The sequence below is a fragment of the Ornithodoros turicata genome, chromosome 1 (assembly GCF_037126465.1).
Source record: "Ornithodoros turicata isolate Travis chromosome 1, ASM3712646v1, whole genome shotgun sequence".
NCBI lineage: Eukaryota > Metazoa > Arthropoda > Arachnida > Ixodida > Argasidae > Ornithodoros > Ornithodoros turicata.
In genome coordinates this window covers 124461655-124533743 of record NC_088201.1, presented here as the reverse complement: position 1 = coordinate 124533743, position 72089 = coordinate 124461655, and the positions used below count along the sequence as shown (strand labels likewise).

Here is a 72089-nt window from a genome sequence, read left to right as displayed (position 1 = left end):
ATGAGACTGCAGGGACAGGAGGTGATACAGGGAGCACTGGGTCACCACGCTTACCCCTTCAGGATCATCACCATCACCCTGATAGTAGAGGTACACTGCCATGAGAAAGTGGCATAACCTGAAGTTAACAGTACACCACCTTGCATTGCACAACATGCACCTTGCAGGTTATTCAGCATCGTGATGTACGACTCCTCCCTTCAGGACCACCGCTATGCGAGCAGGGTCTGTGCACCCGCAGTTGACAATGTTCTACAAGTGTCATCAGGACCACCAAGCCAAGCTGCAGGTATGCACGCCCATTGAATAGCTTTGTGGCCACATTTACAGCAATGCGTAACCTTCGTTTTGCCATCATTCCTATAGGCAGAGTGAGCAAAGCATCCTTCAGCAGCATGTGATTCAATACGAGACAGCACTTGAAAACTCAAGGAGCAAGCTGCAGGACCTGCGGCAAAAGGTGCACAGACTACAGGCTTGCAACGAAAAACTGCACAAACGTCTACAGCGCGTCAGCAATCAAGAACAATATGTGAACTCGTGCAGAGTCTGAAAGAACACTGCTGTATTTGCTAACATCTGCGACGAAGCTTATACGCTCTAAGACATAAGCTCTCGGGAAATCTTAGATATGGTCCAACGAAACATTTTAGCTTTGTGTTCTCTGCCAGTGTATGGTGACGTATTTAGTCCTTTTCTTGGAGTGCGTTCGTTTTGATCGGTGAGGACGCAAAAATGCAGAGCTGAAGGACTGTACATTGCATCTGAGGGCAGCAGGGCAACTTGCAAGGCTGAGGCTGTAATTGTTGGACTGCTGCTTGTACATATTTGTTTAACCTCTTTCATAATTTTATTCAGTGCACATGAAGACCATGTAAATGCTTCTGGGGAGGTCAGAAACAATGTTTGTAGTATGGACTGCTTTACTGAGTAATTTAGTGAGACTTGGCGCTTATCATGCATTTTGTGCTTTGCGCTGTGTTATTTTGAATGTCTCAGGTTGACTGTGATGTGCCATGTACAAGGGGCCATGCACACTTGGTGCGTGCTTTTTGTCCTCCCTCAGTGTCTAAGAATTGCTACTTGGATTACTCAACACTTTTTTAAAAGGTGAAGCTGTCCACACAGAATTATGACAGATGTGCCAGATGAAGATGCCCTCCATGCCCTTTCAAGTGCCGCCTTGTTGTGTCCGACGTTCACTTGTAATCTGCGTGTGAAAATTACAGGTCATATACAGATTGTATATTGAGAGTCATTGCCTGTGATACTATGTCATACGAGTGGCATATATTGCATAGTGCTCTACCACAGATTGTAGACCTTGTGTTGCAGTGACGTGCCATGGTGGAGTGGACTAGCTTCTTTGAAATATTTCTTGTAATCGAAACTTAAGCAGGACCCCTATGAGATCATAAGTGCACCACACAATGTCTTGTACTGTGCATAGCCTTGTGTATGCTGATTGCGATCCTGTAAACGTCAGGCTACTATACACAAGCCTCTCAATGTTCAAACGAGTTGTCATATGTCACTATGGGTGATTTGTCATTATACTTGTTACCAGTGCACTCTTACATGATGTGTTCTCTGTCTTGTACTTCACTCCTCCCTTCAGTGGGCTACTTCCATGGCCAAACAGGCGATCCATCGACCTTCAAACAACTGTTCGATGTCGCGATGGAAGTAAAGGAAAACGAAGCGCGTGCGGGGAGTGGGGGAAAGGGAAGTCACAACTGTAGTTGTCCGCACAACAGATGGATGGCAGTGACTGTCAAAACCTCTATTCCTGCCCCACGCTACCTTTTTATATATACCTTGACCTGGATTCACATGGTGCGAGAGAATTCTCGCGCTATTTTAATGGTTGCAACTCGCCTCAAGGCAAAGCAGCTCGCCGACAGAATGGGCATCAGTGATATATTGGAGGACATCGTGGTGCTTAAGGTTTATAAAACGAAACCACATCAGCGTTCGTGCACGGCCAACAGTGGGCTAGACACTACCTCAGGACCGGGAAGAAAACGTAAGGAGCTTTCGAAAGTTCGTAGAAACCGCCAGTGTAGACGCTTCGCTTGTGGCCAACCTCGAGGAAGTGGCGCTCACCTTCGACATGTCTATGGGGCGGACTGTTGATGAAAGAGGAAAGAAGACGATTCATATTACTACAAACAATGCAGGAAAGTGCTGCACGGCGACGGGAGGCAAGGTTCCACTCATGATCATATTCAAGCACAAGACTACCCTGAAGAATTTCCTAAGGGTGTGATCGTCTGGGCCAACGAAAAAGAACGGAGGAATGAGGAGATGATTTGCACTCGACCTTCCAGTTAACAAGATCTTCAAGGCCCACATTCGGGAGGAGTGGAAACGTGGATGCAGGGTGGCCAAAGAATATTCACGGCAAGAGGTCGGAGTCGTCCTGCTACCCACCCCCAAATGACCCAGTAGGTGGACGCATCCTAGAGGGGAATCTCGGCGGAAGTTATAGACACAGCTTTCAGAAAATGTCTTAGCGAGCCGCTCTGTAACATTTCTCTCTTCTGTCGAATAAGTGATACCCGTCATGTTTTCACTGCATTAAAGTCACTATTGATTTTGTATCTGCATCACTGGTTTAGCAAACAAATCAGTCGCGTCCTATTACCCTCGACTTATCTTCCGGAACGTTTTCAAAGTGTTCCCAAAAACGAGTCCTACGGCTTATCTACAGTGCGTCTTGTGCGCGTAAAATTCCGGTAGTCGCTGACAAGTAGTACGGTTTCGCGCAGCTTTGTAACAACGCAACGAAGTAGTACGCTCTGGCGCAACTTTGGCTCAGATGCAGCAAAACCGCCCTCTACAGTTCACCACCGTTATGCTTGACGCCTCGAACGGTGCTGTTGGTGGTGTTCTGCACCATTCCAGCGACAATCAGTGGAAGCGCCTTGCCTTCTTTTCGCAGAAGGTCTCGCACACTAAGACTCGATAAGGTGTCTTCGGATGTGAGCTTGTGGAAGGTTATGTGGCGATATGCCATTTTCATTACCTTTGAGAGGACGAAGTCTTCATGCCATCACCGACCACACCCACCACAAACATTCACATTCCTGTCCAAAGCTGCTGACGGATACACTGCCAGAGAAGCCTGACAATTCGCTTTCACTGGTGAATTTAGAGTTGACACCCGCCATGTCAACGGTACGGAAAATTCGCTTACAGGATACACCTTCAAGAATGGTAATCAATACGACCTCTCTCTCTCAAATCTTAACATCGATGATGTTATTTAGATGCAGGCTTTGAAAGAAGAGCTACGTCAACTTATACGTTCTACAAACACGCTGCCTTTCGCCGACATGCCCCAGTACGGACCTCGACAGGGCGCCAAAAACCTTTCGTCCCAGCCTCATTCAGGCGGCTGGTTTTTGACATTCTCCATTGCCTTCGTGCATCGCAGAAGCTTGTCATGCCACTGTTCCTGAACGCTGTCGTGAGATCATGAACACGCAGTTGTTTCCTCTGTCAGCAGGTTGAAGTAGAACGGCATAGTAAGAAACAGTTTGCTGCATTGCGGCAGGCAGTTCGAGTCCCATTTATTTATTAATCTCCTCTAGCTGCTCGGCGTTCACCGTCTCCAAACAACAGCTAACCATCCGCAAGCTAATGGTTTAGTTGAGCGCTTCCATCGCCACATGAAGGCTGCTCTCTCGTGTGCTCACTATCGCACTTTATGGTTTGACGGGTACCGACTGTCCTCTTCAGAATTCGTACTGCATTCAAGCAAGACCTAGCTGCATCACGTGTAGAGCATGTGTACGGTTCGTCACTTCGGCTACCGTCTGAGTTCTTCTAGCCTACCGCTTCCGGCGACCTCACTGACCCTACTACCTTCCTCGCCAAACTTAGAGTGACTATGTTGCAGATCAGCTCATCACTAACTCAGCGGCATCTGTGCAGTGAGACGTTCATCTCTCCGGATCTTCAGACATCCGTACATGCGTTTATTCGTCACGATTCTGCCTGGAAGTCACTGTAGCCCTACTATGACGGCCCATACCTGGTCATGGCACGAACCCCGAAGTATTACAAAGTGTCTATCAATGGTCGTCAGGACGCCATTGCAATCGATCAACTGAGAACTGCCCGTTTGGATTCAGCGTGAGTAGTGATCCCTTATGAGTCAAAAATAACAATGATTTGGCAAGAATGAACTGCTCGTCAACTAGCCTTTGGATGTTTGGAACAGTGAACTCCATGGACGATACTGCTGGGGCGCGTTGTTGGCGTTCTCGGTTGAGCGCTGCTCGTCAGCGTTGCCAGAGCAAGGGCGCGTCTGCGTGACCCTCGTCGTCACGTGCAGCTAAAGCGGCGTTGCTGGTCACTTTCACACCGTCGCTGCGCTCCTTGGTTACCGTCATCGGTGTGAGGGTGACAGACGACGGAAACCTTAGCGTCATTCGAGACAGTAAGAGTCGTGAGAGCTCAAAGATAGCGGAGCTCTATGCATATTTCGCGGACGTGGACATCGGTGAAGATGATGTGGTTCGCGTGTTTCGTCCACATACTGACGCATTCACAGCCCTGTCAGATGATCAGTTCGTTGCACACTTCCGCCTTTCAAAAGATGCAGCTCGAGAAGTCTGCAACGCCGTTTCAGAAGACTTGAAACGACGTACGCATTACCTTTCTGTATTACGTATTACGCAGTTTCGAAGTTGTAGTCATTGTATCATTTAACCATCAGTCAATAGGTAATAGGTAATGCAGTATGACTAATGTAACGAAATGTGCTTGCATATACGCGTACAATATGCCTATGCGTTGTGCCGCGGGGTAAAGGCACGAATGATTACATCTGTAGCGAATTATATACAGGGGGTAGAAGAAGAAGAGGAGAGAAAGAGGACAGAACATCGGGGATAGGTTTCGTGGAACTTGTTGGGCTCTGAATGTTGTAAACCCGTGTTGACAGACAATGTATCCTATTTACGGCGCAGCAGTGGCGTTCCACCACGCTTTCCGTGGGACAGAGGGTTCTGATGGCACTGCGATTCTATGGAACCGGCGCCTTTCTCGACAATATCGCTCATGAGGAGTATTTCGCTACGACAATGCGACCGGTTTCAGAGGCCATTCATGCGGTCTGCATGGCCATTATAATACACCTGGCTCCCAGGTACTTGTGATTTCGTTCAACCCCTGAAGAAAAGATGGGTTTGAAGCATGGCTTCTATGATATAGAAGGCCTGCCTGGTTGTCTTGGTATGTAACATATGTGCATGAGCACCATGCAGCCACATTGTATCACTTATTCATAATGTTACCTTTCATGCAGGCGCAGCTGATGAGACGGCAGTCTCAATCATCGCACCAAGCACGGCGGATCCACGTTTTGATGGCAACTATTACTGCCATAAGGGGTATCATGCGAGAAGAGCGAACCTTTGAGCTTGTTGGTATAGCATAACGAGGCAGGGAAGCGCGGACGAGAAGACACAGGTGTGCCTTCTCGTCCGCGCTTCCCTGCCTCGGTATCATGCATTGAACGTTCTGGGGTTAGGTAAATATGAAATCAATTCCAGTGTGTACTTTCAAGAAGCGTGTTTAAAGACGTACGAGCAGTGCTACAAAGACTTCTATATATGGACAGATCTGCGATGCAAGTCGACGGATACTCCACGTTGATGCAATGTACCCAGGAAGTGGCCACGATGCTGCCATCTGGAGCTTGTGCAGGATACGCCAGAAGGCCTCAGTCCTTTTTGCAGAGGGAGAGTGGCTACTAGGTAATATCAAGCACACAATGCAAGATGATGCGCAGTAGAAGAATATACACTGTTTATTTCTCTGTGAAAGAATAACGTAATTGTGATACAAACAGTAAATGAATGTAGTGATAACTTGCTAACGTGCAACGAACACACTTGAAGATACTTTAATAACAGAATAAACACGCTTCAGCATACTTGAGCAACATAGAAGAAAGTAAGGAGACCAGTAATGCACATTGGACCGTATAGGTACAAAATCTTAAAGGGGCTGGGACACTTTCACAGATGTGGTTCATTACATAATGAATGCTTTGCACTGCACGTTAGAATACTAAGCGAAACTTTCAACTCAGGTTGACATCGGTGCAAAGAATTGTCTTTTACGATTATGTCAGATAACCTGGAATGACCTCTGTCAACCCCATTAAGAAAGAAACTTTCTTTAAAAAATACGAAACTTGTTGAAACGATCAGTACAATCAAAAGAGCTTGGTTTCAAAAACTTGGTTAAAGGATGAGTATCACAGAAGGAAGTTAACATGTCACTTTGTATACCCTGTATCTCTTTCTTTGTATATCTTTGTTTGTCTTGTAACATCATTGCTGGATGTGCCATTCTGCCCAACGTATGTCACTGGTACAATTTGCCTATGCCAACTGAGGAGCCTGACGTGATGACTGTAGAAAACGACAGTGACCATGAGGAATCCGACGAGGACGATTTTGGAGCTGCCGACAATCCCAGCAGTGACACTTCAACATCTCAGGCAATGCGCATACGCAATAGAATTGTGGACAGATACTTTTAACAACGCATACAAAACCATAAAGGGCGCCTCATCCAAACCATGTATCTGCCTTCTGACCTTCATGGCATATTTTTGGCAGGTCCCCGTTGCTTAGTTTGGTACTGTCTATATAAGAGTGAGTTTCAGGTATTAATACTAGAGACGCATAAATAGATATGTATTTGCAATACCCACTTCAAGAATTCAGTTGAAAGCGTTTTATTATGTACAGCCTCATGCTGCAAGTTTAATTGTTTTCAAGATCACTCGCAAGGTTAGTATCCACCACTGGAGCGCAGTACTTTCTAGTACACATTAAAAATGCTTATACATGCAAACTTCGGCCCGGTTTCACCAACGCGGGTTAACTTTGAACCGTGATTAAGGCTTGACAGAACTTGAAATTAGCGCTAAACTTTTTTTTTTTACAGACGTTAGTTTGTGACGTGACGAATGTTTCAGTGAGGATAACTCCCTTTAGTGAAGCTGAAATAAGTGTTAAATTGAACTTAAGTGACCGTTGATATTGGTTCAAACACTAATCGGTGTTAGTGAAACCGGACCTTAAAGTTTTTGTAGGACGTTAGTGCCTATTTAGTAAGTTGCCTGAAAGCAAAGCTATTTATCTTGCCATTGATATGTGTCCTCACAAGTATAAAGGAGTTCAAGCATGTTGTGCCGTTGGATGCTCTTTGCACGACAACAAAGCTGAACTTACATTATGCTTGCATGTCCCTGTTCCTCTCTGTGTGGAGCATCAATGTAACCAACTCGGTCATGGGGCCGATCAATGGTGCCAGGAGCTGTGCAAAACAGGCCTGCAGTTAGTACATGACAGGTATAAGGAATGTGTATCAACCCAGTTATTGGCGGAGCGAAGGAATGTTAACTTCAACATTATAGCGTTGCGGATAAAGTGTTTTAAGCTCAGTAATGCAAATAAAATATCAAGACCAGAACTGCCTATGCCAATTCATGACTACCTCACGAAGCTATGCCACCCTTCTACCAACCGCTCTTGTACTTCAAGGATACGGTTTGCCGCAGGAGGTGGTACCCGCCTGCGTCTGTGGCCGGCACACCCTCAGTCTATCTACGTCCCCCTCGTCTGTAGTTGGTACTTCAGGACACGCTTGAGTGTTCATGCATGGGATCTGGGGTGCGTCACTGGAGGTGCTAGGTTGAGGGGCCATTTCCTGTAATCATTTTATGTGAATTTCTCTCAACTGATAATATTTCACTGTGTATATACCACAGGTGCACGGTTCTCCTCTTCTGGTGCATCATCCATGTCTTCTGGTGGCTGGGGATTAGACTTAAAAACGCAATGAACGTAATGTTAAAGCACAGTGCAGATGGAGTCAGCTGATGGGTCAAACTCCTCTATTGAGTAGTGGCATGGCACGCGAAAGCACTGCAATTCCACATATCTGAAATTGGAGAGAGCTCAAAGGAGGACCGGTTGGTCATACATTAAGAAAATTAGTAAAAAAAAAACACAGATTCTGCAGTGCTGGGGGATAGCGAATTACAACACAACCCACATACAGAGCACTGAACTCGGTGAAAGATTACATTAGGGTCATTCCATGTCAAACGTCCCAGACCTTATGCTCGACCATCCCAGATTCACGCTAAAAAATTTAGCTTGTTTCTGGCAGTGTCCAAAGTGTCTAGCCAAAATATTTTATGAAAAAAAAAAGTATCCTGTCCGTGGCGGCCATTTTAAAGTCACGGGTAGACGTAGAACCTACCCTTCTTCGAAAAATTGCAAAAAATCGATTTTTTCTTTTCTACGCTTGAAACTTGTACAGTACACTCTGAAAGCAAGGCACTTTAATGTGTAATGCATTTGGTGTCCGTTATTTCGATTCTTCATGGAGAGGCAGACAGCCGAAATAAATACCAAAGGACGTGTTTTTCTAGTTCTTTTTTGAACACATAAGGCTTTAAAACGGTCAATCGGACGACGTCACCTGATAGTGCTAGGTGTGCTGAACGCGACGGTATGCGATTTAAATTAAAAACGCGAGACAAATTGTCGAAACAAATTGATGAAATTAGCGGAAATCGCTTTGTCGTGGACATTCGGTCGCGATTTGCATAGTGAGGTGGTCCTAGTAAAAACACGACAGTTATACCATTTCATAGACTGACCCAATACCAATCGAATCAGAAAGTTTAATCAAAACACTTTTTGTCTGAAGCGAGAAAAAAAATTTTGAAGTTGAGTGCCTGCGCGCCGCACTGGCAGGCCCTTATCGCAGCGCGGCACACCGTACGGACAGAGGATCGCCGTCAGCCCGGGTGGTCTAGCGCAAGTCGAAGCTACAGAAAGGTGAAGCCATCGTGCTAATGGACTTCGCCGAAAATTACAGCTTCATGGTTCAAGACGCGCCACAGTCGTACCACTGGGACAACACGCAAGCTACACTGCATCCAGTAGTGGTGTACACGTGCGAGGACGACGTCATCTCAGTGAAATCATTCGTCATTATATCGGGCTGTCTGGAACATAGTACTGCTGCTGTCTCGGCGTTCCAAGCTGAATTTCTGAAGATACTTAAAAGAGATCTCCCAGAGTTGCAGAGTTGCGACGGCGCCGCCTCACAGTATAAAAACAAAAATAACTTTCTGAATCTGTGCTACCACGAAACTGACTTTGGTATTCGTGCAGAATGGAACTTTTTTGCCACTTCTCAAGGTAAAAGCGCTTGCGACGGCGTTGGCGGAACTGTCAAACGTTTGGCCGCCAGATCAAGCCTTCAGAGGCCCTACCAAGGACAAATAACAACGCCTAGTCAGCTGTACACATGGGTCAAATCTCACATCCAAGGCATTATCGCTATCTGGATTGCGGATGCCGTCATACAAGAAAGGAAGGCTGAGCTTTCAGAAAGATTTCAGAAGGCAGTCGCTATACAAGGAACTTGAGGATACCATCACTTCAAGCCAGTGTCTCTGTCAGCTGTTCGCGCAGCACTTACATCGTACTCAGCCACAAAGGAGTTTCGCGTGTCAACTTAGCTGTGGTATCCCACGACAGCCTCCTTTCCAAACGAGGAGAAAGTATGCCTACGGCGCCCTCATCGTCCTCCGTTGCAGGGAAGGCGCCTTGCGGAATTACCGCCGGGAGATGCGCGCGTGTCTAACTTCAAATTTTTTTTTGTCGCTTCAGACAAAAAGCGTTTTGATTAAACTTTCTGATCCGATTGGTATTGGGTCATTGTATCAAATGGTATAACTATCGTGTTTTTACTAGGACCACCTCACTATGCAAATCGCGACTGAATGTCCACGACAAAGCGATTTTCGCTAATTTCATCAATTTGTTTCGACAATTGGTCTCGCGTTTTTTAACTGAAATCGCATACCGTCGCGTTCAGCACACCTAGCACTATCAGGTGACGTCGTCCGATTGACCGTATTAAAGCCTTATGTGCTCAAAAAAGAACTAGAAAAACACGTCCTTTGGTATTTATTTCGGCTGTCTGCCTCTCCATGAAGAAACGAAATAACGGTCACCAAATGCATTACACATTAAAGTGCCTTGCTTTCAGAGTGCACTGTACAAGTTTCAAGCGTAGAAAAGAAAAAAATCGATTTTTTACAATTTTTCGAAGAAGGGTAGGTTCTAAGTCTACCCGTGACTTTAAAATGGCCGCCACGGACAGGATACATTTTTATTGCATAAAATATTTTGGCTAGACACTTTGGACACCGCCAGAAACAAGCTAAATGTTTTTAGCGTGAATCTGGGATGGTCGAGCATAAGGTCTGGAACGTTTGACATGGAATGACCCATTAGTCATTCCAAAATAATTATGAACAAGTGGTGTACAACGTGCAACGTGGAAAGGAAAAGTAATGACAGACCACCAGATGTATCTATACACATGACTATGTCTATAGACACATGACAAAAAGAACAATAAGGTAGCTAAGAAAAAAAAAAGAAATTTAGTAATAATTTTTTTTTGTCGGGTCGTGAACATATTTTCAATGAAACAAGAATTCTACGTAACAGATGTAGGGGCAATGAGTCTGCCTGTCTGTCGGAACTTTGTTAGAGGAAAGGACGGTGCGCAAGTCAGAGTCTGTACGTCAGTACACGTTTATTGTAGAACGACACGAAGCTCGCAGAGTTATAGCACATCTCCCCCCTTTAATGCACTCAGCTAACAAACCTGTCCCAGCCACACGAACACACTCATTCAAATCCAACTTGAAGTCTTTTCACTGGCTTCACCACTCTGCCGCTGAGAGTGGTCATTCCTGTTAGGTTATGTGGGGGGTGCTCTCCCGGTTGGTGGCTGGAACTGTAAGACGAACGAGCTTGTGAGACTTCCCCAGACGACGACCTAGCGGAAAGAGCACGCTCAGGCCCAGGGCCTGTTCCTCCTCCGAGTTCCTGGGGACAAGAGTCGGACGTGTGAGCTGCCAACGTATCTGCAGAAGGACCTTTTTTGGGGCAATCAGAGGACGAGGACGTTACAGGTATCAAGTGATATCTGTTGCTACGGAGTACACCATAGTCCATCTAATGTTGTAGGACCGAGGCGCTGCTGCTGGTGTCTCAACCACGCTACTTGATCGGGTGTACCCTCGCGCCTTGCCCTAGGGGTGGCACGGTTCGCACTCCATGTCGCAGGTCATAGTTTCTTTTTTCTGCATTTCGATGCGACGCTCTTCCATTTGACGCAACTGATACCGGTCTGGTGTCTTTGGACTTAACAGCGACGCGGCAGCAGGAAGCGACATGCGAAGACGGCGACCCACAAGTAGCTCAGCTGGACCGGAACCACTTCCTAATGGCGTAGCGCGGTAGCTCTCAGGAGCTTTATACGCATGGTCCGACTTTATGAGACTGAGCTTGATGACACGGACAGCGGCTTCGACGAAGCCGTTGCTCTGTGGAAAACGTGGACTAGAAGCCCTGTGTTCAAATGACCACTCTTTCGCGAATGTAGCAAAGTCACTGCCCACTAGTCTCCGAAACTGTAGTCCATTGTCGCTGATGAGTACTTCTGGCGTTCCGTGCCCGGCAAATATGGATTTCAGGCGATCGATGACCGCTGAACTTGTTAAGTTGGTCAAAGGAGGCAGTTCCGCATACCTTGAATAATAATCCGTTACCAGCAGGAACCACTTGCCACTAAGGTAGAAAAGATCGACCGGTAGCTTCTGCCGTCCCTTATGAAAATTGATTTTTCCTTTCTGGAGACTTCTTGTGGACTTCTTGTTTCCTGTCTTGACAGTGTGTTGACTTTGACTTCTTGTTGATCAAGTTAACAGGAATTGCTATTGACATCATTTTGACAATCTCTTGAACTACCTTATGTGCACCTTTTGTGGACAAGGTATATGGATGTCGTTGTTGACAGTTTGTGGACTTTCTATGCGCCTATGTAGCAAGTACTTATTTCAACCGTTTTTTTTTTATATAGATGAATTCCGTATTATTAATTACTGCATTATCGGACAGTAATGTCCACAGAGGTCGACCTCAAGGGGGTACCGAGCATCCCATAGGGGGGAGGGGATATGTATATAGAGGCATACTTATGGCTCGATTCATTGGGAGGCAAGCTGTATGGGTAATATCAGCAATTTCTGGGTGTGTTGCAAAAACCGTGTGGGGTGTACACCACTCCTGGGAGGTGGAGAGGCCCGTGCTATCGGCTCTCTAAACAAAGCGGTACTTCGACCTGAACTTATAATTAAATGTAGTAGCTTGAACGCCACTTTGCCACCTTTTAGCTAAAACACTAAATACATTTTCGATGGCTTTGAGAAGACGGTTCCTCGCATTATTTATACTCCAGTCCAGCACACAATGTACTTCCAACTCATACGACCACATGAGCATCATGCGCATGCGACAGGTTTGCTGAACATTTTGATTCTGCGCCTCCGTGCCTCGCCCTCGCCTCATCACGAAGGAGTCATCGCCATTAGCATCATCGGAATGTCGTTGGAACGGTTGCAAGATGTTTCAACTGTCTCAGGCTCTCAGCGTTCGCACGTCAATTACAGAACAAAGGAGGATATGATTTTGCGTCATAAGAGGTAAGCTGTGTGATCGAAGTGTGTCATCAAGCTTCACTTATATTCATACGATGACTGTCCTGCTGTAGGTTTTTGTTGTTCGTTTCGAGCAGCGGCTGCGGTCTTGCGTCCCGTCAGGTAAATGTACAAGTATCAGTTCGTGGCCGGTGTTGGTTCGGCTAATTTCATTCTCGTTTTTCGCAGGCCATGAAAGAACAAATGAGGATATCATTTTACGTAGTATGGGGTAAGCTGTGTGATAGAAGTGTATGATCCCAGACAACCATCAACGTCCCGAGGACATCCATGTTTTGTCATAACGTCCAGATCCATGATGGATGTCCAGGTGACATTCCATGGATATCCAAAAATATCCATAAATTTCCTACATTCATCCAGGGGTGACGTGGCAAGAGGGACGTCCCCTGGATGTCCTGTAGATATATATTTTGGACGTGTCCTAAAATTGACAACGAGGCTAACAGTTTTATGTTATGTATGCTAACAGTTAACAGTGGTGCATTCTGGTCACAGCTAATATTAACTACATGCCTGAAATTACATAATGTAACATTTTGTTGCCCATATTAGCAGCTATGTTCAGTTTCGATTGGCGTCGTGCGAGAAATATTACTCCAGCTTCATTTATTCAATACCTCCATAAATGAATGTGCATACAACCGCGACAGTATCAAATCGGAATACACGCTAGGTTCGCTGGAATCAAAGAGCAAGAAATGTTGCCTGCTGTCCACTGCTGAGCGTCGTCTGCTATGCTAACTGCACCGCCGCGACCAAGCCAGAAAGCGCCATGGATATCGACAATAGCGCCGACATTCATCATCATCATCCGCTCGCCTGTGCCGGCGTGCTTTCTCCAGTAGCTCTTTCCGTTGTGCTGTTCCAAGTTTGAAGGTGGGCTTATTAAATGTGCACGAAGTTGCCGTGATGCCGAAAGTTAAGGGTAAAAGGTGTGTGTACATGAAGGCACTATACGGGCTGAAAAAAAAAGGCTTCATGCGATTTCGGCTGACGCCCTGAATACGCTACGCGAGCAACACGAGTGTCGTGCGTCTTGTTCACGGGATCAAGATCAAGACCTTTGTGTACATGGTGATTGAAAGTGATGAGAATTGTGTTCTCAGCAGTCCCTCCAGTCGCCGAGGAGATTGAGGAAACTTATTCGTCGACGTCAGAGAGTGCTGAACAACTTGATTGTGAGATGATGAATGGCGTCCGAACAGTTTGCTGTTCAACAGTTTGAAATACAAAGTACTCAATGTGATTTCCAAGGCAGAAGAGAATCGAGCGCGGCTGTACATGGTACGTTCACGCCAAATGTAAATGAAAAACCGCATATTTTGACTTCTTTGAGGAAGTGGGCCGTTGAGTGTATAGCGTACATGCTTTACATTAAGCATGTGCTATCAGTGCCATATCAACTCGAATGATATCGTTCTCGCTCGTGACTTGGTGGGAACGGGAGGCGTACGCCTTTTTTGTACCACTTATCAATTGCATAATTGATACAAAAAGGGTCACGCCTCCGGATTTCAACAAAATCAGGGGCGGGAACGCTGTCATTCGGGATTAGCAGGCTATGAGGTAAAGTTCGTTTTTAAGAGTGTGCTGGTAACAATCTTGTGTCAGATTTACTTCAGTCTCCTCAAGACAAATTATTGTTGATGTAATATTGTAATAATGTTTTGAGCCGATATTCTGTGAATAGTGGATTGAAATTTTTGACAAAATTCAGTTGGAGCCTGTCTAGGCAAGGGAGCGTGCTATCAAGCGAAGTTTGTACCGTAAAAGTTGATTTGAAAAATTCCTTTGTTACACTCTAAAGACAGAACTTCACCACATAACACGCTCTGCGCCAACCATGGCCACGAACGATAGGGCTAGCCTCTAATTCTAAAAGAGAGGAGGGCGTACGCCTTTTTGTGTCAATTATCATATATCCAAATTGACACAAAAAGGCGTACGTACCGCTCTGTCCTCGAATCAGAAGCTACAACCCTATCATTCGTAGCAATGGTTGGCGCAGAGCGTGCTACGCGGGGAAGAGATGTTTTTCGAGAGCGGAAGGGAGTATGTCTACCAAGACGTGGCAAACATAAAATGAAACTCGACAGTGTCCACCCTGTGTTCCTTTCTACTGTGCTTTTTTGTGTGAAATTTTTGATTTGGAGTATTGTTACACGTACCAATAAAAGAGAGAATGCTATCTTGGGCTGTAGAGTTTTAGAGAAGCAAATGACGTAGGGTACCGTCATGGGGTGGTGATTTTCCTACACTCTTAGAAATGAACTTCACCGCATAGCACGCTACTAGCCAACCATAATCTCGAACGATATCGTTATCTGCCCTGATTTGTTGAAAACGGGAAGCGTACGCCTTTTCTGTGACAATTATGAACATCATAAGTGTCACAAAAAAGGCGTACGCCTCCCATTTTCAACAAATCAGGGCAGATAACGATATCATGTGAGAATATGGCTGGCTAGGAGCGAGCTATGCGGGAAGATCCTTTTTAAGAGTGTATATCTGTAAATGTGTTCTTATATGCTCACATAATTTCAACTTCTTTTTTGTTTAGCGAGCTGTGATAAACAAGCTACAGTTCATTCTGCACTATGTTACAGTTACTTCATTGAAGTGTTCCTTATGATTACAATCTCTAAGAACTTTATTTATTTATTTATTTCTTCGTGTTAGCACAAGCTGTGATGTTTACTCACTTCCATGAAGTTTATAGAAGTATGTCACAAGACTATAGTGGCATTCCTAGGAATGTGATGTCATGTGTTTGCTGAATAAATTTGACTACATTCGTTAAAGACTTTTGGTGTGTCTTGTACTACCAGTTATATTGCGAAACATATATTGCAGACATTACAACATTATACACAGAAACATGATTGTCTGGGAGTATTCCGATCGGCAATTGTGCATTGTTTCAGGATAAGTGAGGTCGTGTATATAAGGAGTGTAATACTAGAGCATACTTCCTCGAATAACCTAGGTGTAGTTCAGTGGAGCCAGCATGTAATTCGGCAACATACATAGGTTGATAGTCACTGTAAATCACATTTGTGAGGGTGGGCTAGGAAGACCGTACAACATCCTTGAAGCGTCAGTAAGGACATCCACTGGACTGACCTGGGACATCTATGGATGCAACTTTGGCAGTAAATTTGACGTCCACGAGACGTCATAGGGATTTCTGTGGACATCCCTAGGATGTCCAGATGTCCCAGAACGAACGTCCACAGGATGTTCCTGGAACGTTGGTGGTTGTCTGGGATCAAGCTTCACTTATATTCCTACCACGGCTGTTGTGCTGCAGGGTTTTGTATGTTTCGAGCGGCGGCTGCAGTTTTGCGTCCCGTCAGGTAAGTGTACGAGTATCAGTTCGTAGCCGGTGTTGATTGTGAACCAAATTTGTTGTTGCTATGACCATTTTATTTGGTTTTACTCACTTGTATTTGAACATTGCTAATTTGCGATTGAACGCCTTATTCAGACACATTTCTCTCCAGCGCTTCAGAGACGTCGCTTTCGCCGAAATTCAGTGAATTTTGAATTCCACCGTTATCGTGGGTCGCCAGAAGAACTCAGACTGCAACCGGTCATTGACTGTCTATTGTGCGACGCGACACTCTGTGGGATAAAGCATGTGTACGTGTGGAATACTTCGCTACTGTGTGCGCGGGATGTTTTGTATAATTGTGTCGACACTGGATACCACTTTCAAGGTATTCATATTCGGAATAAAATAGATACATATATAGTTTTGCAGTACTTCATTTGGTGTATTTCATGCGTGTTGCGATTGAGTGAACAATACAACGAGGAAATTCAACTTCGTTTAAGTCACAGAAAGTCTACAAAAAGTATTCACATCATACGGGGATGGTGTTGTTCGGGCTTCAGTAAATCATGTATCTTCCTCGATTAAGAAGAATATACCGAGTGCCTCACGGTAACCGTCGCCGAGCCTTTTAAAAAAGGACTGAGGTAGTTTCCCCAGATGGAAATAAAAAGCCTACGGTTGTCCACAGGATATCCAAAGCCGGACATACGGATGTCCGTGGGATATCAGCTATTTTCCACCAGACGTCCTAGGGCCGTCCGAGTGGCCACCTCTGGGACATTCCGAAATACGTCCGTTCCAGGATGAGCCACGGACGTGGCTACTCAAAAGGGTTTTTATTGATTTTTGTTACTAATTATATCCTTTCGTGTAACTACGGCACGTGTTCACTATGAAACCACTTGTCACACTGGATACAAATGTAAAAATAACTAGGTTTATTCATAAAAACCTTCAGGTAGATGGAAGCAACACAACAATCACACATGAACTGCAAATGTAAGGCAAAGTAGCAAAATATTGCGAAGAACTTATATAAGATGTAAATTGGAAAACAAAACAAACTTCTATGAGCCATATCTCAAGATGGTCATACGTGCCCTTTGCGTACAGAGTGAATTTCTTATCTTTTTTCTGCTGTTCTGTGCGAGCGTTCGTCTCTTTTCGTCTTATAGCACGAGTGCGCACAGGAATACAGTAAAAGGAAAATCCAACCACCCCTTGACGGGTTCACTAGTGTTTGTTTCGTCAACCGTTAGTTGGGCGCTTCTCGGGGCAAAGCCACGGAAGCGGGGGATTGGTTAACTTTACGGATATATGTACATAAGAGCTGGGCAGTTCCACCGGCCCGAAGTATGAAATGTAGAAAGCTATGGGTAGAGAACTGTTCATCACATGGGACGCAGGCAAGACTTCATTTGCAGGGTGGTCACTGTGCCGAACCAGATCACAAGAGTGCTGCGTCAGCTTCAGCTTCATCCTTTGTAGACGAGGAGTTATGTCGTCCAAGGGTTTGTTCATGAAGATTGGAGTTAAGGGCTTGTGATCGGTCTCGATAGTGATCTAGTCCCGAAACTTATCACATGCTCATACAATGGCGAGGCCCTCCTTTTCTATTTCAGCAGACTTCTTCTCCGTGTTCGTGAGACTTCGTGAAGCATATGCGACAGGTCGATACGTCCCATCAGGTTATAACTGTCGAGGAATCGCCCCAAGTCCACATGACGAAGCATCAGCGGAAACAGCTGTCTTTTCTTTCGGATCGAAGAAAACCAGAACCGTACTTGTCGTTAGCAACGTCTTGACGGTCTTGAATGCTCGCTGTTGTGCCTCTGTTCAAACCCACTGCGAACTTAATATAGCGTTTAACGGGCTCACAACATCAGCCAGATGAGGAATAAACCTTCCGAGGTAGTTCACCATTCCAAGAATTTTTAGTTCCGTAACCCAGACAGAACACCATCTCCTGCGGACGTCCGAAATAGATCCCAATGTCCATATCCGAAAACTGACCTCCGTGGGACTCTCCTCGGATATATATGGAGGGATATCCGTAGCCGTATATCCGCAGGAGGTCCTGTTGCGGCTGTTTCACGGATTGTCCGAATGAGCTCCGTGATGGGATGCTGTACGGATCATGTATTTGAGGAGAGAGAGAAACGCGGGGTGATGTAGCACTGCAGAAATTCGAGTCTCCATGAATCAACTCCCGTTCTCAAACTACATGAGTAAGAAACAGAGACATTACCTCTACGCCGACTTAGTACGCCAAACAATTTCTCATTTCACGGTTGTTTGTGCACGCAATCGAATTAAACTTAGACAGCTCACCCTCCATTTCGACTGCCAGGCGAACAAGGCTCTCGAATGTGTAGAAGCCACCAATGTACAGTGTCTGTTCCCTGTTTGGAAGTGAATGCAATCTCATTCCCAAAGCATTTCGGCTGAGTGGCCCAATCTCTTGTTGCTGTTTCTTCTTCGTTTCTTCTTTCTTCTTTTTTTTTTTTTTGAAACGCCGCGCTGATTTTCCCTCATGGGAAGCAAAGCGAAGCAACACAAAGTGAAACGAGCGGCGACGGTGGCAGATGTTAAAAAAATGGCGGAAACACGCTTTATATTTTAACTACAAGGCGCATATACTGACTTCTGAACAATAAAAAGTAACACGTGCTCCAGATACACGCTGCATCCCAAAGAGCTCCTGTTTATGTCCGTATCTCCTGGTTATGTCCGCAAAGTGGACGTTCGTAGGAAGTTCAAAGCCCGGCCAAGTGGATCTCCGTAGTATCTCCGCTGGAGGAATTTCATTATTCTGCGGATATCCGTATCTCCGTGAAAGTATATCCGATGGACATCCGTAGGACAGAATTTTCTGAATGGGAAGACGTAGGAGGCTTCATGTCTTGAATGGCCTTCACTTTTGTGTCATCAGGATGGATTCCTTCTTGGTCGATGATATGACCCAAGAATTTTACTCGTTGAACACCGAAGACGCAGTGTGTTCGAGGTCACCCCATAGTCTTGCAATCGAGCGAGAACCTTGCGTAGTCTGTCATCGTGCTTCTCTTGTCTTCGCGTGGACAAGGATGTCATTCATATTGCAGACGACTCCATCTAAACCCGAGACGATATGAGCCATCTCCTGCGGGAAAAACTCTGGTGCTGATCACATCCCAAACGGCAACCTCGTGAACTTGAAGCGACCAATGAGAATAATGAAGGTCGTAAGTAATTGCGACTCCAGAATTCGCCAGCCAGAATTCGCTAACCAGAATTCGCATCCAACTTTGAGAAGTACTTGGAGACACCTATCTGAGCGATGACATGGCATAGGATGGAGCTCCCTTTCTACGAATTTGTTCAACGGGGTGTAGTCAACACAAATTCGGTGAGTTCCATTTGGCTTTTCACAATTACCATGCCGCAGTACCATTCCGTAGGCTCATCTACCGGTACGATGAGACCCTGTGCGACCATGTGGCCAATTTCCTTCTTCATCGTTTCCATGAGAGGAAGGGGTACTTTGCGCGGGGCTGAAAGCGCAAAGGGCACGGCGTACGGTTTAAAACGTACAAGATAGGGTATATTGACACAGCCTAATCCTTGGAACAGCTTTGGGAATTCTCTTGCAGGTTGAAGACTAGATCCCATCGCCGTAACTTCGAAGAGCCTTTTCACAAGACCAAGGGCTTCGCTAGAATATAAGGGTTCTTCTAGACCTCTAATTACAAAAACATCAGTGCACAGCTTCTTCAGTCGGTATTCGAGTTCAGCGTTTATTACGCCCAGGACTTGAAGCTTGCTCCGATTCGGTCCTTTCAGTATTCTGCTTGGATTGTTTAACGGAATCGTCAATAAATATCTATGATATGTCTCCTCAGAGGCTACAGTTACATCGGCTCCCGTGTCGACTTTAAAATCCAGCGTAGCTCCGCGAAGATTTATTGGCGCTAGCCAATGCTTGGGCCCTTCGACGTTTCTTGTGCCGAGAAACGCAGGTTCTTCTGAAGCCACCCTGACTGCTGCAGCACTTAAACATATTCGGCAGTAATGCCCCGTTTTGTTGCAGTTCTTGAATTTTCCATTTCTTGCTGGGCAACTATCTCTGCGATGTGGATAACGACCACATTTCCGACAGAAATTCCCGCTTCGCGAGTTAGAAGAATGCCCTGTCCTTCCATTGTTGGCTGCAGATTAATGTGCGTGCCCAGCAGCGTTCTTCTGCATCAATAACTTTTGACTCGTTGAACCTTGTTTTCGGGGCCTGGCTGCAACGACGCCTGTTGCTTCTTTTCCTTTCTTTCTTTTTCTTTCTTTTCCTTTATTATCAATTTAAATGCAAATACAATGCAGGGACATGCCAAAAAGCGGCAAAGTAGACGCTTGACGCTGGGCTTCTTAACCGTTTCCGTCTGTCGAGCCATAGTCGTGGCTTTCTCCAGCGTAAGGTCAGGATTCAGTTGCATCTTTTCTGAGAGAACTCTCTCTTACTCCAACAACAATTCTGTCCCGAACCAGCTCATCGCGTAGGGACCCAAACTTGCGATGTTCAGCAAGAGCATGCAGATCCGTTATGAACTCTACGACGAACTCTCCCTCTTTTTGAGAACGGGAGTACTTTGAGTGATAAGTACTTTGAGTTAATAAGTGATATTGCGCTTGACCACAAAATGCTTGTCAGAAGCGGCTACAACGGTCTCGTAGTTCGCCATGTAAGCTTCGCTTAAGGTCAAATACAACAATACATCTGTGGTGGCCCGTGGACGACGATGACAACGACGTGCCTCTGCTGGCGCGCGCCACTGCGCCTGCCAGCCAGCTCTACCGGAACCGTCCTAGCGTGAGGGCACACACATCTGCCCGGTGGAACATTCCATCACGTTCGGGCGCCGCTCAGGACTCATGTAGAGGAACACCACCTCCTCTACATTTGGTGACCCGAACAACGAACACCATGTTCGGCGTAATTCGGCCATGCAACATCCTAAATTTTTCGGCAAGCCAGCAGCGAACAACCCTCTAGCAGGCAAGGCGCACCGGGATCACTGTTCCACCGGGGACCCGCAGGGAGACCACATTAAGCTGACTTTCCGGCCTCCACCTGCTTCATGATGGACCTCCACGGCACTTCTCTGGCGGCAACCGGCATTCACGCTGTCGTACCGGTCGCGGTACTGTTGCCCACTCAGCAACGCACTCACCCAGCAACAATGAGCACTCCGCAACTCACTCACTCAGCAACAATCAACGCTCGGCAGCAAGCATTCAGCGCACTCAACAAGGGCTCAACGCACTAAGCAGACACTTAACACAATCAGCAACCACTCAAGCACCCAACCACTCAACCAATCGGCATTCACATCCCATCACTGGAACCCGCCCGGATCGCAGCGCTCTTGTTCCCGCCATCCCGCTGCTGCTGCATCAACAGCCACAAGCACAAGCCGTGTGCCCAGTCGTCCACAATCTATGAGCCGTCATCATTCTCCTCTTCATGGTATCGGCGCGAACCTCAACCGCATGCACCGCTCCGCGTCTGAGGGGGGGGGGGTGATGTGGCGGCCCGTGGACGACGATGACAACGACGTGCCTCTGCTGGCGCGCGCCACTGCGCCTGCCAGCCAGTTCTACCGGCACCGTCCTAGCGTGAGGCCACGCACATCTGCCCGCTGGGACATTCCATCATCGCCGGTCAGGACTCATGTAGGGGAACACCACCTCCTCTACACATCTTCGGCTTTATCTCCCATAACATATATGAGGGCGTTGACCTGTTCTCCGTGAGGCTTTAAATTCAGCCCGCTGACCACGCAGTATCTTTCGAAGCGTCTGATCCACTTTGGCCATTCTTCAGTGCAACTAAAATTGAATTGCTCTGGGGGCTGACAATGTGTTAGGTCCACGGCAACTCGGGGGGTTGAACTCTGCCCCAAACTGGACTCAGGAGGCAATATGGCGTTTGATCGGCAGAACGTAACTTCTACTCACGTCCTAGTCGAGGCTTTCCCTGAGTATCCCACTTCTGACAGCATGTGCGAATCGGAGCCTGTACGTCAGTACACGTTCATTGTAGAACGACACAATGGCTACCCGAACTGGGCGCGCGAGATATTACACTTGCCACGAGGCTCCCAGAGCCTCTTCGTCGTTATAGCACAGAAGGAATGATTCCTGCCACAAAAGGAGAACAAAGCAAATACCGAGTAGGAAAGCATACCCTCTCAGGAAATAAGACCTTTTGATGCGAACAGAGTGCATCACTATGTGTTTTTATTGTCCTTTCGTGCGGCCAGCATGGGGGTTACAGTAATTAATCGTATGGTGATCCGAAGCAGAATACTTTCTTCTGACGGCAGTAACACACCATCTTCAGTGAGGTTAGCGCACCGACAACGCCTCCCACTGTGTCCCAGCCAACCAGGGCCATAACACGAGAATCCAGACCCCATAAAGAATATGCAAAATCAACGACGCGCACTGTACTTTCCTCTCCGGGCTCTGTTCCCTCGTGTATGGCCATGCCGCCACCTCCACCAGTGCTCAAGATGTTAGTTAGGCTGGCCCGTGCATTCCTGCGTACGCGGTACCTCCGGTTTTTCCATAACACTTGCTACCCGGCGGCCGTCTTAACTATGCCGCCGAGGGGGTTTAGGCAGGAAGCTATGTCCTCCCATTTCTTCCTCCTGTCTTCTTTGGTCTCCCCTCGCATGAATTGCCGGTTGTTGCAAAGCTCCGGGTGCTGTTCCATGAAGGCCAGGAGCTGGACCTTCCGAGATTCATTCATTGCCATACCTGTAAACCGAAAGCAGTTTAACAACTGATTGGACGTTTGTCGTCCATGACCCCTCATGCCTTTGCCGTCCATAACAGGTGAAAAATGTTGTAGTTACATGTGGTTTATGAAGAAAAAAAAATGCATGAAACCACTTTGAACCACTTTGTACGTAAACTGTGGGAAGAAAAGTGGAAACTCTTTCATAAACCATTTCGAATTGCAGATATGTTTCGCCTGGGCCTTATAGGGACGTTAATATCTCGTCGCTAGTATCTACCTGCCTCATAAAAGTGCAAAACTTACCAGGTGTCAGTGAAAATTTCTTCTTTTGATATTTTTTTGTTGGAGCTGCAGGAGCTAGCAAGCGTCTAGTGATGTGCGTCGCAGCAGATCTAGCGGACGACACTTATGGATCTCTGATTGGGTAACATATATTTATGGGCCAGTTGTAGAACCACCTTCATGTCAGTGCATAAACGGCAACTTTATTCGAGAATAGCTTTCAATGAAAGTACCGACCTTCCTGTTATTGGAAATAATTTTTTGAAGCTCCAAAGGGCATCTGGTACGGAGAGTACCGGCACAGCAGCGTCCCGGAAATGGAGATAGAAGAGGACGCAAATGACGGTTCGTTAGAACCAAGGTTGGCTACCGGAAACCGAAACGAGAAACGGTAATTACCGAAATTTAACAGGAAACAAAAATGGAAACGGAAACAAAATTGTTTTAGTTTCCAATACCGGAAACAGAAACGGAAACGAAATTCAAAAGTGGGAACGTTAACGGAAACCAAATTCGCAGGACGTTTCCCGCAGTGTTTTCGAATTAATGTGAAAATTATATATATCCGCTGCGGGGTTTCTTTTGTGTTGAGCCCGCTGCGCAGCAAGATGGACGCGAAAGTTTTATATGACGTGTTATTTTTGCGCACGAGCGGAGATTTTTGAAACTTAAAGGAATGTATTTCCGCAACGTAGAGAGGCATCTACTTGCGGTGTATAAGATTCGTGACGAACTTTGTATTAAAGTCTTTTGTGTTTGTGTTTGGTGTGGCTGTCCTTTTGCATCCATTGTGTAACTAGAATATCTTACATGAAAAAGCCAAAATCAGACAGTACGAGTTCCAAATGAGAAACAGAAACCAGTACCGAAATTACCTCGGAAACGGAAACGAAATTCTTAAAAGGAAACGGAAACAGAAACCGCTACCGAAAATCCTCCAGAAACGGAAACGAAAAGCCGAGTTTTTCAGTTACCGGAAACGGAACCGGAATCAATAATATTTTTTGTAACCAACCCTGGTTAGAGTACGTTGCTGGCCAGTGGAAGGGTGTCGTCATCGCGCTAGCGGCGCGGTGACGGTGACGAGCTGCGATACAAAACGACGCGGTGACTGTATGGCCAACTGGCCAACAACGCGCCCCTGGTTTGCGTACTCTGCATGAAGCTGTTACTGTACGCTTAAAATACCTCAAGGGTGTGGGAGACCACAGAATCCATACTGAGTAGCTGTGGACAGGCAGTTATTAGGAAAATCCCCACGGCTCTTGGGCTTGAGTATTACCGTGGAATAGGGAAAAACTAAAGTAACACTCGGGGTGACATGGCTAACTCTACGGGCAACTCTCCGGTTGACAATTTCTCAAGCTATTTTAAGCAAGTCGACCTTGTTAGGAAGATAACAAACCACCTGAGGCTGTTGGCAAGCTTTCGAAAGGTACAACCCGTCTCCTCGAGGCTTCGTTGGGCAACATACCCAGTCAGCGCATGCTTCGAGTTATGATGGATATTCGAGTTCAAATTAGGATGACGCTGCGTAACGGGGTGAACACACCACCGCCATCTTCTGTCATGGAATTCCGTACCTGTCGCCTTGCAGATATAACCCTACGACGATGATGCCAATCATGCCGATCATGCCAGATCTGAACGACGATGCCGCACTCGCGCTACGTTTCGACGCCGACAGCAGCAGTCAGAGCCCTGTCGCACAAGCCACCTGGGGCTGTTGGCGCGCTTTCTAAAGGTACACCTCCCGTCAACCTTAAAAATAACACTGCAAAAAATATGGTCTCGTGTCCGAGCGCGATTACAACAACACTTGGGCCACGAGGAAATCTTAATTGATCAAAATTATTCTTTTACTTCAAGGGAAGGATTTTGTTCGCTTAACATTCCCCCCGTTCCCCCAGGGTGACTGTTACCGCGCTCAGAAATGAGACCTTTTTTTTTTCAGTGTTATTAATAATCTGGGGCGTAGCCTAGAGGAGAGGTAGGAGGAAGAGGTAGAAGGAGGAAGAGGTCTCTCCAGGACGATTTAGAGCTATGGAATCACTGCTGTGCGGAAGTGGATTTCGATAGTATATGCAGCTGACGTACAGTTATTAATCAACCCGTGAAGGTGTTGTTACATTTTTGGCGCAGTCGACAGGATGGTATGGGACGAGTTTTCTGCCAAGACCGTTTTGTTCTGGAAAGCTATCGAATCGACGGGGACGACCCGGCACAGCTGGATGCTTCTCCAAGTACGCCTGATGCGATACGCTTCCTTCTTGACAGGAGTAAGGTTTATGTCTCAGACGTACGAAGCCAGCAATTTGTCAATGTTAATATCAAGATGGTCGCACTCAATAATAGATTTGGTGTGGCAGGACCAGCAATGGGTTCGGTGCTGTCAAGCCACCCCACCACAGCCTCGATGCAAGACTTGCTAGCGCAGCTGGTTTCGGCACAGCGGCAGTGGGCTGAACAACATCACCAGCTGCTGCAGGCGCAGACTGGTTCGGTGGATCCCAAGCCGGGGTTCGAATTAGTCAAACCGGAAGTCTTTGATGGTATCCCTGCTAGCCCCCACGGATGGCTCATTTTTGACGAGTATGCGTGTGAAAAGAATTACTGGAGATCCAACGAGGATAAAGTTAAGAACTTAAGGCTCTCCCTCTCCAAGATGGCGACGAGCTGATATGAGCTCCGCATCTCTAGCCACGCTGAAGACGACTGGGAATGTTGGAGGCAGGGCTTCATCTCTTCATTCCAAGAGAACGCGGTAGAGCGGTGGGACAAAGCCATTTTCTTCAAGTACAGCGGCGGGAGCCCCTTAGAGTACTTTTCTGAAAAGCACAGACTTCTGCAAAGGGCAGACCCTGACCTGCCCGATATGCTGGTTGTGCCTCTGGTCGTCCACGGCCTCAGCAGAGAGCTACAGCGTTAGGTTCAAGCCAGGGCTCCTATTTCGGCCGAAGATTTCCTGCGCTGCTTCGAAGCATTGTGCGTTGCCCGAGCCCAGCCGATCACTGCTCCTCTTGCTCATTCAAGGCCCTCCCCTTCTCGCTACGGAAGCGAAAATGGAGCATGGACACCACGGAACATCGCTACTGCCTGCAAAGACAATGCGGCGTGGGCGCCTCGGAACGCTCCTCCCGTTCATGCCACTGCTCACCTGAGCCAACACTCAAGAGAACCAGACGCCGCAGGCATCGCAAAACAGCTTGGGTCCAGTCGCGTCCGAGCAACACGAAGAGTTCCCGCCATCCCCTCACAGCTCATTCGCAAAGACATTCCGTTCGAATCGTCCTATGACTGCGAACTGGCATACCGGTATCTAATTCACAAGATCTCATCTCACCCGGTCCTGACATTGCTTGATTTTACTTTGCCCTTCCACCTCAAAACGGATGCCACGCACTACGGCACTGGCGCGGTTCTCTATCAAAACCTCCCGGGCCAACCTCCCGAAAGGCCGCCAACTAGCCGTCACAGGTTACCACTCACGCACCTTTTCGGCAGCTGAGACCAACTACACCACCACCGAGAAAGAAGCCTTGGTCGTACTCCTCGCTTCAAACTATTTCAAATGTTATTTGGAGGGTCGGAAGTTTCACCTCTCCACCGAAAATGTCGTATCGGACAACGGGCCTGCCTTCCATAGAAATCATAAGGAGAGGCTAGAAGCAAAGCTGGCGCTGGCTCTGCGTCAAAACGAGGGATGCGCCATATTGTGGCGGCCAGTGTTGCCATGTGCTAGTGCTGTCTGCGCGCTGTCCTTGGCAGCTCGGTTTCAATGGTGAATATTGTTACTGCAATCAATTTACGAGGAAATAAATGTCAGTAAGCATAAAATAAACATGAAGTAAGTAATACTGCGGCCTTCCCGTGCTGTAATCACCTGTTCTAAAAAGAAAAGGCAGCCTTGAGTGCAAGGGGAAGCTAGCAGAGTTTCGGTTCCGGACTTGCCGACAGCCGGCCGCGGTTATCGGCTAAAGCTAATTACGCGGAGTGCGACTTTGACGCTCGCTGCATCACAAGAAACAATGCGGCTGAAACAAGTGACCAGACATCCTTGACTAGAACGTTAGAACGCGTGGAATTAGGGGAAACTCCGACGGAGTAATGAAACGATTGAAAGACTGGTTTGACCCTGGGGATGATAATTCTGGCGGTCCCTCCTTTGTGGGACTGCCGCCAGAGCCAAATCTCAGGTGCATTCTGTCGTCGCTAAAGACATGGGGCCCTGACACCATAGAAATCATAAGGATGATTTCTTTGCCCGTCACTCTTACGTTAAACTTTTGGGTGCGACGACTTGCTTTCTTTTCTTTTTACAGAATTAATACACATTGAAAAGACAACATATGAAAAGAGGAGTGTCACTGGAATAGCAAAGACAGCAGCAAGATTACATAATGTGAATTGGAATGATTTACGGGCTCGGCGCCCCCGGGGAAGAGGTGGTACCTCACAGCAGAAGCTCGCCGAGAATTCTCTGGGGCTCTAACTTTCTTTCTTTTTAATGTAATGGCCTGCTTCCTGGAGATGTGAATTACAGTTCTGAAGCCAGTGCAAGGAAGCTTCCCAGGCCGCAGGATCGTGGTGAATATTGTTCTTCAATGTACACCGGCAATACACACTATTCCCGCTGTTGTTGTCATGTCAGCATTTCTTCATTTGTAATAAGGTGTTTGGTGTTGGCTGGTGGACTTGCGAATCTTGCTGCACCGTATCTGGAGTTTTGCTTCCCGAATTGTGTTTGTGCTTCAGGCAGAAGTTATGCCCATGTCATGCGCGTTTCCAAGGTGTCACACAAGACATTCTGCCATATCTGGAGTATCTTTCCACAAGTGAGTGTCATTATTCACTAACATTCGCTAACACCTTTATTGGAGACATAGAAATAATCAAATCATTATTTCTATTCATAGGCGATGGGAATTGTTGAGGTGCCATAGGTCGTACTTCTGTCAATAGTATAGGTTTCCCCATCATGACCCCATACTTTTGCGACAGTGGCTTCAAAGTGTATCTGAGCAGTCTTTTCACCCTTCTCAGACTCAAAGGATATGACAAAGAAAAAATGGCTAGGAAGCAAGCGAGCTGGGAACACGAAGGGAGAGACACAACACGAAGTCTCAAACACAGAGCTGTGTTTGAGACTTCGTGTTGTGTCTGTCCCTTCGTGTTCCCTAGTCTCGGGGTTTTTACATTATGCATCAAAGGATATGTCCCAAACACTTCGAGCCCTCATGCTTTTACTTTAGCCACAAGAAGAAATGGCTGAAGCCAGGTGTTATCCCCACTATTTTCTCCTGGAAACAGGACAGCAGCACGGTAGTATATTAATTTCATTTTGTGATGCAGAGAGTTACACACTTTCGGGGTATTGGCAGCGTTTGCAACTGGTCGGGGGTCCATGATTATTCATTCTACACTTGTCCATGAAACAGGCAGGAATGACACTCGAACAAGATGTGGTACATTACAATTTATTTCATATGCAAAAAGTGGTATGGCCTTTGAATAACAGGACAGATGAAAGCAATCTTGGAGCAAGAATGAGGTCGTGTACACACACGATGCCTGTCGAGAAAATAATTACTTACATTTGTTTTCTTACTTACATAATTACATCTTGTCACCTCTGGCAGGAGTAGGTAGTAATAATCAATATTTTTATTATAGTACAAGTAAGTAACAGTTCCAGAGAAGTACTAATGTCAGAGATATGCAATAGCTATGACAGAGGTGTAACTAACGTGCAAGTTCAAAATCAATACCTCAATTTCGAGCATTATACAGTGAATGCTCTTTCAGTCAAACGTCACATTAGCTGAAACTTATGGTCAGCTCAAACACACCATGGTGCACAGGGATATTCACTCTGTTGTAGAGTGCAGTCCACTAGTCAAATTACTGCTTTGCTCAAACAAGAAGTGCTGGATACTGGCTGTTGCAGTTACTAAATGTTTATGTAGCACACAGTAAAGTGCACCTAAGAAATAGGTATTGCAATGAATGAGCAAATACTGAAAACTGTTTAGTTGTACTGTGGTACAAAGCTTTACTATTAATGCTTGGCTCCACACTCTGGCGATACCTTCTTCCGAAGGTGATGAAGCGCTTTCACCTGTTTGCGAGGCACGGTGCCACATTCATGTCATTCCAGAGCAGATGACTGCAGTGTCCACAGCCTGTGAAATTAGGATTTAAAAAATTGTGAAAATGAGAGAGCGCAAGCAACAGATTGATTTGAAAACACAGTCTCTACATGCATATACGTGCGGTGAAATTCCTTCAAGTCAAAATGAATGAGAACTCTGTTTTGGTTAATCACATTGTCATAAACAATGTAGCATAACTCTACCATAAAGTCCACTACATAGATCAAGAACATCTATTGGACCACTACAGCTCTGAGCCCGAACATATCATCTCACTGGTGAAAGTGATTGTGGTGACTGTGGAAGCTCATTCAAGCTCAAGATCATTCCTGCTGTTGAAGCTGCACGAACTGTCCCGCAAGATAACAGAGAAATCCCAGAAGGCCTACATCATGAGCAAGCTGACAAAACAAGTGCTCTTCATGAACCCGTGAGGCGGAGGTCACGGCAAGACCAATAAACGAGTTCAATCAGTCATGTTCGTTACATGTGCAAATTCTCCTTTAATATTTAGGCGCCAAGCGTCCTACGTTTACTCAAAATTTATGCTACAACTATGACAGCACCTATCACCTTTAAGGCCTCCCATTTTCCTGTGTTTGTGTGCCTGCTCAGTGAAGAACGCAGAGCTCAATGGAGGTCACATATCAACCCAGATCACCGTTCATGCATTTTTCAATATGACAGAGTAGCTTACAATACCTAAACTTCTTGCACAGACCAAGCTATATCGGTAACACGCACTGAAAATTTGAGTATTGACGTTCCATCCCCGTAAGAAATTACGCAGCGTACACGTTTACAGACATTATTTGTCATGCTAGCACAACCTGCGGTTGAAACAGGTATACGAGACCTGACATAAAAGGCTAGCATGACGTTGCAGCGTACAAGATTTGGAAAGGCACATTCTGGAGGCAGAAGAACGAATGCGTACCTGCACCAGCTGCCATTTTTGTTTTTGTTTTTTGTGGATTGGCTTCGTTATCTGGCGCTCATGCAGTTCCGGTCGGCTTCGGCTACTACAATATGGCGAAGCCCGCGCTTTGCCGTTGAGGAGGAAAGTCTCTCCGTTCAACTCCTTTGCTCTCTCCCATTTTCCTCCTCAGGCCTTTGCTTCTAGTCTCTCCTTATGATTTCTATGCTGCCTTCAGAAGCCGCCGCCTCAAGGCTTGGGCCCAGCAGCGGGGCATCGATGTCCGCCCGACCGCTCCCTACCACCCCGCGGCCAATGGTTTGGCCGAACGCGTCATCAGAGACATAAAGTACTACCTGGTAGTCTACCCAGACTACGTGGGCGAGTGGAAGTGCGTCCTGCAGGGTGCCGTTCAGCATCACAATCGGTCCCATACTTCCGCGCTTGGTTGCAGCCCCCATTTCGCTGCCTCCAGCGTCTCTCCCTTCCTCCCGGCGGATAATCTTCTAAATATCACTGACCTCCTCCAGCTCCACGAACGGGTGAAGAGTCTTGCAGAACGTGAACGGTAGCGGCTCAACATGAAACGGAACCTCGATAAACGTTTCAACTCCAACGTTCCAGACATCCAACCCGGGGACTTCGTCCTTGTGCGTAACAGCCTACCAGGCGCCCGTTCGCCCTTTTTAAGTCCTTATCCTGTCTCAAAGGCCATGCGTCAGACAGGGATATTAAAGACCGTTGCTACACCGGTCCTGATGGCGCATACAAAACAGCCTCCATTCGTAATCTTGTTTTGTACCATCCACGTAGGGATGGGTAACAAAGTGACGGACCATGTGGGGCGTAGCCTGCAGGATAGGTAGGAGGAAGAGGAAGGAGAAAGAGCTCTCTCGGGGACGATTTAGAGGTATGGAATCACTGCTGTACGGATGTGGATTTCGATAGCATATGCAGCTGACTTAGTTATTAATAAACCCGTGAAGGTGTTGTTACAAATAAGGTTAATAGGAGCTGTACAACTCGCCTCCTCGAGGTGACAGCAGCTAATTGGATTAAATGCACCTTGGGCCAAGCTGACATCGACACTACATGCTTCCAGGGTGTCGAACCGAACCTGAACCGTTATTTGTGCTGTAACCAAACCTGAACGAGAACTAAAATTTTCATGACACTGATGAAGCCGAACCGGAAAAAATCACAGCAGTAACTGGTTCGCAAGAAAACGATTCGGACATAAAAGAGTGGTCTGTTCGATTAGACCTGCACTCCCTGAACCAGTTCCGGGCGGTGCAGGGCCAGTTCTGAACTAACGCAGCACTAGGCCAGCTCCAGTTCAACGGTGCAACACTAGCGCCGCCGCGAAACGAATATCGAGGTGCAGGCCTTCTGCTCTCCGCGAGTCTTAACACCGCTACCGATTGTAAGAACGCGTGTGACATTTCAATCACATGTGCATTGCTGCTTTTTAATTTCGAACACAATCAACTGTTCAACAATTGTGCAAACAGCCATGGAACTTGTAGATTCTGACTGCGAGGACAAAGAATTCGACGACCTGGTAACTGTGATAGCGTTGAATCTTCTGCGAACTAACAGGAACTGTGTACCAATGTACACAGAAACTGTTGTGAATCGTTATTTCGACTTCGAATTCAAACGTCTCTTCCGGCTCTCTCGGGATGCTTTCGAGAATTTGGTCACCCGCTTTCGAGCGTCGTCCTACTTTCTCAACATGCCTGGCGGTCGGCCGCAAATCGATGCAGAAAAGACCTGCTTAATACTTCTCAGCTACATTGGCAGCCAAAACAGTGTGTACTTGCTCGCTGACCGCTTCGACGTGTCCGCATGGTCAGTGAACCTTTGCATCTACAGGGTCCTGAACTTCCTGAACAGCATCAGCGATGACGTGATATGCTGGCCTAATGAGCAAGAACAGGAACGCAGTAAGGCTGCATTTCTTGCGAATGGTGGCGAAAAGGGGCCACGGAACACAATATGATGTGTGGATGGTTGTCACCTTGAGATCAACAAGCCTGCAGAATTCTCACAGTCGTACTACAACCGCAAAAAGTGGCCGTCACTACTTCTACAAGGCGTGTGCAATGACCGAAATAAGTTCATCGACGTCTTCATCGAGTTTCCGGGGTCAGCACACGATGCTAGGGTTCTCCGTGAGAGCCCACTTTTCGGTGATGCCGCAGCTAAGTGTAGTCGTGGCAGATGCTTGGCGACTCTGCCTACCCCCTGCTACCGTGGCTTGTGACACCGTACCGAGACAATGCGAGCGGCTTCCCAACGTGGAAGAAAATGTTCAACAGACTCCATTCCCAAGTGGCAATAGAAAATGCGTATGGCCTCTTGAAGCAACGGTTCAGGAGGCAATACCTTGTCGACGCTGCTAGCATCAAGCAGTGCTGCTTGATCATTATGGGAGCATGTGTACTGCACAATGTAATGAGGAGCGCGACTTCATTGACGAGTTGTAAGAATGTCACCATGAAGATGTCGGAAATGACGACGAGAGCTGGGTCAGGACTGATAGTGACTCTGTGGGATGCACCGAGAGCCTATGGAAGATAATTGCACAGGAGCAATGTTGATGGCTGCTTAGAACATGTTCAGTTGTAAATGTTTGGAATGTATAGGGTCGTGTAAAATGCCTTCACTGCCAGAACACAACCATCACCAACCTGACGCAAAATAAATTGTACATAACCTGCAAGAAAGAGAGGCTCATACATTCTTGGTTGTTCACTGCTTCTATTTTTGATTGTTTTGTTCAACAGCGGTAACAAGACGCTCCAGCAGAACCATTTTTCTTTCGAATCGTTCTTGCCTGTCTCTCTGCGCCCCCTCGAACGCCTGCAAAAGGGCTTCAATAGGCGTTTTCCCCCTTCGCCGCTTCCTCATTGGGCCGCCTTCGTCACTTCCTCCTGGAGGCGTCTGGGGTGGCAGAGTGGCAGCGCTGTGTTCCGGCGGTGGAGTGTTGGACATGTCGTCCGTGTCAGTCGGGGTGCTGAAATTAGAGTATGTGCTTCGAAATGTCTGAGCACAGCATCAGCACCTCATTACCTGCTGTTTTCCCCTTCAATGACCATACCAGGTGCAAGAAGCACTGTCGGAGTTATGTGGTGCTCTCTTTCTAGCACCTCGCTGAGCTCGCTGTGGGGAACCAATTGAGTGAGCACACTGACTGCACAAGAAAGACTGCACTGCAAATAGATAGTTCTGAATACAATCTAGGTTCAAAACAATATCACATTTTATGAAGAGAGATCCAGAACAGTTTCCGGGTAGGTGCACCCCCCCCCCCATTTCCGCTATTGGCGCCGAGCAAATGTAATGTATGTTTGTCAGTTGAAATCCTTTGATAATGTAATTGTATTACACACAAGCACTATCTTGGTCGTGCTTGGCCTAGCAAATCAGGTCACCATTTTGAGCAAAGTAAGATGTAGGGTATTTAACCGGTTTAAACAGATACTGTGATTTTTACGGACGTCTGCTTGCCGAGTCCTAATAGTCACGATTTCAATGCATGTTCAGATATCCCCACGGCCTATGACTTACTCCTCATGGTCACAGGATACACGAGAATGACCTGATGAGCCATTCTTGACTTTAGCTCGCTTGTAAGCCCTCTCCAGGCTCTTGCCCTTGTTCTCAACCTGGACAGGGCTCACATCTGTTCCGAACTCTGCTCGCAGCTTTTCTCCAAGTGTCTGCCATAGCGCCCTGTTCTAGCAAGATACAGAAGATGCCACAAAATTGTTAATGTACCAATTTGTATGCTGTATTGCACTGTAGGTCCCCAACTTGTGCTACATTTTCAAATATATGAGAGACAGCACGAACCTCCCCGCTGCAGATAACTGGCACTTACCGAAAACCCCCTTTCTTTCCGACCAGCTGCTTCAGCTCTTTGTGTCTGGCTATTAAGAAGCGGGTTTTCCCAGCTGTCCACAGCTCCACTTCTGCAGCTCCGGAAGTCGGCCCCACTTCCTCACTATTCGAAGGGCTGGCTGCTGAGGAAGCAGCTGCGTCTGTGCCTGCACAGACGCCGGTACAGTGGGCACGTGTGCATCGTGGTTTGGACTGGCAAAAACTACCTCCAGCACGGTTCCATCTAGTTAGAGATATAGAAAAACGACAATGGAAACGACATCTTGCCTTCGTTCTCAGTAGCGCTACAATGCTGCGAGGCAGCTGTGTGTGGAGTGTGCACCCACACAGCACGACATGCCGAGTAAAGTACGATTAGCCACCTCCCCGAGAATAACGCAACAAAACAAAGCATCTGACCCACGTGTATTCCCCTGTCTAGCACACCCCATTATCGGCACATCGTGCTGCACTGGGACGAGTAGATTGCTGCCACATACCTGGCGTTCTGTAGGCATATTTGTCCCCGTTGCGTACTTGAACCCCGTACGTGAACCTGACAAGTGGCGTAATTGCCGTGTTAACGCCATTTACATTAGCTATTATTGCGTCGTCTGCTGCCGTTGCCGCCATTACTCTGCACTGCCGTTGAACTGACCCCTGAGGGAGTGCAGAGTTTCCTTACACTAGGGCTCCACTTGGCGTGTACTGGTTTGAAACGAACGAGACGGTGCAGGGGGCGCTCGGCTGCACTGGCGAAACGAACGGGCGAGTGCAGCACCACCGGAACTGGTTCAGGCAATGCAGGCCTAATCGAACGTACCTGAAGTCAGCATCCCAAGAAGCACACAATATTGAACCCGGTTGGCTAGTCATTGGCGATACCGGTCCAATATGGGACCCGTTTTGCCAGGAATTCCCCCATACTGGCTCAAACTCGACAATATGGGCCCCATATTGCCAAGTTTGAGCCAATATGGAGAAAATCCTGCCAACCGAATCAGCACACAATATTTGGCCCATATTGGCTGGTCATTAGCAATACGGGTCCAATTACGGGGCCCGTTTCGCCAAGATTTCCCCAATATTGCCCAGTTTTGAGCCAATATTGGGAAAATCCTGGCACTATGGACCTCATATTGACTGAAAATACAGAAAATGGTACGTACGCGTGTTGCACAAAGGCTCAAGCAGCACGGCAAATTGGCCATTGAAGCGTGTGAAATGCCCATTTCAGTACGTCGTTACATCCAACTTCTCGCACGTGATACACATTGTTCGAAACAGTCAACATACGTGGCAATCTCATTGTAGCGTTCACAAGAACTCGAAAACTGAACTTTGCACGTTCTAGAACACAGGGGTTACACAAACCCGCCATTGTTCTAACTATCCTCAAGTGGGTGCTTTTGGCAAAACTGCCATCTTGTCCTCTTCGCACGTCATAGAAAACGTAATTTGGAGGTCATGTGACCTTGTTTACATGTCGTTTTGCCGCTTACCGAGATATTTTCACCGTCATAACACCAAGAGATGCCAGCATAAACTATGCGGTGCTTCTTCCGCAATATGGTAGTTCATTTCACTTTAGTTTAAGTACATCGCATCGGCTCGGTAAGTCTTAACGCGCGGTCGTCATCACATCTTTGGAACTTGTCAACAATACGAGACTTTATGTGTAAAACTGCGCGTTCTACTGCGAGATTATTGGATAAAAATAACTACTGTGACCGAAAAACGTCCAAAACGTCGTCCAGAAACAACAACCGCATTGTTTACAAACGGTTTAGCCGCCAATCACGGGCGCCGCCATCTTTAAGGTCACGTGTGCCTTGACGTTTGCTGTGACGTGCGACCAGGACCTGTCCAGGATGCATTGCGTTCGCCCAACACGCTGTCGTCTACGGAGCAATACATTGCATGCCACCCCTGTGTACTAGAAGCAGCCGCCATATTGCTTCGCGATGTCAATGCCAATCGGTCGAGCCGACTGAGAGCGAGCGGGTCGTTTGTGCGAAATCATGCATCCTACAACTAATGCGCATGCGCGACAGTCTGATCGGACGTCTCATACGAGCTAAAATGTCTCTGGTTCCTGTAATGATAACGGAATTGCGGCATGTCAAGTAAAAAACACAATGTTTGATAGGAAGGGATGGCTCTTTAGTGAAGTTAGGTGCTTTCAGGTTGCTGCAAGCAGTGTGAGTTGCTCTGGCGTATGTCCGTCACCGTCACGAAAGTACTCTTTGAAAAGCTCCTTTGTACTTTCGGAGCGGGTTGGAACTATTTGGTTCATATAATATTGCGATCCCATTGAAGGCTTCTGAGGGATCTTTGGCTTTGGCAGTTCGTGGCACTGCTTGTGTCCTTCAGCAAGACGAGGGTAGCACCCGTTCTTTGTTTTTGGGGTGATGCAGTGTTTTCGTTTTTCGTTTTTTTTGTAATTGTATGCAACGTGGATTAATGAGATCTGCAGAAATGAAAAAGCAAAAAGGAGAGAGAAGTAATATCGGTGGTGAATATTAAACCGGGCACTGCATAATTATTACACGGACTCCCCGTTGGCGTTATCACAAAAAATATTGGCAATATTGGCGCAAAATGGGCTTGCCAATATGGGCAGCCTATATTGGTCCAATATGGAGCCTGGTTGCACTTCCCATAGTGGTCCCATATTGGCAGCCCATATGGGTCGAATATTGGACTCATATTGGCGTGCGGCTTGGGATAAGAGTTCAAGAGCCTCTCAATTCCCGAACGAGGACCAACTGGTCTCCACAGCATGCATTTCACAAATTTTCACCTAGCAGTCAAACGAGGACGTATAGTAGGTATTGTGAGACAGACCCGCGTCCATCGCCATCGTGTTCTTCTTCTTCCCACGCTCTCCCTGGGTGATGCGCCTGCTTGATTCGCTCTGTGCACAATAAACAGTTTCCTACGTAGAAGACCATACCGTTCTCTTGCTCACAGTATGTTTTCAGCGTCTTTTTAACAAATTGAAGCGCAGTTATCCTTGTGAGCGCCACGGCTAACGCCCCACGCACTCGCTACAGCGTCTGCCCTTCAGAGAGGAGGCGCCACGCGGACGAATGAAGCAGGAATGGAGCATAGGCGAGTTTTGTAGTTCTATAGGACGAATATGCGATTAAAGGAGCAATGAGATGGCACTTAACGTCGCTCGAAATCCTGCCTCATCTGTCAAGCTCACCAGGTCTCACCATGCAAAGTATTAGCTCTGCGGTGTGTTAGCTGTGCAATCGTATTTACAAAACAAACAACAGTCGGAGAAAGCCGCCGCAGACGGCCTGCACAACTCTCCCGTGACGTACTGGAGGCTCCATGCCTGGTTTCTTTGTTTTTCTTCGCAGCTCACACGACGTTTATATACGTTTGAGATGTGCCACTGTGTATCACTCGTCACGTGAGGGGAATAGCATACGTTACGACGTCCTCTCGTTCTGCGATGCGCTCTTTTCACGAGGAGAAGAATTTTTTAAAGGTGTCCGGAAGAGAGCCCTCGCGCTCGTTCTGCAGGAGCGAACAGAGCCCTCGCGCTACGCTCATCGTTGTTTCGCAGGAGCTCATTTTATTCATAATGTAAAACCCCGAGACTAGGGAACATGAAAGGACAGACACAACACGAAGTCTCAAACACAGCTGAAAATTTTACTTCCCATACAAGTATTATATACAACCAGAGGGAAGGGAACAACTAGAGAAACAACCAGTTGAGGACAAAAAGGGTCAGTTCGAGGGAACAAGAAGTCTGCTCAAGGCCGGACCGAGGATTACGGATGGGTTGCTGACACAGTTCGCACAAGAGGTTATGCATAGGGTTTCTCTCAAAAGTCTTCTGTGGGGGTCCAATTCAGAAGCCTTTACAATTGTTTCATCCCATAGAGGGAAGCAGTCTGAGCGTTCTTCCAAATACTTGGCAATTTCGGAGTTTGAGGCTTTATTTTTTACTTTTAATGAATGCTCTCTCAAACGATCATTTAAGCAACGCTTTGTCTGGCCAATATAACAGAAACCACAAGCTAGGGGGATCTGATACACAACATTTGAACAACAGGGGACGAATTTGTTCCGGTGATTCTTACAGGTAACTTCAGGTTTCGCGAAAGGCGTGAGGCGATCAAGACGGAAGTTGTTCTTGAAAACAAGGCTGACTTCAAATTTCTTCGCGACGGCCAACAAGTTGTGAGACACTTTGTGGAAGTAAGGTAATACAACACGTTTGGAAACAGAAGGCTTAGTTTCAGGCGAACGAGGAAGCAAGGTGTTTAACAAAATATTTAAAGAACCAAGTAACATGTGTTGGGGGTAACCAGCATCATTCAAACGGAGAAGCTGACTCTCCGCAGAGAGAAGAATCTGATGACAACGGTAAAAAAATGCGGTAAAAAAGTCTTGTTGTCATCAGATTCTTCTCCCTGCGGAGAGTTAGCTTCTCCGTTTGCCAGACATTTGCAGATTAAAGCAGTTTTATTGAAGGTATAAAATGGAAGCGTTGAACCGGTTCGCGAACCGGTTCGCAGCTCCGAACCGGTTCGAGTTTTCGCATGGCCGAACCGGAACTGAACTGGAACAAAATCCAAGCAACACGAACTCGATCTGAATCGAGCCCGTATTTTTTGCGCATTGACACATCCACATCCAAATCCGCATCCACATCCAAAGCGGGTCACATGGGCGTGACAGTTGACCAAGTTCACGAAGAGGCGGACTGGCCATTCACGTTCAATCGGTTTTAGAATAGACCGTCTCACCCTCGTGCCGACGGACGGAATGTTTCGTCTTGGAATAAGCAATCGTAAACCATGATAGAAAGCGTAGACATGGACCGAGGTATGATTACCAGTTGCACAGCGAAGTCACAGGGGTTTGACAAGGGGTCGAAGCTGGAAGCACACGGAGACACTATCATGATCCCGCAATCCCCTGAACATTTTGTGGGACGATCAACAAGACACACATAGGTGGGAGATGGAAGTTGAACTCATGATATTCCTTTTTCATTTTTGTCTGTTTCTTTCTTTTTTTTTTTTTTTTGCTGGGGTGCGGCACGGCATTTCGAGTGGTCAGCGCCAGCTTTGATGTCCCACGGTCAACGATATTCGATGCCGTCAACAAGTGCCTGCATCGTGTGATGACACGTATAAAAAGGATGATCCATTTCCCCAGGGACGAAGAGTTCCAAGGCATTGAGGAAGGTTTTGGGCGCCTTGCAAGGGATGCACGTTTTAGTGTCTTCGTGAGGGCTATTGATGGCACCCATGTCAGAATTGTCCCATCAAAGCAAGAGGACTGTATAAGCAAAAAAGAAAGAAAAAAAAAACTTCATTCATATGCAAGCGATCGTGGATCATGAAGGCTTCTTCCTCGAGCATTCCGTTGGCTACCCAGGAAGTGTACACGATTCAAGGGTACTGCGAAACAGCCCAGTATATCGGGAAGCCAGGTACCCTCCTGAAAATACGCCCTCCTTAGAGAGTTGGGATACCCGTGCCTTGAAAACCCGATCCGCATTACCATACCACACAAAACCCCAGAGGGCCCAGTGCAGAGCAGATTCAACCGAGTGCACGCTTGAGCACGAAGCGTTGGCGACAGGGCCTTTGGAAGAATGAAGGGCCGCTGGCACCCAATCTTTACTAAAGCCCTCGAAGTTCCCTATAAAAAAGCACCGCTGGTAATACCAGCGTTTGTTGCTATGCACAATGTGTGCATTCGTGAAGATGATATCTGGGACGAAGAACTCGTCGATGAGAATCACCCGGATGGTGAAGCTCCTCTGAGGGCGTCGAGGTGTTGCCGCACAGGTTCAGGCTGGCAACTCATCTGTCGTGCCCTAGCGATGTAGCACTTCCTGATCATAGCTACCACGCAACCTCATGCGCAGCTTCCTTTGCTATATGTGACAGGGAACCAACGCTTAAATTAAAAATGATTAAAAACCCCCACTGCTGGGTAGGACGAGGACGAAGGGTAAAGACGACAAGGACCGGCACTAAACTGCAACCAAGAGGAATGTTTTTATTTTCGAGCATGCTCAAGTAGACACCCCTCTCACCCCCAAAGGAAAAACGAACGAGAGCGCGTTGCATCAAAACATGTTCTTAACCTCTGCCCCCCTACCTGCTGTTTCGAGTGCTGATAAATTTTTCGATTTTCTTTGTATAATCAATAGATGCTTTACTGACGCAACCATCCCCTTCTTCCCGGATAAACCTAGCCTCCTGATGAGTATTCCGTTTGCACCCGATGAAACTGGTTTTGTGTTTAATCACGCATTCCGAGTCTTCTGAATTATTCACTTTCCTCGGAAGTGAAGCCAGTGCGCCCCCTTTCCTGAAAACCACGTTGACACCGAACTTTTTCCCTAGCTTTTTCAACCTATGTGCCGCAGTATGCACATAAGGGATCACCGCGAAATTCGTCTCTACTTCTTTTTCTTTTTTTTTTCTTTGAACAGCCTCTGCCAGAACACGATTGCATGAGTCATAAAGCACATTATCAGGATACCCTGACTTCTTAAATCTGACTAACTGCTGATGAACGCTCTCCGTGACCTCATGAACACAGAAATTATCTAACGCCTTTCTTATAGCATTTTTTACGATTCTATTTTTTACTGTTCTGGAATGAGAAGACTCATACGGCAATACGGGCTTTTCCGTTCTCTGCTGGTATTTCCAACTAAAATGGAAATCCGACTTTTTTATGTGCGAATCCAAGAACTGTAATTCCGTTCCGTTATTTCACTCAACCGTGAAACACATGGGTGCACCGATATGTCTTATTGTGTCGATGACCTTTTGCGGATCTACGTTCCCTTGGACATAGAACAATAATCGTCTACGTAATGAAAACCCTTCAAGATCCCTAGTTCTTTTATAATTTTTAATTTAAACATGTACCAACCAGCCCAAACACTTGCTCTGTTAACCAACGCTGTTTGAACATTTGGGATGATGCGGTGGCCTCGCGCCGTGTCGAAGCTTTATTATTGTTTCCATACCATCGATACAGCTTTCCAGACTTTCAGTTCGGTGACTCGATTCTCTTTTGATTCTGATTCGGTGAACTCAGAAGATACAGCAGTTCACACAAGAAAGATGGAGTTATTTATTGATCGTGATAGTCAAAGTCACAATATCGACGTTCGAATAAATGATGAACTTGTTCTAATAGCTCAGCTTGCTTGCGCATTTCAATGGGCACTTGCTCGTCAATACTGGGAGAAGAGTCACGGTGGCTCCGAGGCCTTGCAGATCGCTCGTCGCTGATTTCGTCCTCTGTGTCTCCGCTGTTGCCGTCCCCTGCCTCTGTGTGCTCCCGCACAACAGACATCGGTTCAGCCGACGACACCAGCACCGGAAGAGCGACTGTGTGCCGCCCACTCATTGCCGTTTCATGACACTGTAGTGAGGCCAGGGGTCAGACAAATTTTGTTTCTCGTCGCCTCTAAAAGACTGTTTGAGGTCCTGACGGTCAATGAATCAGAGTAAAATATATGTAACACGCTTGCAAGTTTACAATGAAGCAACACATATAGGCTACTGAGGGGCAAACTACGAAGGTAAACAAAAATAGTTTAATCGGAGGCGCGAATAATGTGTGTACTAATGCAATATGCATGTTTTTAATATAGCAATTGGCGCGGTCTGCAATTAATACGTAAGATTATAGACAGAGCCGAGTACGCTTCCGGTTCCTGTCCCTCTCCACGTTGTTAGCTACGAGTTTGCCGCACGTTGACTGCGCACTTTGTGACTGTATGGTGAGCTAGAAGGACTGGTGTGTTGAACGGCGGTTGCAAACGGGTTGTGCCGACGGGCCTGCCGACAGGTGGCTACGAAGGGCTCGGCTCGCTCACGCTGCGCGCGCCCTCGTCGTCACGTGGTCCTATGTGCAAAGAGCAACGCGGAGAACCCCAGAGCACCTGCGATAGGCTAAATTGAAGCAGTACGCCGCAAATTCGAGGCAAAGAAATATGTGCGCGTGCTGGTGCGTCGCGCTGATAAACTCGATAAACTTGATAAACTGCTGACAACGAGGCGTGCTTGAAGTCGGCGCAGGGTTCTGCCTAGGAATTGGCAGTAATGTTTTCGTTTTTAATGTATGCTAGAGGTAGCGCCTTAATGTTCACGAAGAAAATGTCACTCAATGATTCTCCCGTTTCGGCGCATTGCAAGAAGGTGGCGAAATCTTCGCTACAGCATTTTGAGTTACTTTGTTACGCTTGGATTTCGTTATACACCCAGTTCCACGCTGCTTGTAGTGAGTAAATGCAGCTTGTGTGCGACACGTTAAGGTATCCTTGAAATCATTTGGTGTGAATAAGTTTCGCACATAGAGGCACACTGAGATTTAATATAGTATATAGTATATGCTCTGGAAATCAACTGATGTCGTTCCCACTGAGATCAGCTATTTTCCATTTGCGAAAACATAGCGATACATGTTAATACATTCAGGGTGTTTGAAATTGTCGAGGATATAATACCTAAACCAACTCGCGTCATCCAATTACAGAAAGTGAAGAATGCTAGCATCATCAGAAATTTACGTTTCTATGAACAGAAGGTGTCTCAATTGAGACAAAAAAAGAAAAAAAAACAGAAAATACTCATTTAATAATGCCTTTGTGAATAAGGAATGTGGCACAGAGAAGAGAGGTGGTATGGTCGAACTGTAGGAATGTAAACGGAACGCTGCTTGATCGTTACATTGCCGTGGTTGTCCGGCTTCAAAGACAAATATGTGGATACAGTTTTATCGCGAAACCATCGGGGGAAGGCATAACACTGAATCGATGCGAGCTAGTAACAACACTCGGTAATCTTGCCTTATTTAGTGACTCTAATCTTGCCAGATGCCAACAACATTCCCGAAATGATGCAGTACATTGCGTCAAAAAAGTAAAAGGAGCATCAATGAGACTCCTTGAAAAGGGATTGCCAGGATGAGTACGTCAATTAGTAAATTCTACACAGGGCCGGTGCTAGGGGTGTGCGGGGCCTGGGCAAAAGCACATCGCGGGGGCGGTTTCACACGATTAAGGGCATACTTGATATTTAAAAAAAAATAAGTAATCCCTGGTTGAAGGCTTCGTGCGCGGGGTCTATGCAAGCGCGGGGCATAAGGCGATCGCCTTCTCCCCCCTCCCCCCCTATCGCCGGCCCTGATTCTACACGAGGTAATCATTGTGAACATCGTAAGATGAGGTTGAATTCCAAGTGGCGCGCATATTCCAAAGATAACTGACGTGATTTTTAGTTACTTATGAAGATAATTGTACGCTTGTTGCAATCGCATGCAAACCATGCACACACATACACGGGATGATGATGGGACCCGCGATTAACCGCGATTACACGCCGCCGGTACATTGCCTTTCCAGAGGTTCGTTCGCTCTACACAGTAAATTTTTTACACCTTTTTAGTGTAAATGGTTTGTCCCATAGCGCACCTCATATCAGTGTAAATTTTACACCATACACCAGGGTGTAATTTTTTACACCTTTCCAAAATGGTGTAATCTACACAAAACACCCTTTCCATAAGGTGTAAAGTGCCAAAAACACTTATTGAAAGGGGTGTTTTATAAAAGAAACACCCTTGCAATGGAGTGTATCAGATGCAGCATCGGAGCACTGCTGTTGAGCTGGCTTTTGCATAGCTTATATAAACTGCGCATGCTGGTTATGGAAACCTTGCAAGGCCTCTGATTATGGCCTTGAATAATCTGAGATGTATGGTACACCAGACGACCATAGAAACCATTTTGGCAGGCCACGGATGACTGATGCTGCTCCACAGACGAGGGTTTAGGGAAGGGTTCCCGACCAGCTCAACAGCGTGCCTCAATGTGAGGAATATGCCTGGAACAAGGTATGAAGGCAAAGTTTCGTTTATTGGCACACGTACACGTACACATATCAGTGAAGAAAATGCAATTAAATGGAATATGAAGCCTTTGTAAAATATTAAATGAAAATGAAAAGCAATGCAATGTGGAGTGCAAGGTATGTTGACTAGACGGCTACATTGCTACCAAAATCGTAATCGTCCTACGCTTGTAAGGGTTCAGCACCAAAGAAGAAAAATAAGTCCTTGACAAAATGGACATCTGTTTTGTGGGTCATGCAGGACTCAGTCGACGCACTGCAAGTCGCCTACATAGCAAAAAGGTTTAGGTCTTGGAAGTCTTAGCAAACTCGTTTCCGTAGTTGTTAAAAAACTTTATCACAGGGCTTCGTGGACGAGAGTCACTCACTTTGATACAAAGCTGTTCCAGGGTGCAAAGAGTATTGTACGTCTTGGAACTGTATACAATTTGAAACAACCAATAGGCTGCAAGAATGGCAGCCAAGCCCTCTTCAAGATCGATTGTTCGAAAGAGGCGCTGCTTGTCGACATAGAGGTGCATATGTTCTGCTTGTTCGATGCTGCTGCCAGTGAACATGATGCAAGGAGTTGCTGGGATTGGTGTATCCTATTAAAGGGAGAACATATGTTTAGGAATGCATACAATGTGAATTGTGGGGCCTTGAACATTGAGTACAATTGTAGTACACAAATATATGACCCAGTCCCTCTTTCGCTGTTCACTGAATATGCATTCCAATTTGAGAACTGTTATCAACCCAGGACGAATGTTCTCTGAGGTGTTCGTACAGGTCCCATTTGCAAAGGGGTGGCATGTTCCAAACGGAAACTCTGCTCAAGTGCAAACTTTTACGACTCTTGTGCAATTACTAAATGTGCAAAATTATCAGAATTTTCCACATAGATTCGATAAAAATATCGATAAAGTTAATATTATATCGATATGGGAAATTGATAGTATATCAATATGTCGCTGGACATTCCCAGGAAAAAAAACGATGCCTGGTCTACAGCTTTTGAGATACTTTGTGCAATCAGGGTGTCTACAAAACTGTAGCCTTCAAATTCCCTGACTTTTCCAGGTGGTTTTCACTGACCAAAACAAAAGGGAACTTGGTGGCCGCTGATACATTTTGATACAGATTGTTCACAAAACAGATCATTGACTGAGAAATTAGTAAGACTGCCCTACTTTTCTGCCTCTGAGCTTGTCGCATTGGCGAACCGCTACTTGCGGAAAAATTGCTGCGCCATGACCTCCCGACCACTCATCAGAGCTGGTGATTCACTGTGCATCGTGACGGCACTTGTCTGCTGTTTTCCTTTACTTCAGCTGCCTTTTTCGCAAATTCCCTTACAATCCCATGACTTTTCCAGTCGCATCAAAATTCTCTGATAATTCAGTTTTCCAGGTTGGTAGATAACCTGGTAATGTCACGAGCCTGCGAATGAATTTCGCTTGAATGTCGCGCTCAGTTGACTATAACCATGCCTTTTCAACAGTGATGGCCAGTAGCTAACTACATGTAGTTAAACTACTAGTTAAACTACCTGATTGTAGTTAAAAAGTGGTTATCAACTACCTGCAGATATGTAGTGGCAACTACTAGTTAAACTACTATTTCGAGTAGTTAACTACAGTAGTTAGGTTACTGCATGCGCCAACTACTTCCGATTTTGCCGCAAGCTTTACGGCACGATTGTGCTTCCGATTTTTACCTTGAGCTACTTGTTTGATGAGAACGGAGGTGCAGAGCAATTGTGCCGTGCATGTGTACTAAATCTTCACTTTTATCGCTGCTTGTGATTCTATTTAGGTGTCCAAGAACACTATAGAATGGGATTGGTGTTGATGGACAACGTTAAGTAGTTATAGATGTAGTTAAAATACAGTGCAGTAGTTAAAGAAGTAGTTTTAACTACCTCCCCTGAAAAGTAGTTGAACTACTAGTTAAACTACTCAATCGCAAAGTAGTTAGTAGTTATAGTTAAACTACTGTAGAAATAGTTAGTGGCCATCACTGCTTTTCAACCTTCCACCTCTAAGGCGTCTGTCTTTATATCGACAAATACACATCTATGTATTATCTCCTGGAGGAAATACTGATATTGTTCCATTTACAATAATTACAAGTACGACGAGATTGACCGGTACCACTGTGTACTCCAAGAATCGGCGCAAATTGCAGAACTGTGATCATGATTATGAGTGGAATATACTTACATATTGCATGTACATGTTCTTTATTACTTCGAAGTCCTTTACACATGAACCCAGGATTTGAAGGGCGTGGATAGCAAGGAGATCTGGAAAAGTCCAAAGAGGAAACTCAACCTACGATTTTCAGTGAGATAACACGAACTGCAACAAGAGAGCAGATATGTACCCAATGCACTAATTTTGCAACACAAAACTATAGTTTTTTTTGGCTTTTATTGCTTGCTTAGCTACACTTACGTGCTCGTCGTCTTTCTCCTATATCCTCCCGTCCACCATCAGCAAGGAGCAGGTCGCGCAGGTGTGGTTTGCATTTAATTCGTCCGTTAATTGCAAGCTCTCGAACACGCTGCAGTGTACTCTGGGTCTCTTCAAATGGGTGGTGCCCATACCGCCTCTTGCATTCGTTGAAAAACTGAAAGAAAGTTCAAGCTTATCAGGACACCAAAGAAGTACTAATTACAATGCACATACCCTTGCAGGGTCCATCAGGTAAGGGTACTTTTCTTTGGTTGTGGCCACTGGCAGGCTGACAACAGCTTCTGTTCGCTGTCTGACGGTAGCTGCCATCCTCACATCTATTTGGTCCTCATCAGGGGCTGCTTTCTTGTCTTCCTTTACAAGCCACTCCTCGTGGTCTGCAATACTCTTGGCATCCTCACCCTCCACCATGAGAACACTCGTTTCCTGCAACGGACCACACATGGTTCACTTAACTATTCACGCCTCTCACGCCATTGACAATGTTCCCATGAGACAATAAAAAGGAGAAAAGAATAGCGAAATGATCAGGTCTAGTAAGCACAAGCTAACTTTGTGCAACTTCCTCCTTTTCAGCTCTTCCTCAGCACTGTTGGTGCCATCTTCCGGTCTCTTCCTTTTTCCCGGTCGATCATACTTTGCCTTGTTTGCTAGGACTCTTTCGTTGTCAAGCATTTTACGGCGTTCGTTCTTGAACTTGTTCGTCAGGGATGTTAACCAAGAGTCCTATTAAGAGAAGCAACACAAAAGGGCACGAGATGACTGTCAAGCAAGGTGTGCAACAAAGTGAGCATGTAGGTTGCTGTAAGGCATGAGAGCAAAGGCGTCAGGGACTGCACTGCACTGGTAGGAGACCTGCAGCATGTCAACCAACTTAACTAAAAGTATTTATACAGTGTTTTACCTAAAGTGCTAAAATATTCTGACCAAGGAGATACTAGATTAAGCATTGTGAGACTTTCAGCAATAGACAACTTCAGAAAACCCCATCGTGCAAAGCAGCACCGGTGCAGCATGGGAACCTAGTTTTTGAAATAAACTTCAAAAGTTGCCTACTCAACCTTACCTTTTCTTTCCAAAGATAGGAAGCTCACCTGAGATAACTGCAGGCCCACCGAAAACTTTCTCCAGAATTGTAACAGAAATAGTAAAAAAAAAAATTTGAAAATGCTGCTTTCAGCTCGCCTGCCTGGTTGTCGGAAAAAATTTGGGCGCCAAGGTGCGACACAAGGAGGGAATGTCCCCGCATTTAATTGTTATTGTTGTTGTCCTTGCTGCACAAAATTACCAAAACTCAAATTAAGATACAAAAAGACGAACAAAAATGAAAAAAAAAATGAAAGGGGAACACACTGCTTGTCGATAGTCAAATCATGGATATACGCTACGACAGTACCCCTCTGTCCAAAAGAGAAAGAAAAGGTTGGAGAAAGCATGTGACAAAGCATCTGTCCACTCGGAAAGCAGCAATACGGGGGTATTTGCAGACTTGCCACAACACTACGGTGCAAAAGATGAAGCAACGTTGACCTCACATGCAGTTGCTGTAGTACCTTATGTGAGAGCAATCGAATGAGACTGTTCTAGGTGCACGAGGAGAAAGGGAAAAGCTGAGGGTCAGTGTGAAAGGCTGACCTGCTTTCGTAGCGTATCTCATACCATAGGCGTCAATGAAACACACTTATCAGGGAACGTATTTACGATGAGACTGTAGTCACCGAAGCTAACGTGAAAGCATTCAAATCATGCAAGAGGAAAAGGCAGAGACATTCCGTCCTCGCGTCACACAGACAACCAGGCAGACAGGACGAACGCAGCATTTTCACATTTTTTCCCTACTATTTCAGTCGCACTTCTCAGCAAAGCTTTTGGTAGGCCTACTGGTATCCGAAGTGGATTTTCTGTTCCTTAAACAAAAGGTTGACTAGGCAGTTTTCAAAGTCCATTTTTAAAAAAATTGGTTCCCACAAATGAAAAAATTTCTTAATGGAAAATCTAAGCCACATTGAGACACACCCAGCCCTTTGATGTATGTTAAAGGAAGACCCCAGAGCAGTTCTGGCAAAAAACGAGGTGAAAGTCTTTCTCCCCACTACCTCCAATATACCCCATACGAGCTCAGTCCTCAATCTATCAATGTATTGTAACAGCAACAACAACTTTGCTATGAGATGATGAATGGGGAGATTCATCACCACGGGCGATACTCTGCCGCAATCTATTGCAGCGGCTAATTATTGACGGAAAATCCTGATGCAGCAACCTGTGTAGTGCAAAGAATTGATCAATTTTGCTAGTTCCACTGAATGTTGGTTGGGCATATCTCACACTGTGGGCTCTATAGACATACATGATTTCTGGAAGCTGCATTAAGGTGTTATCCACAACACAAAATGAAGGTGGATTGCACATGTGGTACATGCTATTAACGGCCTGGCACCAGCATGCAAAAGATTCAGGCTGGCAACATGCATGCACTATGGGCAGGCAATGCATGCAATAATCATTATTAGGCAGCCTCATCTCAGGTCAAGATACTTACACCCCCTTGTCCTATTACGTCAGCTAGGGACGGGTAGCGTTCCAGGAGCAATGTTACAGCTTTGGCATAGAATGATGGACTTGGGTTTCTATGAGGAGGTCCATTACAAGAAAGTCAAACGGCAGCAAAAATACCAAGAAACAGGTAATGTAAAACAAGCTATGCCTATTAGCTGGAGCCCCAAGCCGATTTTTTAATCAAGTGCTTTCCTTTTTGTGGAGATTAGTGATGAATCATAGAAAGTGTCCTGATATGATAGTGGCGAGTGTCAAGAGCAGTTTGATCAGGCACCATGAACTTGTTCTCTTACTATTTCTATGACAATATTACTCTTACAGTTTATGTGACCATTATAACTAACAGAAGGAAAAGCACATGTAAACATGCACGCACTGTGCAGACGTATCTCACAAAACAGGCGATGCAAGCAATGTTCTGCGCTCACCAAGCCACAAGTACATGCACTGCAAACTAGCAGGTGGAGGAGGCAGTGAATAAGCTACTGCAAAAATAACAAGCAGGGTGTCAAACCATAAACCTCAATGCTTAAGAAAACAAAATCTTGAGAAACAAAGAACATATCCTACATACACACCCCTAAAGGAATGCACATAATTTTTTTCCGCCGAAATCTAAGCCGGTCGAGCTACACCTCTGGCTGGTTTTGGCTGGAATGGCCCTGGAGTCACTTCCAATTTGCACATGCCATCCTTGGATATCAAAGCGGTGCTAGGCAATCGTAACGAAGACAACACACATAATCATGTGCAACTCACACTGATAGCTTGACCATCGACTGGAACAGGGTGTTTACAATTTTCCTGAACACACATTTTGTTATGGGCGTTTCACGCCGTATCAAGAAATGGAGTGCGCCAAAGTCAGGAAGGGAATACCGGATTCCATGATCGTCATCTACATTATTCCTGTTCAGTGGGAAGGAAGTACAGAAAAGCTAAGAATATAAATTGAATGCACATGCAAAGTTCATGGCATGAAAACATGAAAAAAGCGCAACCTTCATGCCTACTCACATCACTTGGGGACGTATCCCATCTGCACTGCTTGTGGATGGCTCCGACAAGATAGAGGGCTCTATGTCACTTGCCTCGGTACTCTGAACACAAAAATCAAAACTGAAGGCATCCATCTTTGCTGTGCTAGGACACTGAGTACGTCATCCAGACAATGTGCCTCACATGAAACTACAATGGGAGCCTAGCATAAGCACTATTGTAATTGGATATCATAAGTAGATAGTTGTAAAGTTGCCATCAACCACTGTTGAGCCCAGCTCACGTTTTACTTTTTCGATATGAATCCTGGTGTTTGCTATGTCTTCAGAGCTGATATCGATTGAGAATGAAACGAAAAATGCAGAGAAAAGAGAAATAGTAAAATTAGCAAATAGAGTTGTAGTGAAGCTGCTCCTTGTGTCCCCTTAAAGTACTTCCTATAGCGTTGCTTCCAGGTGCATGAATCACCAGAAGGGAGCCTGACATTCCTTTTCTACACAATGCCGTAGCGATAGACAGGGAATATAACATAGGCGCTGACAACGAGGCGCAATTTCAAGTTTCGAAACAAGTTATTGCAGCACATGGTAGCGTGCTCGGAGGAACGGATGAGGGGGGGAACGAACCGAGCAACATTACAATCGTATGATCTGAACATAGCTTAAATTGTACAGGTAACAGTAGACTCATACGTACTGCATTCTCCGAGCGTTCCTGGTAAGCTGGTAAGACGCGTACTGTCGCCATGTGCATTAATTCATCGCCGTCCGCCAATTCGACATACTCGTTGAAGTCGCTGTCCAGAACCTATAGAGAGGACAGCAATGTTGTTACTACCTCATCACAACGCCCTACAGGTGTAGTTTTATGTGCTACTTAAAGCGTCTGGCACAAGACGCAACATACCTGCAACCTGTCAGTAGCGTTCACATGTGGCGCCAAAGTGGTCGAAGCCGATATAGCACTTCTCAATGCCCTTAGAGTGCCCTCTTCAAGGAGGCACTTTCGTCTGATGTCTGCGTGAGGCACCACAACCAGGCACGTTACGCCTGTCATTTTTGCTCGAAACCAGCTCACCGTACCGGACGCGGCCACACCGAACCAGACGCACAAACAACGCAAACGCGCCGACGGCCTTATTTCGACTTGGCTTGGATTGCCGCCCGCGACCGACTCCAACGTGCGTCGGTCCCCTGGCGGTATGTTCTGCTTCCCTGTTTACATCATGAAAAAGAAAAATAACGAAACGAAGCTAATTGCACATCTTGGCCTGCCGTAAGCACAAAATCTCGTTAGTGTGTGCTTCCTTCGTGCTTTCTATGACAAAATAGCGGTGCTAGTAGTAGCCTTTCTATCAGCAGATCCTTCATCGTCATGGGGCTCGCCTGGACGCATCGCATGGTCTGAACTGATGATATTTTTTCGAACCAGCTGTTTGTGATTGTCGTGCTGATGAGAGAGAGTATTTTTATGCGCGTTCCTTTCGCTCCCATGTTGTTTCCGTGTGAAGTTATTTGAGTCGAACGGGTCCTGTTTTCTGCCGACACGATGCCCCTTCATTCGGTCGTCGAACTTCCCATTTGCACCTTGGCGGGAATACGAAGCTGACGCCCTTGAGCTGTGCACCACCAGTAACATCGTGTTTGTGGTGAGTTCAGTTTAACTTTTGCTGCTGTGCCTTATTTTATTGAGCCTGATCTTAAGGTTGTGATTGCCTGATCACGTGAAACGTAAACACAGGAGGGTTGTAGAGAACGTGCTTACCAGACTTTACAGCACCCGATAACTAAACTGCTCATACCTCCCCCACTGCAACGCGCCGGAAAAACAAAGACACAGCATCATGTACCAACAAGCCCATATTTCTACGTTGTCCATGCTCATACCTCCACATTCGTCTATAAAAACTACCTAAAATTCCTTCTACAAAAGGCAGTGGTTTCCCATAGAATGTTATTGACTGATATTTTCGTTCGTTTATTTGAATTTCAACCACAACCAGCACAGTCTACTCACAATCTACATTTGATGTTGCCTTATCAAATAAAATAGCTAACCGTTTCGACATGCTATTGCTCCTATCCCCCAGTCTATGAATGTTGATTACAAAAAAGCTTAATATTACTAACCCATACATACTCATCTTATAACAAAAGCATAAGACAAGATGCGGCTTGATCAGTCAAACGCAGTAGAGCTAAGTCTGCGTGTTTGACTGCCTTCTGCCTCTCGAATTACGTACTATGTTTGTTTAGGTTAGAGGCATGTGTCCATTCATGCAAGCACCAGATGCTTTCAGCTTCATAATATAATGTTAAAGATTGAAGATGCAGGCACGAGGTCCCTTGCTGTAGTGGAACAGTCATATATGGGATGCTAATGTTGAGTGTAACTGCGACAATGCATCATACATATTGTACCTGTAAAATGTTCTTTACTTCTGTGCGTTTTGAAGCGAAACTCTCTCCCTCTACCATAAGTGTGCATGGTGTAAGCACTGTTACATTAACACACCGTTACATTAGCTGACCTTACTTTCTGGTCCTTTGCTTTGCAGATGCCAGCTTTACGCTACTTCCGGTGCCCACGCTGCGAGTGGAAGGAATTTTCGCTCAAGTCTCTATTTCGTCACCTCCATGTAACCCATGGCCATGAGAGGCAGTGGACCTGTGGGTTAAGTGGATGCATGCGCTCCTTCTCCACTTTTCCGTCGTACAGGAAGCACGTGTATCGGAAACATGAAGAGGCGTTTCAAGACGAAACCAACACTACCTTTGTGGGTGAAGGTAATCAAGATCACTGTGGCACTCAGTCACATCATGATGCATCAGAAGATGTGGTCCCACCGCCAGACATGGACACAACAGACACTGACATGGGTACCGAAGACCGTGATGAGCAGCATCTGAGTGACACCATGCAAAGTGACCATGTTAGACAGCTAGCATTACTTCTACTAAAGTGGAAGGAGAGCAAGCGGCTGGCAGAGTCCACACTAAATGAGATAGCTAATGATATTATTTGCTATGTTCAGGGTGTTGCAGACGACTGGATGATGAGGCCAGAGCCAGAACGAACAGGATTAATGTCAGCCATAGGTGAACAAATGCAGACATTGTCAACACAAGCAGGCCGGACTGATTACTGGAAATTATACCTGCCATTTGTCGAGCCTCGCACTGTCGTGTTAGGAACAAATGAGCATGGCAGGTGTGATCAATTTCATTACGTGCCCATATGCGAGGCTTTGAGGAACATTTTAGAAGTTCCGGTCATCTACAGTGACTTCTGCCGTTCACAGAGGGAAGCGAATTACCTGTCCACAGTCTTTGATGGAAAAGCCTTTCAGAACCATTCATATTTCAAAGGGGATGAGAAAAAGATCTGTGTGCAATTATACGCTGACGAATTTGAGGTATGTGATCCTCTAGGAAGCAAACGTGACAAACATAAACTGTTGGGAGTTTATTTTTCTATTCTAAATCTACCACGACGGTCAACATTGTCTCACATGCATCTGGTACTTCTGGTAAAGGACAAACATGCATCGGCATATGGCATGGACAAGGTATTTTCCCCACTCCTGCAGGACATTGCCAATTTAGAAACTGAGGGAATTACAGTGAATGGAGACACCCTGAAGGGTACAGTCTTCATCATGACAGGTGATAACCTGTCCAGTCACCGGATTGCTGGTTTCAAATGCAGTTTCAGTGGGGGCAGGATCTGTCGCTTCTGCTTAGCCTTGCGACATGAAATTAATTATAAGCATCAAGAGACTGATTTTGTCCTTCGCACTCCAGAGGGTCACAGGCATCACCTTGAAATGCTGAAGAATGGCATTCCTACTGTTTCGCTGTATGGTGTGCGGGAGCCTTGTGCTTTAAACTTTAGTGGATTTGAGCCAACCGACCACTTCCCCCCGGATGTGATGCACGATGTTTTAGAGGGTGTAGTGCCATTTGCTATGAAACACATAATCGCGCACTTGATCACCAGTGGCAATTTCTCCCTCATTCAACTTAATCAACGCATCGAGGAGTACAGCTACGAACAGTGTGACATGAGGAACAAACCTGAGAATATCTCTCGTGACTTCCTTCAAGGCAAGGCCTGTATGAAGGGAACCGCCTCACAGGTGTTTTGCTTCTTCAGACATTTCTCACTGTATGTGGGTGACTGTGTGCCATCTGGAAATGCGGCATGGGAGCTCTACCTTCTACTCAGAGAGATAGTTGATATAGTGATGTGCAGAAAGCTCCCCACTTCCTATGTTCCCTACCTGCAGCGACTCATCACTTTCTTCTACCATGATTTTCAAGCTCTCTTTTCTGGAATCTCTGTGCCATGTAAAATGCATTACCTGGTGCATTATCCTTCATTCATTTTCAAGTACGGACCTCTGGTAAACATTTGGGCCATGAGGTTCGAATCAAAGCATCAGTACTTTAAGGACATGACACGCAAGTTACGAAACTTCAAAAATGTTACACGCATGCTAGCTGTCAGGCATCAGTACCTTCAGGCATACGAACTGTCGCAGTCGTTAAACCAGACCTCTCCTTTTGTGACATCGTGTCGCCCTGTGCTACTTGAACACATGCCCGATGTGTTGAAGTCTTTCATTCAGGAGAAGGGCATTGTGGCACCAAGCATTTCAGTGGTGAAATCTGTAAGGATTGACAATGTCCTGTACGTACCAGGGATGTCACTACTGTACAGTGTCAGTCATGACAAGCTACCCGAGTTCGCTCAGATCTGTGGCATATTTACCATCAACAGACGAATCATTTTTCATATGCGTGAGCTCGTAACGGTAGAGTTCGACAGTCACTACCATTTTTATGTTGTCACTCACACTGACAAGTGCTTCGTTCAGAGTGACATTTGGACACTAGGAGAGCCATTATTTCCCACATGGAAGGGTGATCAGTGTGTAATTAATCCTCGTCGTGCGCTCTTGTAGGAGGTTCTATTTGGCCCAGTTCTGCATCTCGTAACGGCCTGTGCTGTCTGTGTGTGTGTGTGACTCCATCCACGGCAAAATCAAAATCCTGTACATAACATTCCCACAATTTTCTGAAATCCATGTGACAAGTTTCTTTTCTCTGTGACCACCACCAGCAATAATGAATCGCGAAACATGAAGCAATGGTTCATGCACGTACTGTTGGAGACACGGTTAGCCAAAATCGCCTGTCAATACTTCGCAGTCCCACATTATCTCTGTTGTTCACGGAGGTGTTGTGTCAATATTGTATTTGAAGGTGGACCATGTGCTACACGTCTTTATTGTGCGAAAGAAATAGTCTTGCAACACCTGGAGGTTTGGGATGAGATAAACCACGGAGTGCTGATTTTAGAGAGCAGTGTCCCCTACAATACATGTCAGTCTCCAAATAAAGTGTGTTAGTGCATACCTGTAACTTCAGTTGCATTGATTTCATTTATTCCCCTATTTCAAAATATATATCTCCAAAACACCATTTTTAACACCCTTAACTCACGCGAAAAGAGTAAAAATCGTGTAACAGGGGTGTTTTTGTGTTTACACCCTTTTTCACACTCCAGTAACACCACCAGATTGGCCTGTAGGTGTAAAAATAAGTGTAGTTCCCAGAACACCTTTTCTTACACTGTTTTTTACACCTTTTAGTACACCTCAGGGAGTAAAAAAGGGTGCTTGTTTCGAAAAACACTGATTTGGTGCAAAACAGGGTGTTAAAAAATTTACTGTGTACCGGTACCGTACACGAACTGCGCAACAGTGCTTGTTACAGAAAATTAGAGCTGCGTACAGTACATGGTTAATTGTGCATCGAAAATGACATCCTACAGTAATTACTTATCACAGTTGCGCGATGGCATTCGCACCAGCAACCTGATGGGTGCCAACTGCCAAGGGCACTTGAACAAACCCAGACGTCCATAGGCCAAACTTTTTCTCATGTGAGAGTATCCAAATTGCACTGAAAGCGTCACGCAACATTACATAACGAGTAGCATGAACCATGAGTTAGCTCGAACTGCAAGCAGTGGTGACTCGATTAAGTATTCCTCATGTAAGACAACTTCTGTCATGGGAAGAGCCAGGATATTTTGAGTGACGATTGTAGAAACTAAACAGTGTGCAGTGTACTTGCTTGACACTTTTACGCGAAAAATCTACAGTGAACAACGGAAAGGTCATAAAAAGAAGGTACTCCAAGTATAACAAGAAATATCACTAACATAAGTACAGCAAAGAGTCCATAAATTTTGAGACAGATTCACCTGAGTTGCAGTACTCCAGAACGCGTTAGGACACTTCACATCTCTACACTCTAAATCTTTTCACACCTTTAAAGGTGTAATAACGTGCACGGCGTACGCCTTTTTCGGTGTAATTTTTGTAACATCATGATGGAGCACGGTTTCGCACTAATTTTCTTTACTCGAGTGTTGTCTGTCCTCCAAAAATTCAGTTTTGCAACGTCTCAACATTGTTCAACAGTGTTGTAGACACTTGCACGTGCTCGATTATCGGTAGCGATGCATATATACATTAGCTCGTATCTACGATATCCAAGACATAATGAAAGCAAGATTTGCACTGACGCTTGATATTTGGTAATGCTTTCCGAATTTTGTAAAATATCATCCTGGAGATGCAATGTTACGCAACCAAGTTGAGTGTGCATAGCGCACACCTTTAAAGGTGTGAAAAAGCTTACAGAGTACCTGCAATTCAGCACTTCGCCAGCTTATTTAGTTTTCGCCGTTTTTCGCGCTCTTGCCTTTCGCGGTTGTGTCCTTTTACAAAGAAATGCATCCGCGTCAGGCAATAGAATTTCACAACGTCTCTGGTTATGAGGTCAGAGTGCTCGGGGCAGCCAACAGGTGACACGTTGGCCCTGTTAACAGACGCTATGATGTCGAGTATGGCCTCTGAGTGAAGCTCCATCGTGCTGAAGCACTGAGACACTGCATTCTCAATGGTAAGCACCAGGTTATACAGAGCAGACGTCGGGTACAACAACCCGCCCCTGTCAAACATCCTCGTGATCTCATCAGGCAGGTCTCTTGACATTTCTTGATTTCCATAGCACAACGTTCTGCACACGGCGCATCGATGTTTTGATATGCATCTCCGCGCAGCATAGCCCGCTATGTAGAACACCAAGCGTGCGTCGCTTTGCTCGGAAACGTAAGGCAGGTGGTCCATTGCTGCTTCTGCAGCCCTGACATTACTCACGTCGAGTAGGGCGTCGATGCGTTCTCGTAGAGAAGCGGGTGTCGGTGATGCGGACTCCGGGCATAGCAATGCGGAAACAACTCCCTCACCGACAGCGCTGCCCTCTGGAGCTCTTGCAAGGTTGTAAAAGCTCATACAGTTTACTACCATGAGGAACTGCGCCGCCGAAGGGTGGTCATTGCAGCCGAGGGATTGCCGAATTATGCCGAAGAGACGCTCGATGCAATCTTGGCTGAGACGTGACGTCATTAAATATTTATACCCCACGTCACGAGTGAGATGGGCTAGGAGCTGTTTAGTACTGGTGAGAGTAACTCGCAGTCCCTCAGCAGTGCTACGGCTCAAAAAACCATGCCCACCGGCGTGGGCTTCCCAGAGGTCTAGGTACGCTAGCACGTCGTCTATCGACTTGGTGTGCTGCGAATTTGGCCTGCAGATTGGAAAGAGTGTTACATGTAAGACACTTCATGTAGAGCCCACGTCATATTCAATGAGGCGCATTCCTATCTCCAAGCAGTAAAACATATTCTTATATCTCTCGTCATGTGTTTAGTGGCGCGCACTGCAAAGTGGCTCAGCTCTTGTTAACCAGATTTGTGAATAGCAAAGCGCTACTGAGCACTATTGTGCACCATACGAACGCCGTATTGTGACTATACATATGTGACTGCATTGAACTGAAATAGGTATAGAACACAAAAACTTCGTGACGTCCGAGATATCTAAACTGCAGCTCCATGGGAACGTGACAACCACACTCCAATTTACCAAGAGGGTACACCAAAGTTGAGTGCTATACATAAATATTACCGCAGTGCGTCCAAGGGATGTCGAGATGTCATAGCCATGATGAGTGACAGCATGAGCCGGACGAACTCCACCGTTGAGGCTGAATCACCATACTGCCCCTGGATGTCAGCGCTGTATAGCGTGAGGCCCTTGATGACGTCCTCGCTGAAAACCTGAAACGGCAGGTTCACACGCATCTTGTCGAATGGTCCGGGGTTTATATGTACGTGTGTGACCTTAGGCATAGCCTTCAGTGTGGAAGTCTTGGAGTCACACTTCCAAGCTGCCTTTATGTGCTCCCACAAGACCTTTGTTGTCATGCAAGAACAAAACAACTGCTTAGTGAGCAACTGATGAGAAATTTTCAAACCAGGCGTATTAAGAAGTACGCCGTGACTGCTGCGTGCATGTCAATCCGCGCTCCGAGTCTTAAGGACCAGTTTTACGCTTTGTAATTCGTACTGATATCAGCATGTAGACTGCTCTTAAAATACTGCAATCGCTTCTATCTCTTCAGTGCTTATGTTTGCGCTCGCAGTAACGCACAAGGAGTATCTCAACAGCGGGAATTCAAAATGAGAAACGACTGCATGGAGAGTAGGGAACGTCTACGCGAATCCATTTGCCCCTTTGTTTTGTTTGTTTTTCATAGGTGTTCAGAGTATGGCACCAAGCACCCAATCCTGCACCACTTATACTGGAAGTGTGCAAAATGTACTTGCGTTTCTGCACTCCGCACGCAGTTGTTCGGCTACGGTTATCGCTTCTGGGTCAACGTTATGTATCATAATGCCTCATTGCTATACCCTGTACATTCCCATCTTTTTCATGAAACCACGCTGGGGTTATTTTTTAATGTTGTTAACCCTGTAAATTGGTGTCCCAGTGAAACTGGTCTGTAGACGTGACAATAAACAACATGGCAAAACATTTTTCGTTCCCACAGATGCAGACACGAAAATGACTTAGAAAACTAAACACGGACTCCGGTTCAAAACGTACTGAACCAGGACAGCTCGGATATAGGTAGACCGTTTCAATCCAGTCGTTTCACACGTTCTCGCCCCCTCTCCCTACTCTCTCTCCCGCTCTATGTGGACATACTGGAGGCAGCACTTCTTGGCAGTGGGAACAACGACTAGATCTCACCTTTCCACGATGGGTATAGAAGCCAGCTTTGTGCATGCTGTTGCGAATGCACTTGATGAGGTGCGGAAAGTCAGATATAAAATATAGAAACCGACTTGAATCTTCAGGATGCTGAATTCTGGAGTTGACATCCGTGCTGCTTTTGGCCTTCACATGCAACATGTGCCACATGGAACGATTCCACGCAGCACCATCGCAGCACACGTAGTTCACTAACAGCCCGGCTCGTTCGCAGAGCAACACGGCTTCAGTGATGATTTTTATCAGCATGTGGGCCTTCACGTTCCCACGGGAAGCGAACACTCCTGCGAAATAGGAAGACGTGTAAATATGTAGAACATTGTATGGTGCTGGTTTCGCTGCCAAAATATTTGTAACAACATTGCTGGCTATCAGGGCAGGTGTCCACCTCCCCCTCCTCCTTAGCTCGCCAAAAGGGGAAAAAATAAAAAAACTCCTTTCGGAAAGCAAGTATTCGGGGGGCACAAATTCCCCGCTTGCCCCCGCCCCTCACCCGGATGCGTAGCGTAAACGCCGGTGCTGCTGGCTATAATTGAATGGAGCAGGTTTTCTACACCCTTGGGTGCTTCTTGACGTACCGGTGACGAACAGTACGATTGGTTCCATTAATGCGATACGTTTACATTGGTTGTACTTTTGGTTCACCCTGATTTTTTAGGCAAAAATTCAAAGGGCATTTTCAAATTCACGGATATTCAAGGGTTTCTGGAGCAGTGGGAACCATGGTCCTAAAACTACCTATTGCGTTGATACCTAAGAAGAAAGTTGCATAGCATTGTCAGACATCTACAGAGCGCTTCATCAATTCACTGTCGCCTACAGCGCCATTGTCCTCCTTCAGATCGTTTCTGAAGTGTACTAATCCCTAATTTTTTTCACCCAGCGATTTCCCTTCCAGATATCTGCGTATCGGAAGCATATCGCTGTGATGGTTGTGGAAATCGTCGAATAGGAGTCTAGCATGGAAGACGATGCTCCGTTCCCTGCAAAATTTCTGTACGATCAGGAATGGCTGAACCACTAGGACCCTCCCTATATAGTACGTACGTCCATGTACAGAACTCTCACCTATGATTTGTGTCCATTTGCCTACGAATGGTTGGAACATTAGAACCATCCCGTGGTCTGCTGGCGTGTGCTTTGCGTCATCTTGAGTGAAGGGGCCGAGGTCGACGAAGCCCTGAACCTCGCCAGAAGTCGTGGACGATAGATGCTCTGAGAGCTTCATCTCGTCGAGCACAAGTCCCCCATGTCTTTTATATGTGTCCATGGTTTCTGTCTTCGCTTGAATAGCGGCAAAAACGTTTCGGTTGAACCCGAAACTCCCTTTGAAGTTCTGTTGACAAAAATTTAAATGAAGAAAAACGGGTATGAATTGCACATAACGAAACGTATCGAAAAAGCGCACCCACCTTGACATACGTCTTCAGACACGAGCGGCTTGGTAGGACTAGGATATTTCCACGCCGAATGTGCTTATAGAGCCTGGGGCTCTTCATGTAGAGCACGATGCACTCCAGCAGCCACTCCTGACTGTATGCATACCCTTTCTGGGACTTCCTCTTAGCACTGCTGAAGCATTGCCGAACACTCTCTTGTTGCTTCGGTGGAAGAGTCTTGATCTAAAATAAGTAGCGCATGATTTTGTAGCAATTCTACAGAATATGCACACGCTGAGCCTGCACGGTTTTTTGGCACTCCCGTACGCCATTTCGGTCATACACCCAAAGGACGAGGAGATATGTTAGTGGGTAGAGGGTAGGTTAAACACCGACAAGACAAACCCTTTCATAACCACCGCCACCACCAGAGGTGAAACGCGGCTAAAATTTGACAGTTTACATCTCCAAACTGCAGACTTTCTCGGATTCGGTGTCATCGTCATGTATCATTTTAGTAACAAAAAAAATACCTAGGTTTATTTAACGCCGTTGACATCGTAACAGCTGTTCTGGTTGCCTGATTAAGCAGACGATGAAACGAGTACGCGAAGAAAGTTCGCAAACTCATAGCCACAGTTGCTTCGCGGCGCTAACATAGAATAAAAGAAAAAGAAAAAGAAAGTTTGCAAACTCGTGCCTCCTAACCGAAATCACATAGCGTAGCACATCGTATCGTCCCTATGTACTATAGGGTGTCCGACTGTACTTCGTAGAGTGTGCTACGTTGCTCTCGTCTTAGACTCTCTTTCAATGTCCCCACTAACCTTTTCCTCAAGCACTGTGTTTTCCATTTCTGCGTTCTTTTCACGCATTAACTCCAAGGAAGTCTTTAGATCGGCTATCTTCTTTGTTTTCCTGCGCAGTGCTCTCAGCCGAGCGTGTAGATGATGTGCGACTGTATGCTTTGGCTGTTTTCGCTGCATTTTCTTGAGCAGGTTTTTACAAAGGTGCTTGCAAAACAAGCATGAGCGGCTGCTCTTACCTGTTAATTTGGAAATGAATGTCACATTCATGAACAATGACAATGACATGAATGAATATCTTTTGAAGACGGCACAAAAAGTGCAGCAGGGAATGTAAATATCAGCCTATACGATATGGTATACACCACAGAAACTTATAGATGACCTTTGCTCATATTAATCTTCGATTTACGAATTATTCCCCTACTTCTGAATGATTTTTCTAGGAACGTTAACCCTTCGTAGATCGAGGGTTGACTAAACGCGACAAGATATACAGTGATCCTATGTTTGATTGCGTTGCATTTTCGAACTTTAGTCCAGCGTGGTTACAATGTCACATGTCGCGCGTATATATATATATAGATATATCCTATATAAGTTCTGACGAAGGCGGTGCTTCCGCCGCAACATTTACTTCCCCTGTAACTTTCCACTAATAAATAAATAACTCCCCCTTTTCTTACTTCCTACATCTTCGTTGTCTGCCTCATATTTTGTTAGTACACGAGACTTGGGAAGCCGTATTATGATTAAAAACAATTGCTACTTTTGTTACATTAGGCGGGAGGTACTAGAAATAGATTTACTGTTACAGTTAGGGGTCGGCATGTCTGCAATCAGCGTTGCATTCAACATGACTGGGTCTTGATTCCTGTTGAAGGCAGCGCTGGTAGACGAAACCTACTTGCCCATTGCTTTTTAACGTCTCCTTACGTAATAAACTAGTGCTTGTAACTTCCCTAAAATCTGTTTCTGCGTCTTTTTCTGCAATGTAGTAATAGACCAGTAAATCTTCGCAACTGAAATAACGCCTCATTTTTCAAACTGAGCATCTGAACTTACCAGAAGAAGATCCATTGCAGCTTTTGGATGTGACTCTTTTTCCGCGAACGGAAGTGCTCGATGAATTTAGGCTGACGTTCGCGAAATCGTCAACTGTCCCAGCCCCCTGGCAACATATCAGCCTGTCTACTTCATGGAGTATTTCTTGTGCCGCAATCTTCGACCGAACGGTCACGGTTTTGTGCAGAGTTCCTCCAAGGTAAACAGTACATGATGCAGCGCCATCAACCGTACTGAACACAACGGCTTTTTGTAAGCTGATCACTGGGCAGTCATCTATGAGGAGGTCGAATGTCGCATACGCCACGCTGTTGTTTTCGCTTGGGAACGTGATGCGGGTCCAGTAGGGTGTGGGGCACGTTAAAAATTTCGCAAAGTGCCCTCCGATGTCATCTGTGGATCCTTCCTGAAGGTTGTGTTCTGGCAAAGTATCCGCATCCTTCTCGTTGTCATCGTAGCTTGTTACCAAGCGGCCATTGCGCGAGTGCTTGATGGCAGGCGCATACTGAATGCTTGGACTAGAGCTTCTTTTCCGGTTGTCGGATCGAGGCAGGATAGTTGGGACGGCGTCGTGGCGGAGCGTCGGTCGACCTCGTGGATGACGCACGACTTCGCCATTTACAATGTGCTCGTACCAGCGGATTATATACCTGCGAGTGGCATAACATTAGTACCTCTGCGAACAGAACCAAGAGAAAAAATACAGTGTATTGCGAAGCGGAATCAAATATCTGGTGCTCTGACGGTTTTAATTCCAAGCACTTTTGGAAGCTTCTGGAAGCTTCTTGGAAACTTCTTGGAAGCTATTGCACGGCAAATAGGTATGCACTCAGTCTGAACGGTCTGTTGATCGATCTTACCTGCATCAACATGAGCATTTATTTAGGGCTTAGACAACATAATGTCAAAACCGGAAGTTCAGTGGTCTGGGCCGTTCACATAAAAATTGTTCTAGGAATCTAATCTAGCTGCCGTTATCTACCTGGGATTTTCCCAAGCAGCACAATGTACTGAAAGTCGAGTGCAATAGGGATGGAGGGCATGTGTCTTATCAATGTTCTTTAGTTTCACGAGTCTCTTCAAGGCCTTCCACCTACCCGTCCACCCCTATTGCACTCGACTTTCAGTACATTGTGCTGCTTGGGTTGAAACGTTCACCCTGTCTCGGTAGTCTTGTACGGAACTGCGATACGTGTCCCAGCCAGCTTAAGACTACAGCCCGTCGCAACAACAGTGATAAAGGCTCCTGGAGGTTACTTAGCACTTACCCAAACATCGATGCATGACATCTTATTCCAAACTACAACACGATTATCAGGATACACGATATCAGTATTACATGTGTCATGCCGCACGCAATAGAAAGAAAAAGACCCAGTTAAGCGGCAGATACATTTTCTTTCTTTCTTTTATTTTTTGTAAAATGTGACATCACTCTTTCACTGATGAGGTAGAAGGACGGAGGTATTTTAGCCAAGATCCACTGGGCAAACGTAACACTAACACAAAACACTGAAGATTTCGTTTCAGTACAAGCTTTCATGCAGCCGGCTATAACTGCATCTATAAAAGATCAAACCATACGTACCGTTCCTCGAAGTGTCGTTCACAAAGTGCGCTGTGTTCCTGAAGCACACCGTCAGACACTGGTACGAAGTTCTGCCACGCATTCAACAATTTTGACTGCCGGGGCGCACGAAACAGGGATATGCCTTTTCGGCATCCTCGTGTACCTACTTCACAGCTGGACAAGAAGCAGGACCTCGAGGTTCTCTTGTGTTCTTCCATACCTTAATTCGGCACACTCAAATATTCCCTATTTGTATCTGGAAAAACGCTTCATCTGACCGCGTTATCACGTATTGTCGCCTGTGGCGAATGTCGCTGCTTTTTTTTCTTTTTCTTTCGTATTGAAAAAGAAAAGCTTTCTGTGTGCGCAAATGAACCACCTACGATTGAAATGCTCCGTTGTTTCATGTTGTATCACTTTTTTTTTCGCTAGAATCTTGAGAACGAAATATACCTTTTCACAGCATGCACCTGGAGAATAACCGCAGAAGAAAGACACTGTGATGCAGGGCAGTAGATAAATATTTTATTTTTTGTCCTTCGCATCTCCAACTTTAGCTACTTCGTTCCATTGTTGTTATTGAGCACTCGTGTCCAACAGGTGACACATGAAACAGCACACATAGAGTTTACACCACATGATCGGTCTCCGAAACTCACTTTTTTTATTCCACAGACCGACCGCTGTGGCGTCGCTCATGATCTCAGTTGTCTCGCGACGTAAACACCCAATTATTATTATTATTACTTTTTTTATTTCGTGTATAGACTCTCATTCGAAAAAGAATAGCTAGCGATAGGAAGTGATTTTATGCCGTTTTGATGTGGATGCGTCCTCCAACTACACATACCATACAATCAGGATTGCCCCCCCCCCTTTTACAACCGCCAAATATTCTGTGACGCTCGCACCCTTTGTTTCCCGCCCACCTGTAGAAGAGGTATTATTACAAGTGTAGCTTCGAGGTGTGGCAGCAGCTCTGCCTGCACCACTAGTTTAAGACACCCAACGAAACGCATCGAAACAACAACTTTATTTTTAAGATGAGGAATGGAGAGTGTTACAAGGCATTGAAAGCTGTCATGATGCGTTTGTATATTCATAATGTTATGTTGCAAGCATCATGCAGAAAGCGCCAGACAGCGAAAGCAAACGAAAACGAAGTTAAACAGCGCGAGAGCTCGCGGCTCGTGACGCCGCGATAGGCCATCCACCGATGCTGTTTGGTTTCTTAGTCGGCACGCTGCAAGGTTCCGCGTTTCACGGGGAAGGCACGTGACTCGAAACAGAAGAGCATCTCGGACCACCACAAAAATCGTTCCGCAAGGCGCGCGGCGAGCGTCAGGGCATCCATGTAAACAATCTTACGTCACCGGGTGCCATTTCCGCGACCAAGCGCTCCCATGCATTGGATAGGCCGGTAAGCACACCAGTCCTTCTAGCTCACCATAGTGACTGTTCATAGCCGTTTTCTTCTTCATCGTCGTCTTTTCAATTTCAAACCACCAAGTCCAGCATGGGAGATTTATCGGAGGAATTCTACATTTCAGGACACTAGCCAAATATTGCTTTATTTAGGTGTCAAGAATGTAGACAGTACTGACTTTGAAGCTGTCGGTTCTTCTTCCTGCCTTTGCGACGTTTGTGGGTGCGTGTGAGGAAGCCTTCAAAGCCAACGTCAAGACATTCCTCACCTACCGAGGGGTCAGGTCCAAGCTGTGTGAAGTGTTGGACACATTTGCGGCAAAGGCATAGAGTTTGTGTTCTTCATCGGATTATGATGATCTGTTTCACTTTTTTCTGAGGGTACGACTGTTCTGGTTTGCACGAGAAAGGAATGAGGAAGTACGAAGTAGTACGTTACGTCAGAAGGCCCAGCAACAGGAGCGAGACTAAGTTCGTAATCTCTGCACGTTGTTGTGATGTAACCAGAAGTTCTCTTTCCATGCAAAAGGATATGCATGGTTCTGTTGTCTATCCAGTGATTTCAGTTGTAACCTAGATTACTCACGATCTCTATGTAATTCTTTCATTCCTGTGTAGCATACGATTTGTCAAAGTGCACTTTTGCACATAGCTCCTTACTGTGTTATTTGTATTTTGACAGCCATGCAGAGTTCAGTAGTCTGTGCCTATTATTTATATGTTTAGTGTATGTACACCTGTGTACATAGATACCTAGCTTACATTTTCTATTTTGAAGCTTCAGCAGTTTGCCTATTCTTTGATACGTATTAAGTGTATACCTGTGCACATAGATCCTTAGCACGTAATTTGCCTTGCACGTAAAAAGCGCTGAGTTCAGTAGTTGTGTGCACAACCGCCAGTATGTAGGCGCAGTTATGTGCAGGGCCAAGTACCTTGTGCAGCTTGAAAATCTACACCACATGGCAAAATGTGCACAAAATAGCAGAAGCACAGAACATTATCGATGCTTTGACATGCCTTTAATACAAAAATGCTGCTGTAATCAAAGTAGAAGTAGTCATCAGCAGGGTGTGTACACACTCAACAAGTTTGTCATTACTGGAAGCTGATATTATTGTGGCTGTTTTGCAAGAGAAAGTATCACAGGCTTCTAACCTGAGCTAGTGGACTTGTGCCTTCTTATTCCCCCATAGCATTCGTTAAATTGCCAAAAACTGTGGGCAGACATAGCACCACACAGTATGCAAATATCATATAATGTGATTTTCAAGCGCAAATATGTTCACTTCCACCTTCTTTGTACGAGAGATATGTGGAAAGTTCGAGATCTGTATGATGGCAGCTATAGCAGCATGCATTGGACATTAAGGTCCTGGGCCCTTATGGATGGCGCTGACGGTCTTTATCATGGCCGCCCTTGAAGACGTGGCGGCCAATGCAAGCTTCGCTACCATTTATATTTACCTTGGATCTTCCACCTTTATTGTAATAAACCTGGTTGAAAGTGTAGCGTGTCTTCTGTGCCCGTCCTTGTTCCTGTTTCGCTGCATCGAGGGATCACTAACCGCATCGACCTGATCGGGTTTACGGTGAAGTCTGGTACGATCAGGCCGAACGCGGCGTGAGGACACGTAGTGAGCCGCAAGGACATCTGAAAACCCAGAGAACGGACCTACTCTGTCAGCGTGTGGTAAGGTGGCTTGAGGGTACGGGCCTAGCGGACGCAGGAGACGATGAAGAGAGGTACGATTCCTATCACGAAAGCCACGCAAGTTATACCTGAGGTATTTCCATTATTCTACCTTCACAGGTCAAGGTAGCGGCAGCAAGGGCTATTCTTAAGTCATATCATATCGCGATGGCCGGATATGGCACAGGATGTTTTGCGGTTTACTCGCAGCTCTACAGTAGGTTAAGGGCCGGACAGCCACCCGATTGCTGCAAACGATTGTCATTCAGGAACCCTCGCAGATAGTCGCATGTGACGTAATGAGCCCATATCGCCCATAATGCAGAAGTTCCCAGGGTATCCACTACCTGTCAGCCACTACAGATCGCCTCACGAAGTGGGTGTCAGCTCGGATCTGGGATTGATTGTTTGGGATTGATCGTTGGATGTCTGTTCACGATTTGGATACCCGGTCCAGGTTATCACGGATAATTTTACAAGTGCGGTGTTTGTCCATACCTGCTCGACATTGAGCATCCGACATAAGAAGACAAGCATCACAGAGCCGCTTAATAGAAATAATTATTGTAACGCTTACCAGCAAGCATAAGAATTACGACGCGCGTCTTACAGAGATAGGCTTAGCCACTATACGATGGGAAACAGCTCTACTGGATTCACCCCTGCCTATTTGAATTTCGGAGAGACAATAGAATTTCTACTCAAAAATGTGCTACGACACTGAGGGAACAACTCAGTCGTCCGTATGCACGATATGCGGGGGAGTTCGCAACGTTCTCTCCGCTGAAGTTCATTGTGCACGTGTAAGTCTTGAGGTCACATGACTGGAACAGGCATGCCCCTACAACAATGGTCGACGCAAGGTGACATATAGCGTCGGAGACCTGTAGACCGCTTCCTTCTTAAATCTCTGGGCGCCGCCATTTTGAGGTCACGTGACTTTCCGCCAACTCGCTCTCACAGACCCCGCCTCGAGATCCACGGCACGATCGCAACCTTCCTTTACTTTATTACATTTTGTTTGCAAATCCTCGTCTTCCTTCATCACCACGCACGTACGGCAAGCAAACTGCCATAAGCGCTGATACGAAATGGGTGGACGACACACGACGATGGCTCAAGATACTGAGACCACGTAAGTGAACTAAATATGTTCTTAATCGAACCAATAATTACAAAACCTGAAACAAAAATGTTTTTTCTGGGATTTTTATCAGTGCGATGCCATATAGTTTCGCATTATGCACAGTGCTTGTTCTGCCATATGTTGTTTAACAAATACATTTTGCAGTAAAACCAGCATGGAAATACGAAACAATATAGAACAACTACACAACTGCACTCCTTTATTTCGATTCTTTTTCAGTGGTGCGCAAGTACATCATGAACAAAACACAGATTGATGGCCCGCCAGCAGAACACTACAGGGCAACTACACATGAAAAACTACAGGGTCGAGGTAACCGACCTCCTCGATTCTGTCCACGTTCCAATTGTGCTTTGCAAATGGGTGGAAACGTCTGTTGTCTGCAAGCCAATGTTAGATCAACACAGAGTGTCTCAAGTTCATACGAAGTCACTGTTGCCTTTCATGATAAAAAGTGCAACACGTATATTGCTCTGGGCAATTGCTCTATATTGACTGGGCAAAACATCCTCTCACGTGGGGGCTGTGTTGCTCAAAGTAGCAGAAGCTGCAAAGAAAGGTCTCAGTGGTTCCTCATGTGCGGACAAAAAATGTGTGTGGAACTCCTCGATCGAAAGAAATGTTGTGTCACAGATGATGACCGCAGAGATTTATAACCACAAGGGCAGGAGAAAAGGACACTCTATGGATGATCTCGCAATCAGTGCTTACGAATCGGTTGAATAAATCTCCTTTCAGGACAGAGAATCTTGAGGGCACAATCTTTTTCGAGTGTTGAACCATGCTGAGGAATACTCACATCCCGAGAGAATACAAAGACGCAAGACATTTTGTTAACAAATGAAAGGAAAATAAATTTTGTTAAAAGAAACATTTGCTACGGTCCTTGCAGCTCTGACATATTCACCTCGCTCGACATAGATCACTTCGCTCCTGTAATTTTCTCCTGCCATGCACAGCAACCAACTACGGGAAGCAAACGTTCACCTTTCGTGGCTGCGAAACAATGGAACGCCTTGCCTGCTTATCTACAGTCAATACGTTGATTCCATCGCTTTCGGATCGTCTTGAGGAACCAGCTGTCCAGTACTGGCATGGCGACGTTTCAGTTACAAACATCTTATGAATTGGTTCCTCATTTTCATACACATTAGCTCTTTCACCTGTTAGCTCCCCATGGGACACGGCTCAGGTTCGATCAACAACTTTAATTAACTAAGCCCGTACAAACTTTTACAAAGCTCACACACTTGCGGCCGCGCTCCACGCTGACAGGTCGCCGTTCTTTTCTTTTCCTTGCGCGTTCATCAATGCTCCTGTAGCCTGTCTTCTTTGTCTCCTACACTCGGCCGTCCTGAATTCTTAACGTCCTCGTTAAGAGCACACAAAACAAAAACAAACATCAAGGCCCAGCCAAAAAGAAACATTACTTCATAAAATGTAGTCCTTCAGTCATGCAGGAACTGCTCTCATCCTACGGGGGCGTCTTATTGCAAGAGGCTCCTCGTGTGGACTCTCATTACCTTCTGAGCTGTCATCGTCGTCAAGATGAGATACGGAAGACGTAGTAGGCCACGGCTTGAGCTGAGACACATGCGCAGTTGTGGCAAATCTACTTCGCGAATGTTGGTCAAGTTCTGCTACTCGATATGTATCTGCGGGTAGCACGCCGGTTATCACCAAAGGGCCTCCATATTTCGGCTGAGTTTTTGTCGGCTGACCAGTGTGTTACGGGGCGGCCTTCATGAACACTACTTCTCCCACGTCGTACATTCTAGCTGGATAACGGCGGTTGTCATATGCTGCTTTACTCTTTTCTTGCTCTTCTAGCAGTCGTTCACGCACTTGAGATCTTAGTTCATTCGGTTCCTTCCAAACATCTTCATCGCCCGTTACTAGTTCTTGCAGAGCAAGTCCATGGAAAGCTGGTTTGTACCCATGCAGCATTTCAAATGGAGTCTTTCCAGTGCTCTTGTTTACTGCGTTGTTCAAGCTGCATTCTGCTTGTTTCAAGTTGGCGTCCCAATCTTTGTGGTCGGGGTCTTTCATAGCTGTAGTGATAACGGGTAGGACTGTGCGGTTTACTCGCTCAACCTGACCACTGGCTTGAGGATGACGCGAAGAGTTTAGGACATGTCGTATGGTCCTGGTGACGCAGAATTCTTCAAACGCCTTCGATGTGAAACAGCTTCCTCTGTCCGAATGAATGAATGAATGAACGAAGAATCAATTCTCCCAAAGCTCGCAGCACATGCCTGGATGACGTGTCTCTCGTTGCAAAAAGTCGTACAAACTTCGTCAAATTGTCAACAATAACCAGAAGATGCTGGCTTCGTCTCTTACTTGGGATAAATGGACCCAAATGATCTAAATGCACAATCTCAAAGGGCCGTTTACCGGTAGGAATGGGATTAAGTAGCCCTTCTTTTTCCAACCAGGAACCTTGTTGAAAATACACTCGAAACACTGAGAAATGTGTTTACGCACGTAGCTGCGCATGCGGGGAAACCAAAATGTCTATTGAATTTTTGCAACAGTTCGGTCCACTGAAAAATGTCCCAAGAGATCATGGCAACGCACCACGATCGCTTTCCGCATAGACTTCGGTAATACGAACTTCGTTTGTCTCTGGTTGTCCGACAGAATGATCCTCATTAGTCTACCCTCTTTGAGAATGTAGTCTTTCACCCTGTTCTCTTCTTCCGGTGTACGGATTTCCTGTTGTTTTTCCAGTAGCGCGATCACTTGTCGCAAGTGCTCGTCACCTCTTTGCATGGCTAACACTTGGTCCTCCAGACTGCAGGTCAGACATATCTCGCATCGTTCTTCCAGAAGATTATCCATGGTGTCGCTTGGGGACACCACAGGCTCTCTACTCAAGGAGTCTACATGAAGCATTTGGGTACCAGGTCGGTGTCTGATCGTGAAGTCAAACTCTTGAACGAGGTCATACCAACGAGCAATCTGGGGTCTCTGTGTACGCTGAGCGTTCAAGTAGACAAGCGCTGGGCAGTCTGTAACCACGGTAAAATGAATTCCGAGTAGCAGGAATCTCAGACGATCCACGGAACAGACAATAGCCATAAGTTCAAGCGTCGTTGAGTGGTATTGGCTCTCAGCCTTTCTGGTCTTCTTGCCGACACAGTAGACCAGATGCCAGTTAGTCCCCTTCCGCTGCGGCAACATTCCGGCGAGGCCCTTTGAACTAGCATCAGTATGCAGTTATGTTTCTGCCTTGGGGTCGAACAACTGTAGTACAGGTCTTGAGGTGAGGCTCCTTCTTAAATTCTGGAAACTTTCTTCTTGATCCATACCCCATACGAAGACCGCATCCTTTTTTGTGAGCTTCGAGAGTGGCTCCGCAATAACAGCATACTTGTGAATAAATTTGCGAAAGAATGCACTCAGACCCAAGAAACGCTTCACTTCATGTACTGTCTTAGGCGTCGGAAAACATGCGATCGCATTTGTCGTAGCCTCTCCTGGCTGTATCTTATCACCTTCTAGACGAAAATACACTTGCTGAGCCGCAGAGTGAGACGTGCGTCTTTGAAAGCCTGTAGAACTTGTCGTAAACGTTCAACCATGTCGTGCCAATCTCGTGCTGGGATAAGTACGTCATCTAAATAGCAGAGTGCTACTCTTCCTTTAAAAGGTCCTAAGACACGATTCATGAGTCGCTGGAAGACAGCCGGTGCGTTTGTAAGTCAAATCATTCTTTCGAACTGACCAGTTTCGTCCGGCGTGATGAAGGCTGCTTTCCTTTTTGCTCCTTCCGTCAAGGGTACCTGCAGATACCCATGGGCGAGGTCTAGGACGGTGTAGAGGGTCGCTCCAGCGAGTCCTCCAAACAGGTCGTCAATATTTGGCAGGGGATACTTCTCCTTTACAGTTTGTGCGTT

The 72089-nt window shown here is 46.1% G+C and overlaps 1 protein-coding gene across 1 annotated transcript; it reads left to right on the top strand.

Moving 5' to 3' along the window:
- Positions 1–52595: 52595 nt before the first annotated feature.
- LOC135384833 (uncharacterized) lies at positions 52596–54875 on the top strand. The gene has a single exon (XM_064614018.1). The coding sequence runs from the start codon at positions 52596–52598 to the stop codon at positions 54873–54875; it is 2280 nt and encodes a 759-aa protein (XP_064470088.1).
- Positions 54876–72089: the final 17214 nt, after the last annotated feature.

Excerpts from the sequence above, each read along its gene's own strand:
- LOC135384833 (XM_064614018.1), top strand. The coding sequence starts at position 52,596 with ATGCGCTCCTTCTCCACTTTTCCGTCGTACAGGAAGCACGTGTATCGG.